This window comes from Rattus norvegicus, chromosome 2, assembly GCF_021556685.1.
Source record: "Rattus norvegicus strain SHRSP/BbbUtx chromosome 2, alternate assembly SHRSP_T2T, whole genome shotgun sequence".
NCBI lineage: Eukaryota > Metazoa > Chordata > Mammalia > Rodentia > Muridae > Rattus > Rattus norvegicus.
Genome location: NC_141535.1, coordinates 237,123,155 through 237,188,486, shown reverse-complemented (window position 1 = coordinate 237,188,486; position 65,332 = coordinate 237,123,155). Strand labels below are relative to the sequence as shown.

The 65,332-nt window shown below is 44.7% G+C and overlaps 2 protein-coding genes, 3 long non-coding RNA genes and 1 other non-coding gene across 10 annotated transcripts; 2 read left to right on the top strand and 4 right to left on the bottom strand.

Annotated features, from left to right (window-relative positions):
* Positions 1-4,593: 4,593 nt before the first annotated feature.
* On the bottom strand, positions 4,594-7,192 carry LOC147996604 (uncharacterized). Of its 3 annotated transcripts, none has more exons than XR_015677115.1 (3): positions 6,949-7,162; positions 6,282-6,393; positions 4,594-5,945 (listed from the first exon to the last, which is right to left on the bottom strand). It is a non-coding gene; the product is annotated as an uncharacterized LOC147996604 (long non-coding RNA). The 3 variants fall into 3 exon arrangements; XR_015677112.1 differs by lacking the exon at positions 6,282-6,393 and adding an exon at positions 6,100-6,236 and having other exon boundaries at positions 4,596-5,945; positions 6,949-7,192; XR_015677114.1 differs by having other exon boundaries at positions 4,596-5,945; positions 6,955-7,161.
* LOC134485992 (uncharacterized) lies at positions 5,169-24,444 on the top strand. 2 transcript variants are annotated; one of them, XR_015677106.1, is made up of 9 exons: positions 5,489-5,867; positions 6,043-6,416; positions 6,973-7,271; positions 9,078-11,770; positions 12,753-12,850; positions 17,580-17,755; positions 19,912-20,054; positions 20,310-20,408; positions 23,403-24,444. It is a non-coding gene; the product is annotated as an uncharacterized LOC134485992 (long non-coding RNA). The 2 variants fall into 2 exon arrangements; XR_015677108.1 differs by lacking the exons at positions 12,753-12,850; positions 17,580-17,755; positions 19,912-20,054; positions 20,310-20,408; positions 23,403-24,444 and having other exon boundaries at positions 5,169-5,867; positions 6,811-7,271; positions 9,078-10,558.
* LOC147996603 (uncharacterized) lies at positions 11,577-15,361 on the bottom strand. Its single transcript, XR_015677116.1, has 2 exons — positions 12,110-15,361; positions 11,577-11,989 (listed from the first exon to the last, which is right to left on the bottom strand). It is a non-coding gene; the product is annotated as an uncharacterized LOC147996603 (long non-coding RNA).
* Positions 21,446-21,561, top strand: Rnu5e5 (RNA, U5E small nuclear 5). The gene has a single exon (XR_015678998.1). It is a non-coding gene; the product is annotated as a U5 spliceosomal RNA (small nuclear RNA).
* A 1,345-nt stretch (positions 24,445-25,789) lies between the features above and the next one.
* C2h1orf52 (similar to human chromosome 1 open reading frame 52) lies at positions 25,790-32,416 on the bottom strand. 2 transcript variants are annotated; one of them, XR_015668139.1, is made up of 4 exons: positions 32,100-32,397; positions 31,783-31,909; positions 31,361-31,559; positions 25,795-26,824 (listed from the first exon to the last, which is right to left on the bottom strand). XR_015668139.1 is itself a non-coding variant. In NM_001395135.1 (3 exons), exons 1-3 carry the CDS (start codon positions 32,370-32,372, stop codon positions 26,751-26,753), a joined length of 546 nt encoding a protein of 181 aa, NP_001382064.1. In that variant the 5' UTR covers positions 32,373-32,416; the 3' UTR covers positions 25,790-26,750. The 2 variants fall into 2 exon arrangements, 1 of the variants encoding a protein (NP_001382064.1); NM_001395135.1 differs by lacking the exon at positions 31,783-31,909 and having other exon boundaries at positions 25,790-26,824; positions 32,100-32,416.
* A 2,889-nt stretch (positions 32,417-35,305) lies between these two features.
* Bcl10 (BCL10, immune signaling adaptor) lies at positions 35,306-44,953 on the bottom strand. Its single transcript, NM_031328.2, is given in 3 exon segments — positions 35,306-36,501; positions 38,641-38,929; positions 44,772-44,953. Coding segments are annotated over 3 exon segments (702 nt in total). The 5' UTR covers positions 44,829-44,953; the 3' UTR covers positions 35,306-36,145.
* Positions 44,954-65,332: the final 20,379 nt, after the last annotated feature.

Sequence of the window (65,332 nt, the reverse complement as noted above, 5' to 3'; positions counted from 1 at the left end):
CTTTCTTGTCCTGTTTTTCCACCATGACAATCTTGGTCTCAGCATGAAGCCATATAGGCACAGGATGCTGTGAATAGTGAGGTGTCTTAACTTTACCTCTGAGCCTCACCCAAAAGCTAAGGAGGAAAATTAGTGCAATACAAGAGACCATCACCCCATTCGTGTGAGGAAGCTGAGAGCCACAGAGCTTACGGGCGGTGGTTGCTCAGGCCTGAGGAAGAGCCTGCCTCAGTTTCCCAACCTGGGCATGGAGGTGCACACCAGTTATCACACATGAGAGACTGAGGCAGGAGGCTCCTGGACTACAAAGAGACCTTATCTCAAGAGTGAACCAACTGCATAGATTTCCTTCCACACCCTACCTCCACCCCTCACTTCTAAAATTCCATCGAGTTTACAAGCAGTTGTCTGATGGTAACAATGAGGTCTTGAGGCACAGATGTAACTTAGACAGGTAGGAAAGCAAAACCAAGCAAACAGCAAAACACTTCATGCAACCACCCAGACACACACACACACACACACACACACACACACACACACACAAGCGTAATTACTGAAGTGCATTCTTCCCATGAGCAGTTGCTGCTGGGAAAACATGTTCTTAAATGCTTCAGCAATATCATTAGTAGTATTAAAATAATAGTCTGGTAATGAAGAATAATTACCTCAGAACATAGCGCTTTATTGTTACTATATTTTATCTAATATGTATCTTTAAAAAAAATTATAACTTAGTGACCCAACAGGAATGCCATTTCTATCAGGAATTCTGGGGATGGGGGAAGGGAAATGTTTTACTTTAAATGGAGTAGACACTCACTAATCTGAAACCTTTAAAAAAAAAAAGCTATGCACAACAGTCGGCAACCTCATAATTACATGCCCAAAGATTGTTCAAATAAAGAGGGAACACGGCTCCTAACAAAGTTCAGTGCTGAAGTCAAGACTGCCTAGAGGCATGAGAAGTTTTATGTCTCTGTTTACCGCAGGAGTAAGTTAAATGGATGCATGTTTAATACATGAATCACAGTTATATTTAGTCTACATGCTACAGACAGGGAGAAAACAGGAGAAATCTTTACGATAAAATGTAGCAATGAAAACTGAAGGTACACCCACAGGTCTGGATACGTGCCCCAGAATGTAGTCATGACAAGTTCAGTATGAAATAATAAACTGGGCTTCGGAGTGTTCTGGATATCTCTCAGTTATGAAGCCTCTCTGGTATGTGCGCAACCCCTAAAGAAAGAACAACAGCTGGATTGCGGAAGTCTGGAGCCTTTCAGTAGCTCTTGACCTGACTAGAACGCAGCCTCAAACCTGTAACTGGACACTGGCGCCCTCAAGGGGGAAGCTTCTCCATTAGTTACTTTGCCTGTTACTGTGACAAGATACCCCACAGAATTAGCTTGAGGAAGGGAGGGTTTATTTGGGTTCATTGTTTAGGTTACATCCATCATGACTGAGAAAACATGGCAGCCGGAGGAAGAGGAGGTGACTGGTCACATGACATCTGCTGCCAGGAGAGAGAAAGGAATGCTGGTCTGGGGCCTCGCTGTCCCTTATCTGTGGAACAGCACCTCCCACAATTTACTCTAGTAACACAATTTAACTCTTCCACAGATCTGTTCTGGGAAACTGGGTTTTTCCTCTCCTCTGTACTTCTAGTCATTGCCAACTAGAACGATACTAACCATCATGGCTCCCAAGGAAGCCCCTTGAGGACTCTCTTACGGAGCTGGGTGTGAGCCTCTGTCGGAGGCTCAAAGTGCCGAGATCCCCAGGGCTTCTCTCAGTTATCTTGTGCTCTACCTTCCAAAACAGTCTAGCGATGATGGTGACAGAGACCACCATAGGAGCCAACAGGAAGAAATACTGAGACTGTTTATTTCTCCCTAGTCTTTTTGCTGCTTGGTTCCGAATGCAAGAAGTTGCCGACAAGTATAGCACAGCTCCATAATTAACAGCTTCTCTTAAGAGCAAGGGAATGTAGGGACCTTAAAAGTACTGGAGAGGTCGGGGTTCACCACTGAGCTATGCACAACTAGATCTGAGTCTAATCAGCAAATATTCTACCACACTTATCTCACACTGACCACCAGGTCCTATACACAGGACCTATGGGATACTGCCGCAAAGCCTCATGCTGCTGAACAGCCGTTAGAAACGCAGCCCGCAGTTGATGGGTTGAAACTTTTGAACATAGCAAAACTAGGTCAGGTGCTAAGGGTGAGGAGATGGGTCAGCAATTAACAGCACTTGTTCTTACAAAGGACCTGAATTAGTACCCAGCACCCACATGGTGGCTTAGAATCTTCTATAACTCCAGAGGTTCCAGAGAATTTGATGGCCTCTTCTGACCTCCACAGGACTCACATGACAATTACAGAATCTTGGAGGCATACAAGGAGGAATTGGGGGGGGGGGGGGCATGGCATAGACCTTTAATCCCAGCACTTGGGAGGCAGAAGCAGTCAGATCTTTGTGAGTTAGAGGTCAAGCCTGGTCTAAAGAGCTAGTTCCAGACAGTAAGGCTACACAGAAAGAAAGGAAGAAAGAGAGAAAGAAAGAAAGAAAGGAAGAAAGAAAGAGAGAGAGAAAGAGAGAGAGAAAGAAAGAAGAAAGAAAAGAAAAGTAAGAAAAGAAAAGTAAGAAAAGAAAGGAAAGAAGAAACTCTTTTCGTTAATAGATCTCCAGACCCAGGAGGTTCACTCTCAGGTTGTGTCTACTACCTAGCAGAAGGTGAAGTCGTTGCCTACAGCATGCCTGGTGAGGCCCATGTTATTTCTGGCCACACGCCAGTGGACTAAGGAAACCATAAGATCTTGGCTAAGCAAACACACTCAACTTTTTCTAGTTCTTTGTTTTGGATTCACACCCAGTTCCTTTGGGCCATGCTGTGACTAGGAGGAGTTCCTCAGATCCTGTTCTTCACCTTTGATAGCCCCAGTATCCCAGGCCCTTAGATAGTGGCTGGCCAAGTTCCCTCCATGGTCCACAGCTCAGAAGTGTCCTTACCCTCTCCTACCTGATGGGTACTTGTTTCCAACTGAGCACATGGACCTTGCCAGAGTTTGTCTCTACCAGTAGGCAATGTAGACCAGTCATTTGGTTCTCTTCCAACACCGTGAAGAAATACTAACATCTTTGGAAAATCAGTTCTGCATCAAGCACTAAATCCTTTATCCTCTTCCTTACCCTCATAGTTCAGAGAAACAGGGCATGCCCTCCCCTCTCAAAATTGGTAAGTGACTTTAGAATTCATAGCAAAAACTACAACTGGTTTCTTTTTTTTCTTTTCTTTCCTTTCCTCTTCTTTCCTTCCTTAGTTTTTCTGTTTGTTTGTTGTTTTTCTTTTTTGAGACAGGTTTTCTCTGTGTAGCTTTGGCTGTCCTGGAACTCAGTCTATAGACCAGGGTGAACTTGAACTCAGACGTCCAATTCCCTCTGACTTGCAAGCACAGGGATCAAAGGTGTGCGCCACTGTACGTGCACCACTATACCAAACCTCAGCTGGTTTCTAGGCTGAGATTTCCCTTTCTCTCTATCGTGTTCCTTCTCCAAACAGCTGACTTCCTTTTCTTCCCATGATAGCCACAGGCTTTCTCCTTTGCTGGATCTTGGCTTCTGTCTGATGTCTTTAGGAAATCTGAACAGGTTAGTTCAGAGTCTTAGGTGAAAGGACCATTGAGAAGTCAGATTATGATGAAAGGGTTTCCATTGAATTGGGATAGGAAGCAGCAGCAAAATGTTGACTGGGGAGGTTGGGGGGAGAGTGAGGGAGGGGGAAGGGAGACAGAGGAATCCACCCTTAGCAGAATAGCATGTACAAAAGCAGAGAGGAATAGTTCTGGAACAGCAAGCTGTCTGCTTCAACTACAACATGAAGTCAACCGCCAGGTGAAATGGCTACAGAGAGGAGGAAGATCTGAGACAGGCTGTGAGTGACAGGCAGAGTGAGTGCTTTCCCCATAATGGAAATCACAATGAAGTAAGTAGCAATTACTGCCAAGACCTGTCAAGGCTGAAGAGAAGCAAGGACTGCATTCCCTCATATTATGTTAACAAAAGAATGAGCCAAACTATAAACTAATTCTCCACGCAAACATTCCAACGCTGCTCTTGGGGAAACAGAGGAGTCAGGAACATGTGTGAATAAGGTCAACTATAGGCCAAGACAGACAGACAAGAGGAATTAGGAAGGTGACTTAGCCAGAAAGACGTCTCAAGCAGCCCCGTCAGAACCTCCCCCTGGGAAACGTGGAACAGATACTGACCCATATACCAGTGGGGTGATTAACTCGGGATCGAATGAAGTTCAGCTCGCTTAAAGAGAGAAGGACTCGGGAAATACACAATGAAAGAGTTCTCTCGAATTTCTTCTAAATCCTAGACATAACAAAATTGTTCGTCTAAGTCTAATAGGAAGGACTCTTGCACCTGATGACTGCTCCCACTGTGAGTAATTACCCTGTAGAGGGGCAGGCATTTCTGATTCCTTATCAATAAAATCAATGGGCATGTGGCTTTTGATTTTCCAATTCCACCGTTGGGGTTCAGGAGTCACCTCACAAACCACAGGAACATGAGCTCAGTCAGACAGGGATACTTTATTGAGGATTCACCCCAGGACTGATCCATCAGGGCCCGAGATCAAACTCAGGAGCAGGATGCAACCCTGAGTCAAGATTCTCTAGGGCTTTCAAGCCTCGAATGAAATCCATAAACTCCTGTGCCAAGCTAGGCCACCAATCAGGATTAAGGGAACACGTCTTTGTAGACTTATCCTGCTTCCATTGGTTGGGGTATTCAGCTGTGGCAGGGGACTTGCCTTGTCTAATAGTCATGTCTCAACCTGCCAACCAGGATGTCAGTTACATCTCTATGTCTATATGCCAAGGAGGACGTCAATTCCGAGGGAGGTATTAGGAAATTAAATGTAAGTCTTATTCTAAATAGGTGCAGGTGTCCCTCCCACGTTGAGGTCCATCCCAGGGGCAGCTTATAAAAGCAAAAAACTCATAAAAGCACATACACAAGTACAGGAAGTGCTGCCTGGTGGTTGGTTTGGGTCCGAGTTTATTGTTACTAACTATACGAAGCAAGTAGGTAGTTGAAGTCCGTAATCGACTCCTACTGTGGTTAATTTTTAAGAGCACAGAAGCACAAAACAGAATATACCATCAACTCGATCATGAGAAATTTTCCTTGGAGCAGTCCATGAGAAAGTTTCCTTCTACATTAGTAAGAGCGCAGAATGGCTGGCTGGACAGGCAACAGTTACCTAGGCCTTAACATCCAGAGAAAAGAAAGGGGACGGCATCCTTTGTGGTCCTCAAAGCTGCTTACCCGGCTCGTTGGCTTGTAGTCAGTTCATTCCGCTTGGTCTCATCGTCACCCTACAGAGTCCCAAAGCTTTGAACACTGGGGCCGTCATTTAATTTTTGACTAGTAACATTCCTTCCGTTCAAAAGGCTGCTTGACTTAGTTATGAGGTTCAACACAAGCTTCTAAAGGTGAGGCTCATCACAGCTGCTGTCTTTGTATTTTTTGGGGGGAGGGAGTTTGAGATAGATTTCTCTGTGTGCCCCTGGCCATCCTGAACTCTCACTGTAGACTAGGTTGGCTTTGAACTCAGAGATTTGCCTGCCTCTGCCTCCTGGGTGCTGGGATTAAAGGTGTGCAGGCAGATGTCCTTGTTAAGAATCGGCAACACAGGGGCTGGGGATTTAGCTCAGTGGTAGAGCGCTTACCTAGGAAGCGCAAGGCCCTGGGTTCGGTCCCCAGCTCCGGAAAAAAAAAAAAAAAAAGAATCGGCAACACAAGAAGATGCACCGAGTCCTACTGCAACTTGTTAAGCCAAGGTGGGTTGATATCCATAGCAGGCCTTCCCTTTTCTGAGGAGAAAGGGAGGATGGGGGAGGGGAGATGGGAGGGAGGGGCTGGGAGGGAAGGAGAGAAGAGGAGGGAGAGAAAGATATGATCTGGATGTAAATTTTAAAGTAAATTTAATTTTTTAATTTTTTTTTAAAATTAAAGCAGGGTAAAAAGAAGTAGCATTTCTCTATGGTGAACGTCTCCCCCCTCCACGCTCACCTGACCCTCCTCATCTCAGGCCTTTTAGAGTCTTGGTGTTTACAGAGCACATTCTGCATTCCTGAGCTCTGCCTATGGGCCCACAGGATGTGACTGCCACCATCTATCCTCGTCATTACTGCTTCAATCTGTTCTGGCTGCCAAAAACAAAAACCAAACAAACAGAAAATAAAAACCCGTACCTGGTGCCTGACAAGCAACAGTTCCCGAGGCTAGGAGGTCAAAGACCAAGGTGGCAGTAGGGCTGCGGTCAGGAGAGGGACTGCTTTCCGGTTCACGCTCGGTACTTCCTTCCTGGGTCCACACGTGGAAGATGGGTCAGTAGCCACTCGTGGGCTTTGTTTATTTTGAATTATTTCCTAATTACATTTTTATTTTGTGTGTATGTGCACAGACCACTGGGTATGTGTGGAGGACAGAGGAAAGGGCCACTTGGGGAGTCAATTCTTTCCTTCTACCGTGTAGATTCCGGGGATTTGAACTCAGGCTGTCAGACTTAGCAGCAAGCGCCTTTACTCACTAAGCTGTGTAGCTAGCCTTTGGGTCTCTTTTCATGAATGGGACTCGGATCCCATTCAAAAGTCCCACTTCCTGACACCAACACACTGAGGGCTAGGATTTCCACAGAGGAACCGGAGGGGGTGGGGGAGGGGCAGCACTGGGACACTCAGATCGTTCTTCTCCCTGAGGCATCCTTTCCTTCTCTTAAAGGTTAGCTTGGCCGTACCTGAGGGTGAGGAACCTTGAGTTCCTCAGTTGAGGTGAGAGACCAGCCCACCCTGAGCAGCACCATTTCCTGGCTGGTATTCTGAACCCCTTGAGTGGAAAAGGAGCTGAGCAAGGGCTTACACTCACTGTCTTCTGCTTCCTCAGACACCGAGCGAGCCTCTGCTCCAGTCTCCTGCTGCCTTGACTGCCTGGCCAACAATGGCTGCACCCTAGAACTGTGAGCACTGTGAATGCTCTATCCGGAAGTTTCTTTTGCCAGAAACCCGGAAACAGGGAGAGAAGTCAAGACACCCTCCAGCCATGCTGGTTACCTTTCTACCTCTTGAACCTGCCAGAGGGTTTCCTGCTCGTCGCCTCGGAAGAGACTTCCGGGCTGGCTCTTGTTCCTGCTTCAGGATGTGTCTCTAATGTCATTGTAGTGACTCAAAGACTGGTCACAGCAGGTATGGTACACTATACTGTTCTTTTATTTTGTTATTGATAAATTGACTGTCTGTCTGTCCCACTAATATGTGAACACTGGGAACATAGGGAACAAACATAGGTAGATCCTTGCTTGTTCTCAAGACTTGGTTCAAGTACTGTTGGGTTTGATTTTTTTGTTTTTTTGTCTTTTTGGGTTTTTTTCTGTTCTCAGGGTCTGACAAATAGCCAATAACTGTTGAAAGAATGAATAAATGAATACAAAAAGAGATAAAAGGCAATGGTTTGGAAAACAAATGTATAAAGACTAAGAGGAAAAAAATTGCGAAACCACAAAAACCAAGCTGGCAATAAAAGGGAGCGTTTCTGAACTTCAGGGTTATTACTCTAGAACGAGCAGAGCATCGGTTGCTTCAGGTTGCTATAAATCAACGTGTTTCAAATTTGTTCATCTGTTATTAAAATTCTAACAGTGTTTTTCCCTCCGTCTGACAACTAGACAATGCTTGTTAACGTGCTCCATCTCAGGAGTTAATAATAAGAAAATTATAGTTGGGCAATGATGGCCCATGTGGGAGGCAGAGGTAGGAGAATCTCTCTGTTTGAGGCTAGCCTGCTCTGCAGGCAGAGTACCAGGACAGCCAGAGCTGTACAGAGAAACCTTGATTCAAAAAACCAAACAACAACAACAACAACAACAAAAGCCATCGCCCCCTAAAAGAATACATAATGTTATAAAGTTCTTTTAACCTGATTCTGGGCCACTAAAAATATCCTTTAAAAGCTAATTATGGGGGCTGGAGAGATGGCTCAGAGGTTAAGAGCACTGACTGCTCTTCCAGAGGTCCTGAGTTCAAAATCCCAGCAACCACATGGTGGCTCACAACCATCTGTAGTGGGATGTAATGCCCTCTTCTGGTGTGTCTGAAGAAAGTTATGTTATACCCATATGCATAAAATAAATAAATCTTTTAAAAAGCAAGCTAATCACTTTCTATAGTTCAAGGACAAGGAAGGTGGAGGCAGGAAATCAGGATATCCTCTGCTACATATCAGAGTTATATGAGCTCCTGCCCCAGAAAAAGCCAAAGCAAACAATTTTGTTTTGTTTTGTTTTGTTTTGTTTTGTTTTGTTTTAACTTGGCATATGTAACTAGATGCATCACACTTGGAAAGCTGAGACAGGAGGATCACTATGATTTACAGTCTAAGACATAGAGTAACACTTTGTCTTAAAAAAGCAATAATCAAAATCAAACACCCCCAAACCAGCTATTTAATTATCGGGTACATGATAGATCTAGTTCTATGGAAGCACATATATGTTGCCAAGTACTATAAATGCTAAATATGTTTGGAGTAAGAGTCATCGTTAAGGCCTGCTTGACTTTATGTGGTGCTAACATTAGTACGTGAACTGAGCTGCCGCTAATGAGTCGGGTATGTTGAGTCCTTATCATTTGGGATAACGAACTGAATGTTGCTAGGGTTGGATAGAACCAGCTGTCACTTGCTCCCTTCTGGAGGGGACGAATGCTCTTCCCAAGAGGACTTTGTCGCCAGAAAGTACCAAGTATAGGTGACATTTAAAATAGCTATGTGATTTGATATAAAAGTTCCACTATTTCTTCTAATACCCTTTACCCCAGGCATCCTGCTAAATGCCCTCCATAGTAAGAATTTATACTTAAATATAACTTCCAACTTTCTAGCCAGTTTTCCTTGATCTTAGCTATACAAAGTGGGTAACAGTTGCTTAGGAATTCATTCTATCATGGTCGATGTCAAAGATGATGCTGAGTTTATGGCTTTTTTTTTTTTTTCAGTTTCACAGAATGAAAACAGTTCTCTAGGGCTGGAGAGATGGCTTAGTGGTCAAGAACTCTGACTGCTCTTCGGGAGATTGGAGTTCAATTCCCAGCAACCACATGGTGGCTCACAACCATCTGTAATGAGATCTGATGCCCTCTTCTGGTGTGTCTGAAGACAGCTGCAGTATACTCGCATACCTAAGATAAATAAATAAATCTTTTTTTAAGAAGACAGAAAAAGAAAACAGTTCTCTACACTATCAAGAACAAACTGAAATCTGAAATCTGTTTTTTGACACCAGAATTAAAAACATCGGTCACCATGAGCAGAGAAGGGAGGGGACCTCTCAAAGGAATAAAACCCAACCCTCCCAGCTCCGAGTGCCTGAATCCAGACGGAAGGTCACTGGCTTCTGTCAAGGGCTCTTGTTAGTTTGTTATTTTAGGGCTGCTCTAGGGAGCTGGCGATATAGGAAAGACCTTGTTCCTACTGGTTGCTATAAATAAGTTGAATCATTAGATCATGTCTTGAAGGAGTTTTATAGAAATACCAGGCATAGCTTCCAGTACAGCCATTTATACAAGCAACTCTTAATGTGTGGTGTCTTGGGAGCAATGCTAAGCCACGTAATAATAAAGGGCGTTACTACTGCTGCTCAGGCATATTTGTGTGACAGATTAGACAGTTTGGGCACCTACTTACAGGTCAAAGCCTGCAGGCCTTGAAAGGAGAAAGCGGGAGGGAGCTCACCCCACCTGGCCTGCAGCACTCAGGCAGCCATGTAATCCCACTGAACCTGTCTGGTAGCTTGGCAGTAAAGGCTGTTGCTGGCAGATAAGACCCTCTTGGGAAGCCTGATAGCTCCTGTCAATAAGGAAACTGCAGAGGGCCAAATTTCCAAGCCACGAAAAGAAAAAAAAAAAATCTCTGGTTTGAAAATGTGCAGATAAACAATCATGACCTTGAGCTGTGGAAAATAGCGTTTATTAAGGAAAGATAGACCACAATTCTTTGCTTTCTAGTAGTCAGTCAGACATATGCAAATCTCTCTTCTCATCCTGACTAGAGCAGCTATTGTTTTCTCCAAGCGGTTGCATCACCAGAGACTGAAGGTCTCTGCGGCCCTTCAGCAGCAGTTTGGACTGTGTGGCAAAGCAAGGCCGATGTTTCACTATTCGGGAGTTACTGCAGACTCCATTTTTGAAGCTCCATGAATGTTCCTCTCTCTTGATGTGGACTAAATCAGAGAGCAAATGACTGTGCCCAGGAGAAAATGAGTTGGGAAGCTAGAGCTGTGGTTCTCAGCCTATGAACTCGCTGGGGTGGAAGAACCCTCTCACAGGGGTCGCGTATCAGATGTCCTGCATATCAGATATTTCCCTTACACTTAATAACAGTAGTAAGTTTACAGTTATGAAGTAGCATCGAAATGGTTTTATGGTTGGGAATCGCTACAACGTGAGGAACTGTAGTAAAGGCCGCATAAGACTGAAAACCACTGGTCTAGAAGAACGGGAGCTGTCTGGGGCTCTGGAAGCCCAGATGTTCACCCAAAGGTCCGTACCACACTCTTCCCCAGGGACGAGAGAGGCGACCCCCAAAAGGGCTGCTGAGTCCAGACTTTACAAAACTCCTGGTCACTGGGAAAGGGATACATTGATGCACACCAAATACCTAAGAAGGGTGACTTGGAGCCTTCTACAGATAAAAGAGTGCAAAGATGTTGCAGAAGGAAGGGAAGGACTGCTGTAATTGGGGCGGGGTGGGGGCTGGAGTGAGGAAGCCCAGGGATGTAGAACGACCCCGCCCCTAACCCCACCCCTCGCCCCTGAGGTCAGTGACTGTCCTCTGCAGATAGCACTGCTCCAGTGTTAAGGCAGTTACTTAGCTTGTCTCTAATGGTCACGGTTTCAACTTGGATAACAGAAGTTTACATAGGAATGAACTCAAGAGAAAAATCCACCAGTGCCGAGGACACACTCAGCTGATGCGGTTCAGTAGGGCTGGAGCGTTTAGAAAGCTTGGGTTTCGTCCCCAGCAGTACAGAAAGCCAGTCCCGGAGGTGCTTGCCAGTAATAATGACACTTGGAGGTGAAGAGGAAGATAGAAAAATTAAAGTTCGTCCCTGGCTGCACAGTGAGTCGGAGGAAAGCCTGGGATAGAGGAGACAATGTCTCAACAAACAATGCTCTGATGGCTCAGGCCTGAAGTCCTTCACTTTGGAAGCTGAGGCAGGAGGATTGCTGAATATTGGAAGCAAAGCAGTTTCCAAGCCAGTGAAACTTTGTCTTAACAAGGCAAAACCGGTTGGGGATTTAGCTCAGTGGTAAAGCGCTTGCCTAGCAAGCGCAAGGCCCTGGGTTCGGTCCTCAGCTTCGGGAAAAAAAAAAAAAAAAAAAAAAAAAAAAAAAGGCAAAACCTTTTCCCAATCTATCATTTATCTATTGAATTAGCTGCTGTATTTTTCTCACACTGTGTGATGGTTTGTATATGCTCGGCCCAAGGAGTTATTAGAAGGTGTGGCCTTGTTGGAGTAGGTGTCACTGTGGGTGTGGACTTTAAGAGCCTCATCCTAGCTGCCTGGAAGCCAGTATTCTGCTAGCAGCCTTCAGGTGAAGATGTAGAACTCTCAGCTCCTCCTGCACCATGCCTGCCTGGATGCTGCCATGTTCCTGCCTTGATGATAATGGACTGGACCTCTGAACCTGTAAGCCAGCCCCAGTGAAATATTGTTTTTATGAGTTGCCTTGGCCATGGTGTCTGTTCACAGCAGTTAAAACCCTAAGACACACTATAATACTTTTCATATCTGAGTAGTTCTCTACCTTTCCTTTTATTGTTTCAGGGTTTGTTTTCTGCTTAAAAGTCCTTTTATCCATGCTTACACTTCTTTACTGCTTACTAATGGGCAAATCATACATATTTACTTTTTTTTTTTTTTTTTTTTTTGGTTCTTTTTTTCGGAGCTGGGGACCGAACCCAGGGCCTTGTGCTTCCTAGGTAAGCGCTCTACCACTGAGCTAAATCCTCAGCCCCACATATTTACTTTTTAAAAAAATATTTTTTTAATTTTATGTGCTTTCGAGGTTGCCTGCATGTGTGCCCCACACATGAGCTCCTGTGCGAGTGCTGAAAAACCAACTCAGGTCCTCTGTGAGAACAGCAAGTGTGCTTAGTGCTGAGCCATCACCCCCGCTCCATATACTTATACAGCACGATGTTTTCAAACACTAGCACACTCGCATAGAGCAGAATGGCTCAGTCGAGCCTACTAACTAACATGTGCATTTCCCCATGCACGTTTGTGGAACGAACACCTAAGACATAGTCTCAGCCATCTCTTGCCTTCTTTGCAATAGATCTCAACTCGTTCTTCCTACCGACCTGAAATTTTACGAGCTAAATTTGTACTGTTGCTTTTTGATTAATTATTTTTTTGCATTTATCTCACATTCATCTGAAAGTGGTTTCTAAGGTGTGCTAGTCACTTTGCTTGTGGCTATAGCCTGGTACCTGAAAAGAAGGAACTGAAGAGAGGAGAGATTTGTTTTGGCTCTGAGTTTGAGAATACACAGTCCTTGGGGGTGGGGGGGTTCAGGGCAGCAGGGGTGGCCTTGGGACTCACGTAGAATGGACCAGACAGAAGACAAAGAGCAATGGTGGAGTTCTTTGGGCTTTCTCTGTTCCAGGTCCCAGTCTGGACACCTTAACCCTTGGGATCAGTCTTCACTGCTCAGTGAAGCCTTTCTGGAAATGCCATCAAAGGCCATGCAGAGGCGTCTCTGAAGTGAGTCTTAATCCAGTCAAGTTTACGATGAAGATTGGCGTTCGTGCATAGTGGAAGGGAACTTCTTTTTTAAGATTTATTTATTTTAATTTATGTGAATACACTGTAGCTGTCTTCAGACACACCAGAAGAGGGCATCAGATCCCATTACAGATGGTTGTGAGCCACCATGTGGTTCCTGGGAATTGACCGCTGAGCCATCTCTCCATCTCCTTTTACCACATGTACAGTGAGTTATTTGGTGGAGAATAGGCCCTTCTTAAGAGACAGATTAAAGTGTAGCCTTTTATATATACTAACTTACTGTGTGTCCTAGTATCTGGGGCATTTGCAAACTATGCAGTTAAAACACCACAGGCTGAACCCAGGCAGGGGAGATGCTGTCTGCCAACCACTGATACAGGGCTATTGTGCAGGCTGTGGGGATGGCAGTCCTGCCTCGAAGCTATTTCTGCCTTTTCTATTCCGTTTCAATGACTTATTTGTCTATTCCCCTGCCAAGACCATATTGTTCTAATTCACAGGCCTTTGGAGTATTTTGGTATCTGAGACTATTTGGGTGTTTTCCTTTTCTTTTTCTTGGCTATTCTCATATATTTATTCTCACGCTTGAACTTTAAGTCCTGCTTATGTAGCTCTAAAGCGGTGCTTTCATATAGACAATAGAGTTATAGGAGTTTTGAATGATGTTGCAAAAAAGATTTCTCTTTTACGATATAGCTTTCCATTCTCCCCTAGCAATAAAAAGTTTCAGCCGGGCATATAGCTCCTCAAATAAATTCTAAAAATGTCATTGCAGCTTCTGAGTCCTGCCTGAGGTAAACAAACCCACAGGATTCTCACTGACCAGCTGCCCCTGCAGAACTGCAGCTACCCTGCCCTCAGCTCTTAGCTCTCGGTAGGGACCTACTCTGAAGACCTTTCTTCTGGGAGCCAATCAAGGCCAATGCCTGCCTGGCCCGTTTTTTTGTATTGTTGTTGTTTCTGGGTTTGTTTTTGTCTTGATGTGGAGTTGGGGGTGTTTGCATGTATCTTTGTACATTCTTGTGGAAGTTGGAGGTTGATGTCACATATCTTCCTCAATCTGCTAACTGTGTGTTTTGAAGACAGGGTCTCTAGACCTGTCATTCACTTTGTTTGGCCAATATGTCCCATGGATCCTCCGGTCTCTACCTTCCCACCACTGGGATTATGGGTGTGGTGGCACTGTTATTTGATCTCACAGTGACCCCTGAGATTGTGTTACTTACTGGAAAAAAAAAAACTGTTTCTAGTCGGAGAGCTGCCTTTTCCTTTTGGGCTGTGGGCTGAGGAGGAAGGTCAGCTGGGTTCTTTCTCTGTCTCTGAGCTAGCAGGCTTTTACCCCGGCATCTGGCCTCCGAGTCTTCGTTGGTAAAATTCAACAACTGAGTTAAAAAACAAAACAAAAAACAAAACAAAAAACAAACAAACAAAAAAAAAAAAACCAAGAGTTGTTGGGACTTTAAATGGGTCCTGGGGATTGAGCCCATATCCTTGTGCTTGCCTGTCAGCAGTGTACCCACTGAGGCTCTGCTCCAGCCCCTGTCTGTTATTTTAAAGTGAACTCCATAGGTTCAGGGCAGTTAAAGAGCCTCTTAGAATGAGTACTAGCTAAGGTCATTGTTGTGACTGCATCCATTTTGAGTGATAGCTCTTTTCTGGATACTGATCCTAAGATCACTCACAGGAAGCCTACTGCTGTCAGTCTCTATGTTACCAGTTCCTAGGTAACTAACCACCCTCAGACCTTCAAGTTCTTGAAGGAGAGCACTTGGATGCAGACATGGTCAAGTATTAAGAGACAAAGAAACAGTCTGAGTTGGATGTGGTTGAACACCTTACCAGTTCGAAATGACCCAAGCTTACAAAGGGAAAAGTGAATTTCTAGGTTAGGGGGGTACGGGGGGGTCAATAATGGTCCCCAAAGGTTCATATATTTAAACATTTATTCCCAGTTAGTGGAACTATTTGGGAAGGATTAGGAGGTGTGGGTTTGTTGGGATAGGTGTGTTACTGGGGTGGGCTTCGAGGTTTCAAAAGTCCACTCCAGTCTTACTCTCTCTTTGCCTGCTGTCTTCTTATTTTTTTTTTCCGGAGCTGGGGACCAAACTCAGGGCCTTGCGCTTGCTAGGCAAGCGCTCTACCACTGAGCTAAATCCCCAACCCTGCCTGCTGTCTTCAAATGAGGCTTTAAGCTCTCAGCTACTGCTTCAGCTGCGCCTTGCCTGCTGCCTACCGATGGCCATAGATAAACCCTCTGAAGCTGTAAACAAGCCCCCCAGTTAAATGCTTCCTTTTATAAGTTGCTTTGAAATAGTGTCTCCTCAAACAGTGACTAAGAAGACAGTTGCTTAAATCACTGGTTGTATTAATAGGCCTTAAGACAGGGAGGGTTATTAACTCTTGTAATATTCAATTCTCCTACCTAAAACACGTTACATTCTTCTCTTTAGGACAATCTTATCATTAAAAAAAAACATAACTTCTAAACATGTTTTATGTATTCACACTTTTAAAGCTATTTATTTACTCTGTGTGTGTGTGTGTGTGTGTGTGTGTGTGTGTGTGTGTGTGTGTGTGTCTACATGTGCGGACACATGCTATAGCATGCACATAGAGATCAGAGCTGGTTCTTCCCTATCATGTAAGCTGTGATGACTGAAGTAATCAGGCTGAGCAGTGAATGCCTTTACCTGCTGAGCCATCTCGATGGTCCTCATTTTCTTCATACATGTCTTGAATCTTTCATGTTATGTCTTTTATAAGAATTAACTTATAATTATTTTGCTAATGAGAATGAATGTTTTTCCCCTCTTCTATCAGTGGCCATTTTCAAAGTAGAAAAAAAGAGACATCGTACGTTTCTACAGGGTGTGCTGAAATGAATTCTAAGTGCATGTTCCTTGTGTAGGAGCTGAGAGCACTTTAACTCTGAGGCTTGAGTGTGGTAGCCTAAGGACACATCCTGACTCCACTACTTTCTGTGAGGAAGCTCCTTGGTGTCTCTGGCTCTCAGCTTCCTCACTCATGGGGTTATAAAAGGTATAAAACACATACTTAGATTGGGCACATTCCACTCTTAAAGACTATTCAGGCATTCAGTGATGCTCCAATCAGACGCCATCAGCCACAAGTCGTGAGCGAGCGCTCTGCAGGGCAATATGGGGGACACACGTTTGAAGTTTCTTAAGGCGTTCAAGGAAGTAAGACCGAGAAAGTGCACTTGGTCAGTTGAAGTGGGAAGTCATACGTAGCTGTCTGTTGGAGTTGTCAGTTACATTGGAGTTGTCGGTTACATTTATTTTTGCTATTTCTGTCGGGCTTTGCTTTGATGATGAGGCAACAGAGGTCTGGGAGTCATCTCCACCTGCTGACCTTCCAAGGAAAAGATTTTAAACAGTGGACTAGATGCATGTATACATAGGAAGCTGTTAAAAAACATTCGGTATGTTCTAAAATCTCAAAAGAACGGTAGCATTAGTGGCCTGATTTCAGTCATCGTGCTCAATATGGTGGTAGGTGATGATGATGGCAGCATTTGGTAGGCCGAGGCAGGGGGATTTCCAGTTTGAAATAATAACACCCTATGTAAAAAAAAATAACAAAAACAAAAAACAAAAAATCCCCCAAAACTAAAAGAACAAACAAAAGTTAGAGCATTATGAAAAATTCTATAAAAAGCCCACTCTGATAGACAGCCCACTCTGATAGACAGCCCACCTTCTGTGACAGACAGCCCACTCTGATAGACAGTCCACCCACTGTGATAGACAGCCCACTGTGAGGTACAGCCCACTGTGATAGACAGCCCACTGTGATAGACAGCCTGCTCTGATAGACAGCCCACTGTGATAGACAGTACACTCTGATAGACAGCCCACCCTGATAGACAGCTCACTGTGATAGACAGCCCACCCACTGTGATAGACCGCCCACTTTGATAGACAGCCCACCCACTCTGACAGACAGCTCACCTACTGTGATAGACAGCCCACTCTGATAGACAGCCCACTCTGATAGACAGCCTGCTGTGATAGACAGCTAGCTACTGGGTCTTTAAGTGAAACTTGAAGACTTACACACTATAATTAATGCTGTAATAATAACAAAGGTTTATTTCTTACTGGCTAGTGTGTTCCACAGAACCTCTCCAGGACCCAGCTCAACAGGTCTTACACTAGCTTTAGGGGAAGGGACCAGGGAGGCTTCCCATCCAGCTGTCAGATGGTTTTTGACTGAGTGCCCTTGAGAGCAGTCATGAGGCTGGGGCTTGCCTACCTTCCAGGCAGAGAAGAGTACCAGACAAGGCACAGGATACCAGCATCAACCACATTACCCGCCATAGTGGTCCTAGTGTGCGCTGATGCACACTAGCCATTGACTTTTAGATTTGTGTTTGGTTTGTTTTTGGACCAGGGACTGGCCTTGAGCTGGATGAACTAGTTTAAGAAAGACAACCTTGAAGTCCCCATCTGCTCACCCCATATCAGAAGCACTGGGATTCGAGGCGTGCAACAACACACCTGGCTGTTGTTCATCAGTTCATTGGTGGTTTAGGGAACATAATAAAAATTTCCATCCAAGCCATCCATTTAAACAGCCTTACAGTTGAGGTTTATACGCACGACAAAGGTCATACATCGCAGCACCAACACTGATAAGGGAACGGTTGGGACTCTGTCAGTTACGAACTTCTAAACCCACACAGGAGGAAGACAAAGAAAGAGGAGGGAACAAAAGGACTTTTGCCTGAACTACCTCCAGTTGTAAAATCGTTCCCAGGGTTGTCTAACATCCAGAGATAAGAAAACGAGGCCCAGGAGAGTTTAAGCCATTTGCCGGAAGTCACAGTTCGCCAGGGATGGGTTGGAACACCAAAGCCAGGTATGGAGTAGCTGTGACATGCTAAGTGTCAGGGTCAAAGGAAAATCCACTGCCCCTAATTCTGGGGTCCCATTCTGTTCCCCTCTACCAAAGGAGTCATTTTCCTATCGCTGTCAGCAGTAACAAATGACTCTCTGTGGTGTCGAGGCATAGGCTGGCCTCCAGTAGAGCAAGGAGCTGTATCTTTTCTCAGCTCTTCTTATCCTGCCCCAAACTTCCCAGCTCGTGGGCTTTCCTCCCCAGCCGCTCATTCCCAAATAACCCTGGCATTTTGGCCTTGTGCTCTCTTGGTTTTCTCTCTTGTCTCTCTTACCCCTCTCTCCCTGCCCTCCCCCTCCTCCTCTCATGGTCCATCCAGTCTGCTGGCCTTATTGACTGTGCTGCTTTCTCTCCCAGCTCTGGACTCTTCCAGAAGCCTCAGACTGTCCTCTCCCTCCTATCTACAATAAAACCCTTCCCCTTAGCCAGACCTTGGAGAGGTCATGTCCTCACTTTACGCAATAAACAAGGTAGGATCCAAAGTCCCTACGGCCCTTTCTAGTAGAAATATGATACCTCCATTCACAGCCGTACTGGGGACCTCTGAGGGTTTACCTAAAAACCACTTTTTTTTTTTTTGGTTCTTTTTTTCGGAGCTGGGGACCGAACCCAGGGCCTTGCGCTTCCTAGGTAAGCGCTCTACCACTGAGCTAAATCCCCAGCCCCTAAAAACCACTTTCTTGAAAGGAGCTGCATGTGTTAAGGTATAGTGAAGTCATATAGTAATTGAGAAGTTTTTCCCCCTTCCACATCCTCATCTTGATGTGAAGGAACAGCCCATGTTTTCTGGGCTGACTTGCTTTTCATAGTCACCCAGGAGCCTAACTTTCTCTCAGGGTCTCTGAATCACTTTCCAGGGCTTGTCACCAAAATGAGGTTAGCACATCCACATTCTAGTCAGCAAGAAAGGGAAAGACGTCGTGATGGTGTGTCTAGGCTCTGGCTTTGAGATGTTACGGAGGAAGAAGGGCAAGAGAAAGAGGAAGTACATTGTTTTATGGTAGGAGAGATGAGTTGAGAGTAGGGAATTTAATCAGTTGAAAGCGTGAAGATTACTTCATCACTGTGACAGAAGACTTGAGGCAACTGACTTATAGAAGAAAAGTGTATTTTAGCTCATGGACCAGAGTTTTCAGCTGGTGGTCACTTGGCCCTGCCCTCTGGGCCTGTGGTGAAGTAGAACATCCGTGATGCATGGTGGAGCAAAGTTGTTAACTCACGGTGGCTGGGATGCAAAAGAGAGAGGAGCTGGACTCCAGCATTCCTTCAAGACACAGGCCAGTGACATTTCCTGCCTCTTAAAGGCACCACCACCTCCTCGTAATGCCACAGGCTGGTGACTAAGCCTTTCCACACATAAGCCTTTGGGGACATTTAACATAGAGTCAGAGGACAGACTGCTGTCTCTTCTCTCTCTGCACCTTCTTTTATCTTAAGTGCAGTAGGAGAAGAACAACCCAGAGGGCTTGTCAGTGAAAGAGCGCCTCATGATTGTGTGGACAAAGAGTGCTGAAAGGTCAGGCTTGAGTTAAACAAGATGAAGGGGCTGAGGGGGAGTCAGGGCTGAAGGGAGAGGCTGAGGCTGAGGGGCTTGGGTAGTTGGATTTTCTATTTAGCCAGTCAGGAAAATATTTTTCTAAGCCACATGCCATGGCATTCACCTGTAATCCCAGCACTGAGACAAGATTCGTACTGAGCATTGAGAGGCTGAGGCAGGAGAATTGCTAGTTTGAGGTCAACCTGTGTTACAGAGGAAGTTTGAGGTCGTGGTGAGCTACATATTGTCTTAATAAAACAGCATCCAAACCCATCTCACCTATTTCTGTAATAAATGTGATTTTTAAGTCGGGAGGAGTCAGAAGGAAGGCTCAAGGGGATTTCATCTCTGACTGGGTGGTGGCTTTTTGCTGTTTCCTGCCTTCAAGAGTGTTGAAGGGTTTCTGTTCGTTTTCTTTTTTTTTTCTTTTTTCTTTTTTTTTTTTTTTTTTTTGGTTCTTTTTTTTCGGAGTTGGGGACCGAACCCAGGGCCTTGCGCTTCCGAACCCAGGGCCTTGCGCTTCCTAGGCAAGCGCTCTACCACTGAGCTAAATCCCCAACCCCTTCTGTTCGTTTTCTAGGGACAGAGTCTCACTCTGTGGTTCATGCTGGCCTGGAACGTGCCATCTAGCTCAAGCTGGCCTTAAACTCACGACTCTCCAGCCTCCCTTTTGAAATGCAAGGCTCTCCTGCGCTCTGCAGATGCCCTAAGCCAATTAGGCAGGTAGGACAGCCGCGGCCAGCTTGGAGGCGACTGAAATGTGATTCCCTGACTGGGTGAGAGACTGGGTCCAGTTCCTTCTCCTGGGAGATCCTCTCTTGGGCACTGTTTTTTTTTTTTTTTTTAACCCTCAGACGTACTTTATCGGGAGCTGGGGCTGAGAGGCCTCCTCAGTCCTACAGGCTGTGATGAGCAGGCGACTTCCTTCTGTAGGAGGGAGGAGAGGTGTCTCATTACTTCCCTTTCTTCTCCGGATAGCTCGGGCTGCCTCCTGCAGAGAGGAAAACCCAGATCTAAGGGACGTTTTCGGACTCCAGGCAGTTACCAGTCCTTCAGCAGCCTCTAGCTCCCCCTAAGGTTTGTCTCTGCTAATTGCCGCAGTCTTAGTGATGTAAAAGTCGCGGGAGAGGAGGGGGTGCAGTGCGAGGGGGGTGCGGCTAGTCTACTTGCTTTTTCCTGGAGTTCTCTTTTTACCCCAAGTTTGTCTTTCGCCTATATTACTCATCGATTTCTACGCCGAAAGCAAACTACCAGGTTCTCAATGGAGGCACAGACAAGTACCATTTTTGAAGCGGTCTAAAAACAGGAGTATGGCTTTTGAGAAGAGCTAAAAGAGGACCTAGAAGAAATGCCACGTTCTTGGTACAAAGAGGTAGTTTGTGGTAAGAAGCTTAACATTTGGAATTTCAAGGTGTACAGAAACATCGAAAGCAGGTTATTCAAATGCAGCTCCAAGAAGTTAGCGGAACCTGGGCATAGTGGTACATGTTTATGACCCCAACATAGAAGAGGTGGAGGCAGGGGGATCCGGAGTTTAAGGTCATTCTCCACCACAGAGCAAGTTGGAAGACTACCTGGGCTCCACGAGACTAGGTTCTAGGTGCTCCCAACCCCCAACAGGAGAAGAAGGCAGGAGCATAAATTCAAGCAAATCAAAGAACTCTTAACGTAGAAAAGGCAGTTCCATGATCGACTCTGTTACCAAAGACTTAACATGTCCACCACAGTGTTATTTATTGTGGCAAATTTTTTTGGAAGTAGTTTTATTGTCTGATAACTAAATGATAAATAAATTATGATACAATGAAGTTGAGTAACTGTAAAACAGTTTTAGAAACATTGTGCGCACGCATGCGTGTGCGTGTGTGTGTGTGCCCTAATCTATGTGTGCACCATGATCATGAAGATACCCTCAATGGCCAGAAGAAGGTGCTGGAGGCCCTGGAACAGACGCTTGTGAGCCATTCAACATTGGTGGTGGGACCTGAACCCAGGACTTCTGCAGGGGCAGCAAGTGCTCCTAACTGCTGAGTCATTTCTCTAGCACCCCAAAAATAGATTTTGAAAAATTCTTGCAGGACTGAAAAGGTTAAATGTTAAGTAAAAGAATATTTATACTCTGTTTTCTCTTCAGATCGTATAAATCTTTCGCCTTTTACTAAAGATTTCTGTGGAGAGGAACAATTCTGAGTCTTAAACCAATTTTTTGAGGCCTTGCTTTTATAAGACTATTTAAAAAAAGAATATTTATCTTGTCTAGCACATGTGCATGGTACATGTAGAAAAATAAGAGAATATTGTTTAGTAGATTTCTGCCTATTGTGTCCTCCTGTTTCTGTTTTTAGAATGTCTACAGTGATCAAGTATCATTTTTCAGAATCAGAAAAACTTTCGTGAATATTAATACCACAGGGGATTTATATCTAACATTGATATATTGAGAATTAATGGAAGCAACTGGACTTAAGAATAATAAGGTACATTTTTGGTGTAAAAGCTCTGGTTTTTGAAAAGACTAAATAAATATATCTATAGCAAAACAGTAGCAGCAAAAACCAGACACAAGTGCACTTCTGTGGCACACAGGTCATTTCCCTAGCTTGAGACATTTCTGTGAGGCCACTGATAAGGCATATTCTCTCACGATTTACCAAATGCCCACAGTTCCTATTGGAAAAATGAGTTGAAATCATGAAAATAACAAGGAAATCTTAATGCTCCATCAACTACTCTCTCGAGTGTCAGCTTCTGTGCTCTGAAGTAAACTCCCAGGGCAAGCAAGGAAGCCTGGGCTCAGCTAGGGTGACACGGGGTTGCCTTTCTGGGGTTACAGTGAAAAGTGGAAAAAGGACAGGAAAGCCAGGTAGTTCATAACCAGCCAGACCCACTGGGCACACTCAGCACCCACTAAGACAGTTAAAAATACATAAAAGCACAGTGTACCTAGAAAAAGCCATTTACCATGGAATGATTTAAGTTATCACTTCCAGTTGGCTCCAGAGGACCTGGACATCTATATCCTAATGCACCCAAATCATTTCCCATCCCGAAGCAGTGAGGCTCGGAGCACCTTGGTGTGCAGTAGTGAATTCCAAGTTTTAGTTCAGAGATCAGCCACTTATCTTTGGGTTTCAGACAGTCTGGAAACCCCACGGTAAGCCCCTTTGCTGGGTGGCAGCCAGGCCCAGGAAGGGAGCTCAAAAACACAGAAGCACAAATACAAGAGCTTATTATTTTCTTTCCCAACTGTGGGGCAGTCGGGGAAAAAATTAACCCTCTCATTTGTCTACCTCAATAGCAGGCTTTAACCGGTCTGTAGCCACAGACAGCAGAGGTAACTGCACTAATTAGTTTGGTATGGAGGGACATCAGGACGGGGAGCTTTGGGGAACTCGAGTAATTTAGCTGAGGATGAGGAGGGAGAGAGAAATATGAAGAGAGGGGGAGCTGGGCGAGAAGGGGAGGAGGGATGAAAGGAAGCGGCAAGGAGGAGGGAGGAGACGATAGGGTGTTCTGTCTTAGAAAGTTGATGTACAGGCTCCAGATGATCGGAAGAAATTCTGCCGCAAGGCTCCTGAACCTCAAGGCTGAACTTGGTAAGGAGCTGGAGTTTCCTGTTGGTAGTAAGAAAACCACAGGGCACAGGTGTGTGTGTGTGTGTGTGTGTGTGTGTGTGTGTGTGTGTGTGTGTGTGTGTGTGTGTGTTGTGGTGGTGGTTGGTGGTGTTTGTGTGGTGTGGTATGTGTGGGGTGTGTGTGTGTGGGTCCGGGAAGAAAGCAACAGGGGTTAAAATTTCCCTAGTTCTGACCTCCCTGGAGTTGCTTCCACATCGGCTCTCTTGTCCTTTGCTGTCAGAGTCACTTTCTCAGTTGGAGGTGATTGGTCAGTTACCCCACTTTCCTGTGGGGTTTCTAAATTTAAACTGTGAATCCTCAAACTGCCAGGCGTGCCAGAGAGGGTTGCTAGAATGTGAGTCTCCTTTAGAAGTAGAGGCAGGTAATTAGGCCAGGAAAGTAGCTCTCCTTCTCAGTGGTGTGCAAGCATCAAATGCTGCTTCTTTTTCTTTTTCAGTAAACAGGCTAAGAGGGAGTTCCAGACCGATGTGGAGCAGAATACTACAGGCCTGCAGGAAGTGACATTTCAAGACTGGCTTCTAAGCCTGTCATTTCATGAGCCCAAAAAAGCAAGGCAATGCTCACACCAAAGACAATACCAGTTGTGGGAAGATTGCTCTCATAAGTCCTTTGGGTGCTGGTGTCTAGGTGCTATGATTTTAAACACAAGCCATAATTAGAAATGAAAGAGGAAAACCAAAGAACTTTCAGGGAAAGGTTGTGGCTATCTGGAGACTTTTTTGAGACAAAATAAGGGCTGGGTGGTATAGCACATGTGTCAGCCCTGGGTTTGATACCCAGCACTGCCTCAAACAAGTGAAATGCTGGATATACATACATACACAAACATACAAACATACATACATACATACATACATACATATTCATACATACATACATACATACATACATACATACATACATACACTACATGCCTACATTATGTGGTAAGGGTTAAACCCAGGGCCCTGTAGACCTTGTATACAGCAAACAAACTCCACCGAACTGCACCCCTAGCCCTCGAAAACTTTTTGGATAGAGGATATAGTCTTATACTTGCTGCTTACTTAAAGCCTTGAAAGATCTTTCATTTTCTTTCCACCCCCTCCCTGAGCTGAGGATTAAACCCGGGGCCTTGCGCTTGCTAAGCGCACTGAGCTAAATCCCTGACCCCTTTCATTTTATTTATTTATTTTTCCAAGATTTATTCTTCTGTGTAGCCCTGGCTGTCTTGGAACTTGCTTTGTAGACCAGGCTGGCCTCAAACTTAAGAGATCAGCCTGCCTCTAGGATTAAAGGTGCCAGTATCACCTGGATGGCTTTAAAGATCTTTGTAAGTCTAAGGCTGGAGGGATGGCTCAGAGGTTAAGTGCACTGACTGCTCTTCCAGAGGTCCTGAGTTCAATTCCCAGCCACCACATGGTGGCTCACAACCATTCAAAATGGAATCTAATGCTCTCTTCTGGTGTATCTGAAGACAGCAATGGTGTATTCACATTAAAAAAAAAAAATCTTAAAAGAAGATAAGTCTAAGACCTTGATATATGTATTGATTTTCCTAAAATATTTGTCTGGTCCATCTTAATGTTTCTGGCATTAAGTTTTGGGTATTAATTCTCTAGATATATGCATTTGAATACCCCAAGGGTGAGACATTCTTTGAACCAAATACACATGAATAACTTACAGATGACTTCTGGCACTCATTCCTCAGTGGTTTTACTGGCCCGGGAGTGACAATGCCTGTCTCCGTTGAGTAAATTTATTTTTAAATCTTTAAAAATTTAAAACGTTGCCAGGTGTGGTAGAACATACCTTTTTATCCTAGAACTTGTCTAAGAGAGTCCAGGACAGCCAGGGCTTTGTTATACAGAGAAACCCTGTCTTGAAAAACAAAGCCAAAATTTTAAATGTTGATAGATTTCCACTCTCCCTATTTTTTAAACATAAAAAAATCCTGTGTGTGTGTGTGTGTGTGTGTGTGTGTGTGTGTGTGTGTGTGCGCGTGCAGATTGAAGGACAGCTTGTAGAAGTTGGTTCTGTGTACTTGAGGATTGGATTCAAGTTGTCCAGTTTGCCAGCTTACTAACCACCCTGGACTACCTCCTCCACCCTCCAGTAAATCCCTCTTTGTACCTCATTTCCTTGGAAAGGGTTGATGAAGCCTCTTATCAAATAAACGTTTGCCCATCTTGTACGAAGCACAAACAAAGCCTAGTCTCCAGTCAGTACGTGTAACCATTTGGCTAGTCACTTAGTATTGAGACCGACATGTCGTGGCGGATAGAGAGAAATCAGTCTTGAATGTGAAGGAGGGAACACCTGAGTTGGCCCTTGGAGAGCTGACTAGGTCACTGGAGAAGAGCCAGGCCAAGCAAAGGGTTTACAAGGCAGAATGATGCACCTTAACAGCACACCTGGGAAAGGCAAACCATCTCTTACAGCTGTGAGAACTGGGTAGACGAGGGAGATGGTGTGGCTTTGACAAACTGTGTGGGGCCTTTGAGACAAGGAGAGATGGAGAGCAGGATATACAAGTCTGAGGCAAGCCTTAAAGTGTGGGACCAGGAAGGCATCCCCATACTGGCAGCTTGTGTGAATCTGCCAGACTCGTGGGAATAAGAGCATAGGGTGGGCTAGCCTTAGGAAAGTTGGAGGCCAGAAAGAAGAGGTCCCAGAGTAAAAAGAGGATTGTTTTACTTTGCTTGCTATATTCAAAGCATTAACAAAGGAACTGGATGAAGAAAAGCCCAGGTACTAGAGGACAGGAGTCTAGCGTAGGAGTACAGCATGGACAAAGTTTTAGGCTTCAGTCCCAGACCCCCAAATAAACAAGATGCTCAGTTAAATTGGAATTGAAATGGTTTTTAATGTGTCTCTTATATCACATATACTCACACAGACTCAAACCTAACTGGATGCCTTATGCTCTTTGCTGATTCTGGTCATCTTTCATAGAAGAGCCTGGTCTGCCTCCCGTATATTTAAGGAAGAAGTGACTAAGCACATTGTAAGGCAGATACAACAAGTGCAGCCGCATAATCAGGGTATGAGGAGACCTCCCCTACAGAAGTGCACACGGGAGAGACGACGTTCCTGGAAAATGATTGAAGTCTGATGAGTGGACAGGTGTTTGGTCCGATTCTGGGGTCCGGCCAGAGGGACTGCTAGTCTTCACTCACTGCTGCGTATCCCTCTGCCCAGCTCCTCAAGCTCTCATCACAAGACTGAGGACTCGAATGTCTACTTTCTTTACAGGATGGTTGGAGAGAAGAATGCACAAGGCACCTGAACATGGGAGGCTCTCCCTACAGCCAATCACCACTGTGAATTAAAATGTCACAGGGCAAGCAGGTCGCTTGTCACAAATACTGGTTAGTGGCATTCAGTTAATAGCAATGCTGAGTTAAGTAATTTTATTTCCATGATCATCTATTTACACTGTACAGACACTAATGAAAAGCACCCACAAGTTCACAGTACAATACAATATATTTACTTTAAAAATATAATCCTTTATAAAAGGTTCATAGAACATTGGCATGTCCATGTGACAAACTCTCAAAGCCTGTCACCAATTTTGTGATAGCCAGAATGCTTCCAAGTACTGTCAGTTCACAATCACAGGTCACCATTAGAGTTGTAAATACATACAGGTTTTAAATAAAAAAGTGAATTCTACAGTGGAAAGTCTTGAGACGATACTCGTTAGTTCATCAACATAAAACGTTCATGGAGATGTCTGTCATAGTAACGCACAAGAGCAAACACTCCGCCCAACGGCACATCCCAGGAGCCACCGTCTCTACTTCTTCTTCTTGGCTGCCTCTCCCGGCTCCACTCTGCGGGTCTTGGATGCACGCTCGTCTCTGTCATCGTCTTGAAGTGGGAAAGAAGAGAGCTTCGTTAGTTAGTGAGTCCTTAAAAATCAACACCAAAAACACAGTCAGCTTTATGCCAGAACAGGTACTCACTGGATGTTTAAATGCATGCCAATAAAATTAAATACTAATTTTTAGAACCTTGATATCAAATTACATATAAAACTTTTTAAATTGCATCAATATAATATTTGCAAATTGACTGTTTAAGGACAAGCTAATAATGTGATAGAAGATATTTCTGTGAAAACCAGCTTTTTCTGGAACAGCCACTCCCTAAACTCTCTAGTATACACACTGCAGGCATCAGATACACTCCACACTTCCTAGGATAGAGCAGTTTCCGCTATAAGACATACATCTAGTCATGCTAAGCGACCACCAGCGAGATTTGTCCGCTCAGAGTCCATTTCCCAGTCTCATTATCAATCCACCACAGCACAAGTGAAGGTTCAGACAACCTCAGAGGTGTCTGCTAATTCCAGACTCCTCCTCCGAGGAGGTCAGAACTGCTTAATGGCAACAGAATAAGCAGGCTCCATGTTGGTGTTAGGGAAAGGTTGGATGGAGGAAGGCACAATATAGTAATAGTACCCACTCCCCCACACAGTTATTGTAACCACAGAAAATTTCCATTAACAAAATGTCAATCCTGAAAAGGCAGACCTCTTCATTCTATTAAAAGAACAAGCACTTAAGTGGTTCAACAAGCACAGGCTAGCAGATTAGTTGTTAATTCCCGTCTTGAAATGAATGTGTGATATAAAAAGGTGGTGGTGTCCCTCAAGTCCTAGCACTTGGGAGGATGAGATAGGATTGCTGAGTTTGAGGCCAGCCTGGGCTACACTGAGTATCGGCAGTCAGCTATACAGCAACGCGGTCACACTATCTCGCCCTCCCACCTCAGAAGAACTCCATGTACATAAACACAGCTTCTGACTTCCCTACGTCCGTGGAGCAGGGCCTAAACCCCATAGCCTACGCCTTTCAGACAAGCGCTCTATACTAAACACCTTTGCTCTGACTTTATTCCCCATCCCCTTTCTTCCTGTCACCCCGACTTGCCTGATTTCATAATCTTCCTGCCTCAAGCCTTCTGGGGACTAAGATTACAGAGAGGAGCAATCCTCCATGCCTAGCTTACCTATATATATTTTTTTGATCAATAACTGATGATACCTGAAGCCCAACAGGTATAATATAAACGAATTTGATATTAAGGCGCCTTCATATTTAAAAACGCTAAGGCTAACCTAACTGCTGAGATTAAAGCACACATGTGAGGAGAATCTGTAACCTAGGCCGGATATGAATGCCAGACCCTCTGCCTCCGTGTCCTAAGTTTAGGGATACTGGTGTAAAGTCACTATATCCATTAAATCAAAACAACTTTAGCTGGAGCTTAATTATCAAGTTAACCTTGGAATTATTCTCAGAACAAGTAATCTAAAGAGCTGAAAGCATTTTTGAAGACTTCTATGAAACACATTAACACATTAATAAGGGACATTTCTGCTTTTATTTTGACACTACAGGTAAGTCTACTGAGAAAACACAAACTACAATTGTGAAAATGAGTTCCCAGGAGTGGAGCAGGGCTCATGCCCTCTAGCGTCACAGCGAGGAGCTGCCTTAAACACCAGGGCAGAAAGGCAGCCGTTTGTACTAAAGCTATGACCATCTGAGTTTACTTATGAGCATTTCACAATTGCTACAAAAGCAGCACCGTTAGCGGTCGGGGGCAAGACTCGAATTAACCTTCTCAGTTCCTCTAAATCCCGAACGTAAGAAAGGAAGAAGAATATGGGAAGGCAAAATAAAAGCAAGGTGGCTTAGTAATTAATTACAAACTATAGATTAAAAAATGTCAGGGGCTGGGGAGATGGTTCTGGAAGAGAATTTGAATTCCCGTAGTCTTTGCAAAAAGCCTGATCACTTAACACATGTCTGTAATTTCAGAGCTCACATGGCAAGGTGGGAGGCAGAGAGAATTCCCAGCTCTAAGGCCAGATAGACATGGCATACATACATGAATAGCAGAGAAAACGTCTCAAACAAGGTAACAACAAGACTGACACCCAGGGTGGTCCTCTGGTCACCACACTCACATATGTACAAAGAGAAAATGTTAGGCAAATTAATATATACTTAATATACTTCATATAGCACGGGAGTCTGCAATGGCAAAAACCATTTCTCAACTGGAAACCACTGGCTGAGGATGTGGCTGAGATGGCAGTGTTCACTTAGCAGAAAACCCCACGTTCAAAATGGGTAGGGTGGTACAGACTCAGCAGAGGCAAGAGGATCAGACGTTCTCGGTCATCTGGCTACATAGTGAGTTTTCAACTCAATTTCAAAAAAAGGTGTGGGCTACTTATTAATAGAGTACCCAACATGCAAGTCCAAATTAACCATTTGATGTCTATTTTTAATGTGTGCCCCCAACCCCTTCCTAAGACAAGGTTTCTCTTCTGCCTGGAGCTTACCTACTGTTAGCCAGGCTGGCCTTCAAGCCCCAGAGATTCTCCTGTCCCTTCTGCCTCCCCAGGATCTGGACTGTAAGCATCGACACTTTTATCTGTGAGGAAAGCACTTTGACTGTGCTACATCCTCAGCCTCAGGATGACCTTTGAGTCCTACGATGTGGCTTTACACTAGAAAAACCTTCCTTTCCTTTTTTCCTATTGCTGACACTCACTTTCTAATCAAAAGGATAGAATTAGCTATAGCAATGTGGGCACTATTTGCCATTTATTTGAATTTCTGGTAATTGAACCCAAAAGTTAAAAACAGAGGATTCTTGCTTACTTGCATATAATTCCTGGTCTTTATTCTAAAGGGACAGGGACATTAAGAGCACTAGACTATGGCACCCTGGGTATCAATTCTGGTCCCTGAGAAGAATGATTATCTCCTAAACGGTGAAAACAAGGCAGCAAACTTCAGCTAACAAGACACAAATCCTATTTCAAGGTTGACCTTGGAGTCCTACTTTGTCAGTTCCCAACGGTGTGAACTTGGCTGAATTCATTCATGCCAGACTGTGTTCTCATCTGCGAGACAGTGAGAGACAACTACGAGTCACTACTGTGTCAGCTTGCTAATGATATTAATAAAAAGTACTTACTACAACCTTGGAGAAGTCTTTAGCTCTCATTTCTACATTTACTCATTCTAATTTTGTAGGACTCTGTAAGGATTATTTTACTCAAAAATATCTCTTAATCAAAGTACCATTTAATAATTACTAAAAATTTTAAGATAAACACAAACAAACAAACAAACAAAAAAACCAACCACCACCACCACCAACTGAAAACCTGGACACCTATACACCTATAGCCCCAGTGCTGGGGCGTGGGAGGAGGGGGGTAAAGGCAGGGGCAGCAGGGGTTCCAGGTCTTCAGCTATGTAAGATGATGCCTTGCTAAACAGATCAAAACACCCCTTCTCTTAAACATCTCTCTGTAAGGATGGACCCCGTATTGGAAGATCAGAAATCTGTTAACAAAAATACCACCAAGCTCACTCTAACAGTCACCCTCTGAGCGCTCACAATGTACTAGTAACTTAGGGCACACACAGGGCTGGATCACAGCTTGCTGCCTGATTGTGAAAAAGTAACCACACACAACTGAGCAGCACCACCAGCACATCCAGGTAGAGGAAAGTAAATGCTGGACATCTTCTCACTTTGCTTTCTGTGAGATGAATGGCTCTACCAGCCAAGAGTTTAAAGCATTCAGTCCAGACTAAGGTGCACACTAAAACCAAGTGTGTGTGTGTGGTCCACTCGAGCCCTTTAAAATGATGGTGCTGAGGGGGACTGAGCGGGTCACACAATTCTCCAGCTCTTAGTCTGTGCAGGTTCGGGCCAGTCAGTTCTCCTATCAGATATGAGCTGCAGCAGCTCACCGCTGCAGGTGGGGACTGAAGGGTTTGCAGGCAGGGATTACTGTGACCGTCTAGGCGAGAGATAACCGACATTACCAACAAGGCAAGGAAACCAAGCCACTACTCCAGGACCGTTCCTCCCAACAGCTGACTGCACTCTGCAACCCTGATTTTAGCTCTGAAGCACAAGTGCATGAACAGACACGAACAAAGCCTTCACTCAGCGTGTCACAAATGCAGGTACAAGAACCCGTGAGCTAACACCTCTGCTCTAATAAGGCATCATAAGCCCATATAACCTGAGACTACTTTCGGGCAGAATACTTATAAATGGAGCAGAAAATGGGGGTGCTGGCACATGCCTTCAGTCCTAGCACTGAGGTACTGAGGCACAGACAGGCTGGCCTCACTCAAGAGACTGGTCTACCATATGAGTTCCAGAACATCCAGGTTACATAGACCTTGTCTCGCACAAAATAAAACAAAAAACTCAAATGATCCAAGTAATTTCTTGTTAGTATCCAAAAACCACTCTGGACAAATCTTCCAATTCACTAGGCTCTAAACTTTTTCAAGGAGTATTTTCTTCTTTCTGAGAAGCACCAAGGGCTAAAATCTTAAAACGCACTCTTCTTACCTGATTCCACCGTCTCCTCCCCTTCCGGCAGAAGCCTGGCTTTCTTAGCATTCTGTGGGGCATCATCACCATTGTCTTCATAGATGTTCGACCATTTTATCGCCATGTCCAGCTCTGGCGGCGGCGGCTTCTTCTCAGCAGTGTAGGTCTCTGGGGGCGGCACGCAGTTGGACTTCCAGATTTTGAATTCCTTTGGAGGCTGTTAAGTAAGCACATTAAGAAGCCCTGTGACGAACCGAGGGTCCCGCGGTGGATACGAGCGCATGCACCTCCCTGCCGTCTGCTCATCTTTCTGGCTGACTTTTTTTTTTTTTAATTCTTTAGGCTTAAAAGACACTTTTTTTTCTCATCAACATCACAACACTGTTAGGTGAAAAGTCAAAGGGTTCCCTGAACAAATAAAGCTAATAACTTTTAGTTACCAAAGAAGAATCCAGTCTCAGATACTACGGCCAGGCTGACCCCTTCAGGAGGCTGCAGCAGAGACACTGTCTTGGAGGCAGCAGCGCAGGCACTTCGGCGTCAAAGGGAAGGGGTCTCGGGGAGAAGCTGCAGCGGGGGGCGGGGAGTCACCACCGTTAGTCGTCGCCCGGCTGGGGGCCCCGAGCGCGGAGGGGCGGGCCCGGGCTGACACCCCCCGGGCTCCCGGGGCCGTGGGGACGCGCGGCATGCCGCGGGCTGAGTGCGTGTGGGGGGCGGACGTCGGGCCCCGGGGCGGCCGCGGAGCCGGGGACCTCACCTCCTCCGGCGCCTTCACCACATGCCGCTCCCAGTCGATCTGCTTGTTGAGCGGGTTGTAGAGGAAGGCCGGGCGGGTCACGCTGCGGAATAGCTCGTCGGGGCCGGGCAGCCGCTTCTCCGCCTGCTTCCCGCGGCCGCCCGTCGTCGGAGCCGGGGCCGCCTCCTTGCGACCCGCGTCTTCCGGCTCGCTGTTCTCCTCGTCCGACGAGTCGGAGCTGCTGCTCCCGTAAGCCGCGAAATAGCTCAACGGGTCCTTCTCTTCAGCTGCCATGACGGCTGCGGGTTCCCACCCTCTCGGCCGGAAGCCGGAAGCCGGAAGCCACGACTGGTTCCGCCCCCTAGGCTGGGAAGTGATCGGTTTGCGCCCCCTAGCGACAGAGCCGCGCGGCTACTCTTGGGGAGAGTGGAAAGAGCCAGGAGGCAGGGATTCCACAAACCTCCAGCAAGGTATCTGCTTTTTCCTAGGGATCCCTGGGAAAAAGCGTGGGAGCCTTAGGATACCTGGAGGGAAACCAGTGACTCTGGGCTTGTAATTTAAAGCACAGAAAAGCCAAACACGGTGATGCATACCTATAATCCTAGGTTGAGGAGGGTGGGCTATTGACAATGTGAGGGCCAGCAAGGCGCATGTAAGGCCCTCCTTAACGGCTAGTACTATGCAGGAGACACTGTATAAAACAGTAAGAACAAACAAGCAGGGGCTGGGGGTGCACACTTCTAACCCCAGCACTTAGGAGGATGAGGCTGGAGGATTGTATAAACCAGAGGCCAATGCGGTAATGATGCCCCGCCCCCCAAGTTGGTATCACTGTAAATATTTAGATCCCAGTTAAGAATGCCTGGTCAGAACACAGTCATTAATACCTTGCCATTTGGTCTAATTCTTATCTCCTAAACTCTACAGAACAGTACTGTAAGTTTGGTAATGGAAGGGGCTAGATTGCCTTGTTCATGTTTATATTCCTAGTATTTATTCTGGTGGCCACCCGCAGGCTACATCAATGAGTATCACTGGATTATAATTTCTGAGATAATAGGGCTGTGTGTTTCTAGAAAAAGTTCCTTCTATCCAAGTACCTAGACTTGACAGAGATAAAATTGTTCCCAAAGTACAAAGTCCTAGGGTTACCTAAGTCATCCTCAGTTCTGATACCATCAGCAAATTCAGGTTTCCCTCACCCATCCTCGTCGGGCCTGATGACGTGACTGAATTATAGAATCCCCTGACAGCTGAATAACCATATCTACAGTTACAGTTTACTACAGCAATGAAAACAGCATCAGACCAATGAAGGGAAGAGGGACAAGGAGTGGTCTAGATGATTCCACATCCAGAGCTTCTGGCTACATCCCTAGCACCCATATAAACCGGGTATGGTGGTGGTATCTGTAATCTCAGCCCTGGGGAAATGGGGGTGAATGCACAAGGATTGGACATCCACGGCCATGCTTGTTTATATAGTGAGTTTGAGGACACCCCAACTTACTGTGAGGCTCTCTCAAAAACAAACCATAATGAAGCAACAAGGACAAGTAAAAACGACGCGATTTCCAGAAAATTTGAGAGGAGTTGGGGTGGCAGAAGTCTCTTAGATGAGATAAAAACCTCGAGCTTTTAAAATTTAAACTCGAAAAGTTGATTGCCAAGGGTTGCGAGGTGGCTCTGTCAGTAAGGTGCCTGCTGCACACATAGGACCACCGAGTTTGGGTACCCAACACCCATATAAAAGCTGGGTGTAGTGGTCCATCTGTAACCCTAGGGCTTGGGGGAGCAGAGCCAGGGGGATCCCAGGAACTGCCAGTCTAGTCAAATGGTGAACTGAAGGCTGAGAAAGTCAGTCTCAAACAGTAAGACAGAGAGCAACCGACAGACATCGGCCTCAGGACTCCAAACATAATACACCACTAACATGAACTCACACATATACTACACCCACCCGCCACATGCGGGTGCATAGTTATTCATTAAAACAAGTGAAAGTAAAACCAAACTTCCTAACGGCCACTACCCTGGCCCGTTTCACTTTGCAGTCCTACGCTAAGGATGAGCCTCTTCAGAGAGGAACTCTCAGACACAGCCTGAGGGGGCCTCGGTCTTCACGCCCCAACAAGACATTCTAGATAAGGTCTAGAAGAGAGCTGCTAGGGTTGGGTGGGAAGGGAGGCTGAACAGACACACCAGGAAAGACTATTTTTAGGCAGTGAAAATAAACCATTTTTGGGGGTTAATATGTAACATTATACACTTCTAAAACCTTTCAAGTTATATAATGGAGGACCCCAATATAGACTCTGGTTAACAACAATTAATATTGGTTCATAATCTATACAAGTTATCACATTAATATAAGAAGCATGGGACACAGTAATGATGGGTCTTTACTCATGCTTACTTTTTCTGTTAAGCCTACAACTGTACAAAAAGAATGTTTTATTTTTAAAGGCAATAAAAAAGTGAGTGTGGAATATAATTTTTATACCGTGTTAATCTGGTATTTCTGAAAAATAACTTTTTAACTACTGAGTCCACTAACTTGGTAACAAATTATATGCTACCAAGTCAAGCTAGTCCCTTGCCTTACACTCCCCTTTCTCCCTTTTCCTCCATCCCACCTTTAGAGACAGACATGATGACTATGAACTCTGGCTGTGCAGGTTTGTGGATGCTTGGCCCAGGGACTGGCACTACTAGGATGTGTGGCCCTGTTGGGGTAGGTGTGTCACTGTGGGTGTGGGCTTAAGACCCTCACCCTAGCTGCCTGGAACCCAGTCTTCTCCTAGCAGCCTTCAGATGAAGATGTAGACCTCTCAGTTCCTCTTGCACCAGGCCTGCCATGCTAGTCTTGATAATGGACTGAGCCTCTGAATCTGTAAGTGAGCTCCAATTAAATGCTGTCCTTTAAGAGCTGCCTTAGTCATGGTGTCTGTTCAAAGCAGTAAAACCCTAAGACACTGGCCAACCTGGAACTCACTCCATAACCAAGGCCGGCCTCAAACTCAGGACATTCTGTCTTCTAGGTCCTAAGTGTGTGATACTCTTGTCTTCTAGTTCCTACGTGTAGAATCACAAGCATGTGCCACCACATTTGATTCTGAAATACTGTCTTCTATTTAAAAACTAGTATGTATATATGTATATATATAAAGGGTTTGACATTTAAAAATCAAGACATTTTGAATTTCTGACTCTGACACATCATTACATTAAAAAAACTTTTATTGTTAATAGAAACTTTTCATTTCTTAATTTTTAAATAATAGAAATATATAGGAGTTAGATGTCAGAAATAGGTATAATTTAAAAGAAAATAATCAGCACTTTTTAAATGTGTAAAGTTAGCCAACTTTGTAATACAGTAACTCCACATGGCAGTGCTCATCGGCAGAGAAGGAAAGGCTCAGAGCAAGGACTTTAGCTAATTACAAGTGTTACCAATTAATTACAAGGAGCGCCCTGCCGGGATAACATTCTTCAGGCCAAGACTGAGGACACAAGGTCTGTAAAAGGCAAAGACAATCATACTGGCAAGGTATACAACAAATTCTGGCCAACTGAGATCACAAGGCTCAACGCCATCAGGTGTTTCCTCAGAACCTGACGGCTTCTCAGAAGCACGGAGTGGGACATTCTCCTGAGGGTGTGTCAGCAGCTCTCCCCATGTCTGGCTTTCCTGAAAGTCAGAACAGCTTACTGCTAAAATGTACTGTCAGATCACCAGGAAACACAACCAGGCGGAAAACTTGTAGGGTTTTCGGTCCACAAGTTGTTTTCTCAAATTGAGAAATATTTTGATAAAATTAGTCTTATAAAAAAGTTCAAAATACCAAAACACTTAAAATAATAAAAAAGGACAATGCTGAAAAGTACACGACCACCATGATTTACACCAAGCTGCCCCTAGAGTGTGCTCCATTACACTTCCAATCCTATTTACAGAGAATGTTATGTGCACCTGTGATTTAAGACGCGCATCCCGTGATTTATAAAAAGATGATATCCACCACACCATTTGCACCACTATTAGAACAACTCGCAGTGACCTGTCACTGCCGTGAAAGAGCCCGTGACCGTAAGGGGAGAAACATCTCACTTGAGTTTCCACAACTCCCCCCCTCTTCTAACCGCAGGTCTGGGGGCAAAGGGGGGGCCCCAGGGTCCCCAGGCCGAGGAAGCGAGGCTGAAGAGAAGCTGCTGTTTTCCAGCCTGCCAACTTCCAGGACCGGCAGATTCAGGGATGACTCGGTAGAGAAGAAGGGAGCAGTGCTCGACTCTCCCTCTGGATGGTAGATGACCGTGGATGGTCTCTGTTTCTCGGAGAAGTTGCTCTCATCAGAATTGGACCTAGAAAGGTTGTTGGTGGCTCCAGCTGCGAAGGGCTCACAGCTACTGCACTTCAGGCCTACAACAGAACACGCAGACGCAAATGAGGACGGGATCAGACATGGACGCCTCTCCTGCCTATAACTTCTCGGATTCAGGGTTAGTTACAAGACAACTACAACTTGTTTGAGGAAGGGTCTCATGCAGCCCAGACTGGCCTTGAACCAAGCATGCAGTCAAGGCTGGCTCCTGTCACCCCCATAGCAGTTTATAAATACTGTCTTCAAAGCCCACTTCCAATCTCACTTGCTTTTCTTAGTAAGAACGCTACTGTCTACACTGCCAGCTAAGGACACTTGTCCCAAGAAAGTCAACTGAATACCACAGTATTCACACTCAACGTACACTTGCAATGTACACTTGTAATGACTGAATGACCATGGAGGGGAAAATTCAGGAGGCCAAAAGGTGGCTCAGAGGTTAAGGGCACTAGCTGGTCTTTCAGAGTGACCCTGGTTCAGTTCCCAGCATCCACACAGTGGCTCACAAACATATGTAACTCCAGTTCCAGGGATCCATTGCTCTCCTCTGGCCTTTGCAGACACCAGGCACAAAAGTGCAGACAAAACAGACACACAAAAATAAATCTTACAGGGGGAAATGCAGGCCCTGTAATTTTTCGTAAAGTAAGTGACCTTTACAGATCATTTTTTACATTGAGAGAGGAGTCTCACCTAGGGGTCTAGCCTAGGTTAACTCTGCACTTGTTAAGCAACCCAGGATGCCTTGAACTCTGATTCTTTCTTCCGGCCTCCCGAGTGCTAGGGTTACAACTACCATTCCTATCTAAGAAGTTCGTTAGCATTCTGGGAAAAAAATTAAAAAGAAATATACATGCTTGGCAAAAGCAGAATGGAACCAGGCACATCCTCAAATCTCACAAACCCACCAACGGCAATTACTGACTCGTCAGTAGCAGGGCTAGAACTTCAGGGAGTTAGCAGTCATCTGAGACACTGTCACCATGAGGGATGACAAACAGGCACTGAGCAGGTGAGCCTGGCTAGCATTCCAGGACTGTGTGCAGAGCGGGAAGGACTAAAGCCAACAGAGATTCTCTGGTTCTCCACCGAACACATAACAACAGTGCTTATTCCTACCATACAATTCTATCACATCCCAAGGGTCTAATGGACAACGATGAACACCAACACTATCTCTTCTGCTTAGGGAACAGTCAGCATAGCTATGTACAGGCCCAGGAACCCCTGGGTTAAGATTATAAGTAAAACCAATTACGTCTAAAAGTAAACTTGCATGTCATCTTGTCTGTTAATTTTTTAAATATTAGATGCATCCCTTCCCCCAATCTTTCCCTCACTTGAGACAAGGTCTTACAGTATAGCACAAATTTGCCTCAAAAATCACAATCCTCCTGCTTAAGTCTCCAGGTTCTGGGTTATAGTAGACATTCTACATAAAGCTCACGGAGAGGAAATATGCAGATATGTTTCTTACGGGCAGACCCTTAAACTGTTCACCTATCTCAGATGGCAAGAGCGGCCGGCACGGTTCCACCCTGAGGACAAGTAACTCAGTACCCTGGAGAGTGGGGAAGGGGCAGGCTGGGGGAGGCAGGTCTCCCAGCAACTGACTGCTTCCAGGTTTAGACTCACGTGCTTTCTACAGGATTCTTACACACGTGTCAGTCACTGCTTATGGCCAACTGGTGGGAGAAAACACATAAAGAGCACAGCTGAACGTAACATCCACCTCCTATGGATTGTTCTTCAGTTGTTGGTACAGATAGGGTCTCACTCCCCAGACCTGGGACTCACAATGTAACCCACGTTGGCCTTGAACTTGTGGCAGTCCTCCTGCTTCCCATGTCTAGGAATACAGGCATAGGTCACATGGGTCCTCTTCTTAAAACGTAATGTAATGTAATGGTATTTTCTGGGCTTATTTTGAGTGGATTAAGTTAATGGCATATTTTAGAAATAAACTTTCATAAACACTAGTGTTAAAAGAATACAAATAGAGTCAAATGAGTTTATATCACTTTTGTGTCACGATAATATATCTGGTAAGAATGTAAACTGACTATAATTCTAAGCCTTAAATTTGGAAACCAAATGGTGGTAGTTGTGAAGAGCGCTGTGCTCTCCTGGCTCTCCGCTCTCCCCTCCCTGCACTCTCCTCCCCGCCCTCTGCTTACCTTTGAGGTGCTCCAGTTTTATATTCCGAAGCTTTAGCACCTCATCCGTTATCTTCTGAATCAGGAAGTTCTGTGTTTTCTCCCTGCGAATGGATTCCACAAGGGTGTCCAGTCCCTTGGGGTTTTCCTGTAAGTAGTCTAACAACTTCCCAGCCCTTTTTCTACTTGAAGTTCGGCAAGAAATTTCTTCTGTGTCTTCTCTACTTAGAATTTTTTTTGCTCGTAGATGATCAAAATGTCTCTCAGCTATGATTTTCTCACACAGGTAAACTCGCAAATTCTCTAAAGCCTAAGAGACAAAAGAAGATACGCTTCAATGTTACTTTGTAACATGCAGGGAAATCACAGGTGAGTGGTTAGTAGTTACTAATCTTTTTTTTTTTTTTTTTTTTTTGGTTCTTTTTTTCGGAGCTGGGGACTGAACCCAGGGCCTTGCGCTTCCTAGGCAAGCGCTCTACCACTGAGCTAAATCCCCAACCCCAGTAGTTACTAATCTTAACTGGTAGGAGGCAACGTTCTAAAGTTGGGAGGTCCTTTAAAATGCATGCTAAAGATGTCCAGCAGCACAGGCGGGTCCCACAGTCCTCAGATTGCTCTGTTCTGCCTCCCCTTCACATCTGAAAACTAACACCTAGCTGTTGTGAGGAGGGACCTGTAGGAACAAGAAGTCTGCAGAGGGTTACCTAGTTCAGGAGTAAAGATTACAAACAAATTTCTGTTCACTGTAGTAACTATCAAGTAAAGAATTTCACAATTAGGACCAAGACAACTTAGTGGGGAGTCTCACAATTTGCAGCTGTTTCATATTTATTATTAATTAGTACATCACCTCGGTGTGAAACCATCTGAAACACACAAACCCAAGTCCTTCCAAGGGCTATGTCTCTGCTTTAAGGTCAGTTAGGAAAACGATACAACTCACGGAGAGTCCTTGAGGAAGGAGAAGGAAGGAAGGGAACTCCTCACTGAGTCAGTCCTCTGGGAGGGAAGGGAGAAGTAAGGGAAGTACAAAGGAACATAGAGAACAGGAGAGTTCTTAAAACAACAATAAAGAAAAGGGGAAGCAGAGGAGAGCCTACAGTAGGGAAAGCCAGCTCAGCCTAGTCTCTATGTATTTAACTTCACTCTTCATTAGCCTTAATTGAAACTTTTTTTTAAAAAAAGGTATGCATATTAGTGAAGTAGCATGTAATTAATTCTCAGGCATGTACTGTGTAATGTTTAAATCAGGTCCATGTTTGTCTTAATAAATGGTGATTAATCTGATGCCAGTCATTTCATAGCTGTGCCTCTATTTACTGGACATGGGACTTGGGTAAATTAACCCCTGCGTCTGTTTGCTCATGTGACAGCTCAGAGGAATAAATTAATATATGCAGTGTGAAGAAATTGTAGGGTACACAGTGAACGATCCTGTTGGGGCAATGATGACAGCAAGTAACTTGACTCACATTATAATGAAGAGTTAAAGGCAGTGGAAGATTTCAGTAGAGCCTACTTAGTAAATGATGGCTGCAAAGTTGCTGCAGTGAAGGTGTCTGACAGGTTTTGTTTACTGAATTTCCACACACAGTTACTTATCTACACAGTAAACTTCACATGTCTATTTTAACACTGCAAACATGGGGCTCTTGCTAGGCAATAGCACACATAAGCCAGTCATAGTAAGACCATGTAAGTTATAGTAAGCCAATCACCACGACCCCACCACCACTCTTGCCACTGTCCTAGCTCAGGTCCTTAAATCCTGGACTGATAACAGAAAAATAACATTTTGTAATTCCTTCATACATGTACTAGAATTTATAATTTTCAAGAGAAAATAGAAATCTGAACCATTTCATAAATTATACCAACATGTGTTCTTCCCATGACTTATTGGAGAGTCCTGAACACAATAGTTGAGAGCACTGGGCTAGAGAGAGACAGCTCAGTGGTAATGAGCACTTGTTCTTGCAGACAATATGAGTTTGCTTCCAAGTACCCACATGGTGCGTCACAATATTTCACAACTCCAGTTCCAGAGGATCTGACACCATCTTCTGACCTCTGCGGATACCAGGGATACACATGGTATATACATATTCATGCAGTCAAAATATACATATTAAGAAAAATCTAAGCCATGACTAAGAGCATGGCTCTGCAATGAGATGAACTGCTGATCCCGAATCTCTAACATACTGTGAGAATTGGTACAAATTACCTAACCACCTTCAGGATCTTCCTTGACAAAATAAGGATAAAGAATTAAGCCCATCCAGGAAGACTAATTGGGATAGCGTGTACACAGTAGAGGTTCAGTGACCAGTGACCACTGGACTGTGGCAGGCAAGACTCTTGGCATGGCTCTGGCTACCTGTGCAGCTCAGTTCAGCAGTGCCTACCCTAGGACTTCTGCTCCATGTACAATTGAGGACTAGCCCTTCATGTTCCTATGTGTCTGACTTTCCTCTTCTCATTCCCCGAGCTCCTCTCCATCTTCTAAGTTTGAGGTTCCTGGTCATCTCTGGAAAGCCTTATTTAACATCCAGGATAAGGTAGACACGCCCGTGCTGTGGCACCAGATTCCTGCGTCGGTCATCTCATTTCCCAACTCATCATTCCACTGTGTCCCAATGCTTTCCCCCAAGTCACAAATGACTCCCTCTATTGAAGGGTCCTTCCTACCTTCATCGTTTTGGCTTCTCAGAGAAGGTACACAGCTCATCACTCCTTCCTCCAGAAACACTTTCCTTGTGAACAGATATGACACTGTCCTGATTTTTATCCTAAGAAACTTCTTTCTGCACCTCTCATCCCCTCTGGGGTCTTGCTATATAACCCAGCTGGCTCCAAAGTTGGGGTCCTTCTGTCTCCTCCCAAGTGACGGGGACTGCAGCTGGAGAGAACCTGAAAACTTCCCAAACACCTTATCTTCAATAGAACACTTGTATCTCTAGTTCAGAGCTCTCTTCTGATCTTCGATCTTTTTTTGTTTTTTGTTGTTTTTTTTTAAAATATTTATTTTATGCATACAAGTACACTGTAGCTGTCCTCAGACCAGAAGAGGGCATTGGATCCCTTTACAGATGGTTGTGAGCCACCATGTGGTTGCTGGGGATTGAACTCAGGACCTCTGGAAGAGCAGGCAGTGCTCTAACCGCTGAGCCACCTCTCCAGCCTTCTGATCTTCATTCTTACTCTTCCTCCAAGTCCCATCCTTTCTGTGTTCTTAACATGTACCCTGAACTTGTGTTTCATCCACGTGTATGGCCTTCACCTTGATCCTACCATCACCCCCTCTCAGTATATTCAAATCCTTTCATGGCCTTTTCAACTTTCCCTCATTTCCCTGGTCTACAGAAAAAAACAGAAGGATCTTTAAAAGTCGAACAAACAAAACTCCACTAATTCATTAGCATGACTCTACTAAGAGAAGAAAGTTAAGTTCTTCAAGTGTTTACTGAGCCCACCCTCCTAATTTCACCTTGTTACCATCTGCAATATTCTGACCGTACAGAGGTCCTCACTTAGGTCCTTGTCAAATTCTCTGTATCAAATGCTCTTCTCCCAGGTTCTCTATTAGAACCTTTAAGAATCAATCAAGCACACCTGAGGATCGAATTGCATGTACAATGACTGCCCTGGTGCTTGTCTTCGTAGCTCCGAGTGAACTTACAAATGTGCTTGTGTAAATGACAGACATCCTTTTCAGCTTTCACCACCTGTATGTTTGAAGCAGGTAAACAGCACGGACGTTCTGTTTACTGCTGTATACTCTGCATTTCAAAGTACAGTGCTTTAGATGAATGAAAATTTTAATATACTATTTTAAAGTTATTATTTTATGGCTATTTTCCTTCATTCAAGAAATTGAGCTTTTTTTTTTTTTAGAGATTTATTTATTTATGTGAGCACACTGTGGCTGTCTTCAGACACACCAGAAGAGGGCATTGGATCCCATTACAGATGGTTGTGAGCATCGAACTCAGAACCTCTGGAAGAGCAGTCAGTGCTCTTAACTGCTAAGCCATCTCTCTAGTCCCTTAGTTCTTAGTTTAACTGTTACATTATCAACTCAGAATATAAAGTTATCTCTATTTGTTAAAATGGAACAAATTCAACCAAAATAGGGGCATGTTAAATAAACATGAAGAAGGGGAGGAGCACTGAAGACTCGCTCCCAGCTAGCATGGGAGGACATGGACCAAGATTCTCAATGGATGTGCAAAACTTCACAGTACCAACCCCATCCCAAGCTCTCCTCCATCAAAACCAATGTAATAACCCACACAGCTAGCTATGAAGAGACTAACAGGCAGGTGACACACAGTACTGGGGAAAAGGTGCAACTCATGCCCCTGGCCAGGATTTTATCATGGTGCTCAATCTGTAACACTATAAATGTAGCAAATTCCCATTAAGTATTTTTGGACTATGGCTGACCCACAGGCAACAGAAGCCAAAGAAAGCAAACCCTGAGTCAGACAGAGCCCCATGGAAACAACTTCCCACCATTTATCCAAGCAGATAACACAGAAGGAACACCAAGCAGTTTTGGGGGAAGGATAACGAAAAGTTCCAGTTCTGAAAATAAAAGAACATGGCAAGCAGTGGTGGCTATGCCTTTAATCCCAACACTTGGGAGGCAGAGGAAGGAAGATCTCCAAGTTGAGGCCAGCTTCGTCTACAGAATGAGTTCCAGGACAGCCAGAGTTACACAGAAAAACAACAACCAAATGTATGATGTTATAGCTTGGTTCTGGTAGAAATAAAGGCCTGGAGTTGAGAAAAAAGGAAGTTCAAGAACTGCGGATAAATTTTTAAGCTTGTTATAAGCAGTTTAAAAAATAACTGGGTAACTACCTAAGAAAACTGTTTTTATAGACATCCTAAGGTGTATCTAAAGTTTCTCTAAGGTTATGGACAGCTGATACAGGTCTGACCTGAAACTGTCAGAATGGATAGACGTCGATGGGCAGAAACAAAGGTCTGCAGCACTCTTCTATCTATACTCAGGTCTTGGCTTGTTTTGCCAGCTACAAAATGAAAAGCAATTCTCTCCCTTAATGATTGTGAGAAAATTCAAAACTGTGTCCGACAACGGAGACCGCAGCTACCATATTTTAAGGTTACGGTTTTACTGGCATCTTAAGGCCGGAGTGGTTATCAAAGACCTAGTCTCAAGTAGAAATGTAAAGTTTCCCATACAGTAAGTGCCCTACCAATTCCCCTGAACACGGAAACGATGGCAGTAATGCCAGTTGGACCTTTTCCTTCTGGTACTGAGCTAGTCCAGCTGTAATTATGGGTTGGGTACAGTGCAATAAACCTTTACAAGGGGTAAGGTATAGTAGAAAAAGAGATCAGAAGCACGCGGACATCTGCAACAACTTGCAGTCAAGTTCGAAAAGACGACTTTTCACCAGCACTGCGGTGCTAGGTACGAACAAATTACTGTTTTTAAAGTGAATCCATATATATCATGTAAATGGTACTCATTTGATTTTTTTTCCTGGCAAAATAAGTAATTAAAGGGAATGAAAAACGAAGCACGTTGTGTTTAAAGCCATATTCTCAAATATTAATGTGTATGCGAAGTTCTACGTGGTCTAAGCAGGAGAGTCCAATTTAGCTATGACTATTTTCAACGTTTACCTGAGAGAGTCAAGTCTCAGCGAGAAGTAAGCACACCCCCTTCATTTAAATATGTGGGCGTCTGATTACTAGGGGAATTCCAGGGCGTCCTTTCAAAGGGCGAGCTTTCCGCAGCCCCCCGTATAGAGTTTCACCTATCTGCTCTATGCCTGGGGCATACCTGGTCCAGAGCCCGCTGTGGACAGATTCGGACCGCTCCCTAGCCTAGCAGCTCCCTCGGGGATGGGATGGAGTCGGGGATCAACAGGATGGAAAGCCACCAGCGAGAAGCCGATAGCAAAGATAAACCCAAGCCGGCGTTGACAGGTTTAACCGTGGACTCCCAGGTCTCTGGTGGATCATTTGAAGCCAGCTCCGGGGAAGCAGGCGGGTCGTGCTGTGCCGGGACCTGGCGCTCTTCCGACCTGAGGTTCCCCGTCGCTCGGCTCTGGGTTTCCGCTTTCCTCCGCCCCCGCCCGCCCCGCTGCGTCCAGCCCGGCGGAGCTACTCACGTCCTTCTTCACTTCAGTTAAGTCCTCCTCCGTGAGAGACGGCGCGGGAGCCTCCATGGCCGAGGCCGGGATGGCGTCCTTTCGGCCCGCGCCACCCCGCCCTGGCTAAGGGCTCGGGCCTCCGGGAATCGGGCTGTGACTTGGGAGGACTAGGAACAGAAGCGGGGGAACCGCCGGTTCACGGAACGCGGAGGAGGAGACCTCAACGCCCCACTTCCGGCTCCGCCTCCGGGGCCTGCGGCGCCGCACTCAGAGTCCATCCTAACTTAGGCACCACCCTTCGGCGAGGCGGGTCTACCTGCAGGCCCCGCCCACTTCCGTGCCAGCCAATCATTACTAGCCCTAGGTTTCGTCCCTTCTTCCGAAGTGGCTCCGCCCACAGCAGCCTTGCCTCTAACTACGCCCGCTTGTTATTTACTAGGATTGCGGATTGGCCCCAAGAGAAGGATTCGTTTCCGTGGGCGGGGCGTTGGCCGCTCAGTGTAGCGGGATCTCCCCGCCCTCGCAGACTCCTCTTTTGGGTAGAGTGTGGGCTGAGTAGGCCAGGGCATTTTGGTTTGCTTCTCCCTCTGTTGCGGAACAATTTCCTGTTGTGCTGGGCCAGGTTTTACAATTGCTTGATCATACACAAATGTATAATATATAACATAATATAACCAGTATTGAAATGTTTGAAAGCCTGGTCCGGGGCCTACTGCCATTTGCCACCTAGAACTTGGGAGACAGAAACAAGAAGATATTGAGTGCAGAAAACAAAATAACAAAACACAATAAAAAAACGAAAAAGGTGTTTAAGATTTAATAATTAACTGCAATCCCATCAATTTAGCAGCAGAGGTAGTGTTCAGGTACTTTTAAGTCTCTATTCGTTAGGAACATTTCTCCGTATTAATCTATGCAATAAAGATACATTTAAAAAGCTTCTAGGGTCTCTAGGAGCATATTTAAGGCTCTGAAGCTACTCGGTGCACAGTTGCACTCTCGTTTACTGTTAGCCTTTATCACTGTAAGTGCTAGGTATGTCGTGATGGGGAAGTTATCTTTTTGGAGGCCAAATGGCTATTTTCAGAATGGTATTTTAACTCGTAGCTTGTGCGGCACATAGTGGATAAGGAGCTCCACATAGAGTCCTGGGCAGAAAACGATTATGTGACCAATGCGGTAAATCTACAAGCACAGATTGAAATGACAAGACGACCAAAGGTAACAGGAATCTATCTAAAATCAAAGAACCACAAGAGGCATAGAGCCACATCTCCATAGCTCTGCTCAGAGCCCTGGAATCCTGGTATTCACATTATACCAGGTGTTTTTTCACACTGATGTCTAGTTTACTAGAGTTTTTCTGTGCCCTTAGTCATCCTGCATCTTGCTATAACCCAATTTGCTTAATCATTTGCTCTTTCCTGTAGCAAGTGTCTGTTCAAGTACTGAACTACACCCAGATCTTCTTCTAGGTTTTGATGAATAAGACAAACCAAACACCGTTTTCCTCGAGCTAGGGTGTGGCGGCACAAACTAGCTAGATGTATTGTTCAACCAGCTGCCTGCATCTGGCCCAGCTATAAGCAGGACTACATTGTAAACTTACTTGAAACATTAGGAGGGTTTTTTTTTCTTTTTTGCAATTTTTTTTCACATCTTGGATTTATGGGTTTTGTGTTTGAACCCTGTAGAGAGCAATATCTGTCTCAAAATAAAAACATTGGACATAGTTGTAAGCCCCTAGGAGGCTGAGGTAGGATTGTCTAAATTCAAGGTTATTCTGGGCTATTTAGTAAGTTACTGAGCCAACCTGTGCTACATAGTAGGACCCTGTCTCCAACAAGCAGAAGAACAAAAATAACATGTTTCCTCATGAAATTTATATTACAGCATGTGTTTGTTTGGGGTGGAAAAGGTGGACATTTGCAAAGTTCTGTGTGTAAGGTACTTAATATGCTAGAATCTCGTAAATGCTAAGAGGAAAAGTAAAGCAGGGAAATCGGAAGGGTGGAGATGGAGACCCCGTTGAGACAAAGGATACATTTCCCACCTGCAGGAAGTGAGGGAGGAGCCCGAGGACATAGTGAGAAATAGCTCTGGGTTGAGAGCCCTGCAATAAAGAGGCTGGGTGACAACGGGGGAGGTGAACTCTGTGTGCTACGGGCAGAGTTTAATCTGACTTCGCTCTGAGTCATACAGGTTTACTCTGAGTCAGAAGGAAAGCCACCCGAGGTTTCAGAGGAGCAGAGGGACAGATGCAATCTATGCTTTGAGGCTGGCTTTCACTGTTCTGCAAGCTAGCCTGCTACCTCTTTAATCTAGACCCCAGGGGGTAGAGACCAGGCCGAGGGGGGAGCAGTGAGAGAGGGGAAAGCGTCTGAATGAGAGGGGCCGGGGCAGTGGACTTGGTTTTGTAGCCATCAAGAAGAGAGCAGGGCTGGAGAGATGGCTCAGCCATTAAAGGCTAGGCTCACATCCAAAAATATAAGAAGAGAGTAGAGTGCAGAAGCAAGGGTGGAAGTCAGAGAAACAGCTGGACGTTTTAGTCTCCAGCCACCCAGGCATAGGGCATCGTGGTAAGCACTCAGCATCATCACAAAAAGGGTCAAGCAATTTTCCTTCGGAATAAGGTCTGTATTGTTCAAGTGTTGAGCTGGATTCGAGCCATCCTCCTTCTTCAGTCTTGTGCATGACCATGGCCTGCGATTCTAAAACCCTGCCTTTCTAATGCAGTCCCATCCCTCCATTAGCAAACTCATTTCCCCTTTCCTGCTAAATCACAGGGTCAGACTCTGAAGGCTCGGCTTCAAGCAAACAAACCCGTCCATTCTTTGCAATAAGTGCCTCTTCCTAACCGCTAACATGGACCTGAATTTCCATCTTAACAAGTATACGGACAACCTACTCTGGAACATGAGATACCCGATGCAAGCGCACGGCAGTGGGATCATAGCCTCTGATGCTGGGATAGTGATGGCATCGCCTAGCAAGTTTCTCGGGATGTTTCCTCATTGATAAGGGACACAGCGCATGAATGTGTTTTCAAAGCAGATCACGTTCTGAGGTTCCAGTGGTTGTGAATTTTGGGGAGATGCTGTCCGACTTCTTTTGTTTTCTTTTTTAAAAGAATTATTTATTTCACGTATATGAGTATATGACTGTTCATGTATATGACTGTGGCTGTCTTCAGACACACCAGAAGAGGGCCTCCGATCCCATTACAGGTAGTTGTGAGCCACCATGTGGTTGCTGGGATTTGAACTCAGGACCTCTGGAAGAGCAGTCAGTGCTCTTAATCTGTGAGCCATCTCTCTAGTCCTGTTCTGAAGCCTTGCTTAGGAAGGAGGCTCAGGAGAATGCCAAATGGTGAAAATGGCTGAACTTCCATAATTTCATTCCGATAACTGTGCCCCTAGGTAGGCTTATTATCTTCACTTGATAGGTGAAAACAATCGAGGCATAGAAAACATGATTTGCCTAAGGCCATCCCTCCTAGCAGGTAGCAGAATCAGGTTCCTACTCATGTCTGATAACAAGGCTACTACTGTTCTTAATCACTAGCAGTAGCTGACTGTCGGGACACAATTATTAAGAGAGGATACTTGGGCAGACCCTGGAGCAAGGCAGACATGTTTAATGTATTCAGGTCTGTTGTCTAGGTAGAAACTAGGAAGAACATATCCAGAAAAGTTATCATGTGTTGTTGCAGTAAATATTAAAAAATGGAACTTTTATTCCACATTACTGCTGGCACTGTAGGACTGCAGGGCATCTGTAGGGTACCTTCATCTCAGCGGCAGCTGGTTCTAGGACTCTAGCGTGGCACCACTCCATGTTACCTCTAGCTGTCCTCTATCCCTGGCGGTCTCTCCACCCCCATTGCTAGCTGCCCTCTCCCTGTTGTCTCTCTGCCGGCCAGGAACTCTCTGGTCCCAGCTACCCGGTAAAATCAGGATACTCTGTTCACATTCCCTGCAAACCGGTAAAGTTATGACTCTAGAGATCCCAGCAGCGCCTGATCCATCACAGCTCCCTCTCTCGGACGCTGCCCACACTCCCAGCAACTGTCCCCTGGTAGTTATAGTACAAACTCCCAGCAACCCCTTACAATCAAGACTCGACATGCTGTAATTTAGCAATCAGATTTATATGTTAAATTCTCAATTTACAATACATCCACCCAATTGATAAAGATATAAACCACCCACCCAGATAAGATAAATTGACCTATAGAAAACCATACCTTATGAAATATTCATAACTACCTATGGCCATTTAAGACCACCCGGATCTGGGTCGTCCTTCTCTCCCTCCGTCTTGGTTCTTCTCTCTTTTTTCCTCTTCTCTCCTACCTTACAAAAACTTTGTCTCTGCCTTACTTTTATGCTGTCCAGTCATGGGCCTTGACCGGTGCCAGCCCTCACCTGCATATAGACATCAACCTACAATGTGGCCATCCAACTTAGACAAGAAAATGAACAACTCAGGACTGGCTGGGGAAGGAGCCCTGCGGTCCTGAATGGATTTTCAACGGTACTCTGACTGGGTCATCCTGCGCACTTTTGAGGTAGAAGGGGCCAGAAATGGCCTCAGGGCTTAGGAAGGTCATCGACGGACCTGGTCACACAAAGCATTCGAATCATGAAGAGGATGTCACAGCTTAGGTTGGGACAGGAATCAGTACTTCACTCATAAAGTTGTATGAGCATTTGCTCTATTTCTTTTGGGTATAGGCTTAAGAGTGGGATTTCTGGGTCATGGGCTAACCATATTTAACTTTCTAAGTGGCAGTGGCAGTTTCAAAACTTCTCAGTAGGTTCTATGTTGAACTGGGACAGTGACACCAACAGACTTCTGAAACTAGGGATCTATTCTTTTGGGAGACATTTGCAGAGTCCGGCATAAGCCTGGGGTATCTGTGGAGAAGAGGACAGCGGGTTTGAAGCTGATTTCTGGCTCGTTCTAAGACACAGGCATCCATTGTGTTCTCAGCTCTGCTTGAGTCGACATTTACACCAATGGCTTGGAGATGAATTCTAGAAACAAGAATGTTCAAACTCTTTTCTTTTTTATGTGTATGTGTGCTTCTCTGTGCATTCTTCTATGCCTATGGCTTCATGTTGCATGTATGTGCCCATGCATGTGGGGGAGTGGCAGAGGGCAACCTTAGGTATAATTTCTCCTTTGTTTCAGCATGTGTGTGTGGTGTGTACATGTGACACAGATCCTGTGTAGAAGTTGGAGGATACGCTGTGGAAATTGGTTCTGTTCATCAACCGTGTGGGGTCTGGAGATGAGACTCAGGTCAGGCTTGGTGGCAAGTGCCTTTACCCTCTGAGCCATCTTTCTGGTCCCACTTTCTCCTTTGAGACAAATTCTGTGTGATTAATACTGATTGCCACGCTGACAGGATCTAGAATCGTAAACCTCTGGGCATGACTGTGACAGATTACTTTGATTAGGTTAATTGAGATAGGGCAATCTGCCCTAAATGTTGGAAGCATCATTCCTTGGGATGAAGTTCTGGATTAAACAAAAAGGACAAAGGGAACTGAACACTGACAGTCACAGCCTCTGGTGTCTAATTGTGCATGCTTTAAGGTCCTGGGGCCATGATTTCCCCACCATGGTGGACAATATCCTGGAATGTGGGTTTGTCTACCTTCTCCCCGGGTCGGTTGGCCACGACCCATGAGGATGAAGGGAACAGAGTTGACAAACAGGGATTTGGACGATGTGTGAGTATGAACGGAAATGACGACACATTTCGGGATCAGCTTCAGGGGGACAGATCAACTTTACTTGGGATGAATCAAGTGTTATATAGTTTTGGGGAAGTGGGTGGGAATATCCATGGAGGGCAAAGATCATTGGCTGAAAGCACTGAGATGGCTCCCTAGCATGGGGAGACACTGCAGGAATCCCAGGTGCTCGGTGATTGGGAGAAAGAAAGCTGAACCTGTGATCTAACCAAGGCTGTGTGGCATTCTGCAGGTAGAGGTGTGTGGGTGTTTTGAGCTCCCTGGACAAGGTCAGAGAAGGAGAAGCCCTGTTGACAAAGGAAGTCCACCATTTTGCACCAAGTTCAGAAGGCTATCCAGACAATGGCAGACTTGTACCTTGATCAGCAGAACTCTGTAGGTTCTGGTACTGGGTCCGTAGAAGCTTTCTTTCCCGCCTTCCTACCTACCTTTGAGCTATAACACCTAGAGACTTACACACCATTGCTTGGAACTACTTATGCAAGAGGGTATCTAAGTGGAAATTTCTGGATTCTTTGGAGACTCATCGGTGTCATGTGATGGCTTCCTGGAAACTGTCTTATGAGAGGATGTTTTGTTGAGAACAGACATGTGGTGTCTCTCTGTAAGCTGCCTAGAAGAAGGACATGAGCAGTTTTGTCAGAGCTGATGCTTGACAGAGTACATGATGTTTGGAAAGGATATAAATATAACCCAACAAAGCCTGGGAGGCAGTGTGGCTTTGGTTCACCTTGCAACTCTTTGCTAGTCTTTGTTGGGCTTCGCTGACGCTGGTTTTTGACGACAGTGCTGGGGCATTGATACACTTGCCTTCTTTGCTGATCATTGTTGTTGCGACTTTGTGGAAAAAAAAAACACCAAAGAGCTCTCATGATATTCTGCGGATGGCTTCTTGCAGCTTCTGTGGACTCAGTCCTATTGGCAGAGCCTCCTGGTTCCTTCTGGATTGAACTGCCTTTGCTGATTCTCGAATGGTGTTTGCCAGTGGATTGAGCCACCACCGATGACTCATGTGAACTGAACCACCGATATCCTGACAGTGATTGGAATCAACCCCAAAGAACTATTTCTTTTTTTTTTTTTTTATTAACTTGAGTATTTCTTATATACATTTCGAGTGTTATTCCCTTTCCCGGTTTCCGGGCAAACATCCCCCTCCCCCCTCCCCTTCCTTATGGGTGTTCCCCTCCCAACCCTCCCCCCATTGCCGCCCTCCCCCCATAGACTAGTTCACTGGGGGTTCAGTCTTAGCAGGACCCAGGGCTTCCCCTTCCACTGGTGCTCTTACTAGGATATTCATTGCTACCTATGGGGTCAGAGTCCAGGGTCAGTCCATGTATAGTCTTTAGGTAGTGGCTTAGTCCCTGGAAGCTCTGGTTGCTTGGCATTGTTGTACTTTCGGGGTCTCTTCAAGCTCTTCCAGTTCTTTCTCTGATTCCTTCAATAGGGGACCTATTCTCAGTTCAGTGGTTTGCTGCTGGCATTCGCCTCTGTGTTTGCTGTATTCTGGCTGTGTCTCTCAGGAGAGATCTACATCCGGCTCCTGTCGGTCTGCACTTCTTTGCTTCATCCATCTTGTCTAATTGGGTGGCTGTATATGTATGGGCCACATGTGGGGCAGGCTCTGAATGGGTGTTCCTTCAGTCTCTGTTTTAATCTTTGCCTCTCCCTTCCCTGCCAAGGGTATTCTTTTTCCTCATTTAAATAAGGAGTGAAGCATTCACATTTTGATCATCCGTCTTGAGTTTCGTTTGTTCTAGGGATCTAGGGTAATTCAAGCATTTGGGCTAATAGCCACTTATCAATGAGTGCATACCATGTATGTCTTTCTGTGATTGGGTTAGCTCACTCAGGATGATATTTTCCAGTTCCAACCATTTGCCTACGAATTTCATAAACTCGTTGTTTTTGATAGCTGAGTAATATTCCATTGTGTAGATGTACCACATTTTCTGTATCCATTCCTCTGTTGAAGGGCATCTGGGTTCTTTCCATTTTCTGGCTATTATAAATAAGGCTGCGATGAACATAGTGGAGCACGTGTCTCTTTTATATGTTGAGGCATCTTTTGGGTATATGCCCAAGAGAGGTATAGCTGGATCCTCAGGCAGTTCAATGTCCAATTTTCTGAGGAACCTCCAGACTGATTTCCAGAATGGTTTTACCAGTCTGCAATCCCACCAACAATGGAGGAGTGTTCCTCTTTCTCCACATCCTCGCCAGCATCTGCTGTCACCTGAGTTTTTGATCTTAGCCAATCGCACTGGTGTGAGGTGAAATCTCAGGGTTGTTTTGATTTGCATTTCCCTTATGACTAAAGATGTTGAACATTTCTTTAGGTGTTTCTCAGCCATTCGGCTTTCCTCAGCTGTGAATTCTTTGTTTAGCTCTGAACCCCATTTTTTAATAGGGTTATTTGTTTCCCTGCGGTCTAACTTCTTGAGTTCTTTGTATATTTTGGATATAAGGCCTCTATCTGTTGTAGGATTGGTAAAGATCTTTTCCCAATCTGTTGGTTGCCGTTTTGTCCTAACCACAGTGTCCTTTGCCTTACAGAAGCTTTGCAGTTTTATGAGATCCCATTTGTCGATTCTTGATCTTAGAGCATAAGCCATTGGTGTTTTGTTCAGGAAATTTTTTCCAGTGCCTATGTGTTCCAGATGCTTCCCTAGTTTTTCTTCTATTAGTTTGAGTGTGTCTGGTTTGATGTGGAGGTCCTTGATCCACTTGGACTTAAGCTTTGTACAGGGTGATAAGCATGAATCGATCTGCATTCTTCTACATGTTGCCCTCCAGTTGAACCAGCACCATTTGCTGAAAATGCTATCTTTTTTCCATTGGATGGTTTTGGCTCCTTTGTCAAAAATCAAGTGACCATAGGTGTGTGGGTTCATTTCTGGGTCTTCAATTCTATTCCATTGGTCTATCTGTCTGTCTCTGTACCAATACCATGCAGTTTTTATCACTATTGCTCTGTAATACTGCTTGAGTTCAGGGATAGTGATTCCCCCTGAAGTCCTTTTATTGTTGAGGATAGCTTTAGCTATCCTGGGTTTTTTGTTATTCCAGATGAATTTGCAAATTGTTCTGTCTAACTCTTTGAAGAATTGGATTGGTATTTTGATGGGGATTGCATTGAATCTGTAGATTGCTTTTGGTAAAATGGCCATTTTTACTATATTAATCCTGCCAATCCATGAGCATGGGAGATCTTTCCATCTTCTGAGGTCTTCTTCAATTTCTTTCCTCAGTGTCTTGAAGTTCTTATTGTACAGATCTTTTACTTGCTTGGTTAAAGTCACACCGAGGTACTTTATATTATTTGGGTCTATTATGAAGGGTGTCGTTTCCCTAATTTCTTTCTCGGCTTGTTTCTCTTTTGTATAGAGGAAGGCAACTGATTTATTTGAGTTAATTTTATACCCAGCCACTTTGCTGAAGTTGTTTATCAGCTTTAGTAGTTCTCTGGTGGAACTTTTGGGATCACTTAAATATACTATCATGTCATCTGCAAATAGTGATATTTTGACCTCTTCTTTTCCGATCTGTATCCCCTTGATCTCCTTTTGTTGTCTGATTGCTCTGGCTAGAACTTCAAGAACTATATTGAATAAGTAGGGAGAGAGTGGGCAGCCTTGTCTAGTCCCTGATTTTAGTGGGATTGCTTCAAGTTTCTCTCCATTTAGTTTAATGTTAGCAACTGGTTTGCTGTATATGGCTTTTACTATGTTTAGGTATGGGCCTTGAATTCCTATTCTTTCCAGGACTTTTATCATGAAGGGGTGTTGAATTTTGTCAAATGCTTTCTCAGCATCTAATGAAATGATCATGTGGTTCTGTTCTTTCAGTTTGTTTATATAATGGATCACGTTGATGGTTTTCCGTATATTAAACCATCCCTGCATGCCTGGGATGAAGCCTACTTGATCATGGTGGATGATTGTTTTGATGTGCTCTTGAATTCGGTTTGCCAGAATTTTATTGAGTATTTTTGCGTCAATATTCATAAGGGAAATTGGTCTGAAGTTCTCTTTCTTTGTTGTGTCTTTGTGTGGTTTAGGTATAAGAGTAATTGTGGCTTCGTAGAAGGAATTCGGTAGGGCTCCATCTGTTTCAATTTTGTGGAATAGTTTGGATAATATTGGTATGAGGTCTTCTATGAAGGTTTGATAGAATTCTGCACTAAACCCGTCTGGACCTGGGCTATTTTTGGTTGGGAGACCTTTAATGACTGCTTCTATTTCCTTAGGAGTTATGGGGTTGTTTAACTGGTTTATCTGTTCCTGATTTAACTTCGATACCTGGTATCTGTCTAGGAAATTGTCCATTTCCTGAAGATTTTCAAATTTTGTTGAATATAGGTTTTTATAGTAAGATCTGATGATTTTTTGAATTTCCTCTGAATCTGTAGTTATGTCTCCCTTTTCATTTCTGATTTTGTTAATTTGGACGCACTCTCTGTGTCCTCTCGTTAGTCTGGCTAAGGGTTTATCTATCTTGTTGATTTTCTCAAAGAACCAACTTTTGGTTCTGTTGATTCTTTCTATGGTCCTTTTTGTTTCTACTTGGTTGATTTCAGCTCTGAATTTGATTATTTCCTGCCTTCTACTCCTCCTGGGTGTATTTGCTTCTTTTTGTTCTAGAGCTTTTAGGTGTGCTGTCAAGCTGCTGACATATGCTCTTTCCTGTTTCTTTCTGCAGGCACTCAGCGCTATGAGTTTTCCTCTTAGCACAGCTTTCATTGTGTCCCATAAGTTTGAGTATGTTGTATCTTCATTTTCATTAAATTCTAAAAAGTTTTTAATTTCTTTCTTTATTTCTTCCTTGACCAGGTTATCATTGAGTAGAGCATTGTTCAATTTCCACGTATATGTGGGCATTCTTCCCTTATTGTTATTGAAGACCAGTTTTAGGCCGTGGTGGTCCGATAGCACGCATGGGATTATTTCTATCTTTCTGTACCTGTTGAGGCCCGTTTTTTGACCAATTATATGGTCAATTTTGGAGAAAGTACCATGAGGAGCTGAGAAGAAGGTATATCCTTTTGCTTTAGGATAGAATGTTCTATAAATATCCGTTAAGTCCATTTGGCTCATGACTTCTCTTAGTCTGTCGACATCACTGTTTAATTTCTGTTTCCATGATCTGTCCATTGATGAGAGTGGGGTGTTGAAATCTCCCACTATTATTGTGTGAGGTGCAATGTGTGTTTTGAGCTTTAGTAAGGTTTCTTTTACGTATGTAGGTGCCCTTGTATTTGGGGCATAGATATTTAGGATTGAGAGTTCATCTTGGTGGATTTTTCCTTTGATGAATATGAAGTGTCCTTCCTTATCTTTTTTGATGACTTTTAGTTGGAAATTGATTTTATTTGGTATTAGAATGGCTACTCCAGCTTGCTTCTTCTGACCATTTGCTTGGAAAGTTGTTTTCCAGCCTTTCACTCTGAGGTAGTGTCTGTCTTTGTCTCTGAGGTGTGTTTCCTGTAGGCAGCAGAATGCAGGGTCCTCGTTGCGTATCCAGTTTGTTAATCTATGTCTTTTTATTGGGGAGTTGAGGCCATTGATATTGAGAGATATTAAGGAATAGTGATTATTGTTTCCCTTTATATTCATATTTGGATGTGAGGTTATGTTTGTGTGCTTTCATTCTCTTTGTTTTGTTGCCAAGACGATTAGTTTCTTGCTTCTTCTAGGGTATAGCTTGCCTCCTTATGTTGGGCTTTACCATTTATTATCCTTTGTAGTGCTGGATTTGTGGAAAGATATTGTGTAAATTTGGTTTTGTCATGGAATATCTTGGTTTCTCCATCAATGTTAATTGAGAGTTTTGCTGGATACAGTAACCTGGGCTGGCATTTGTGTTCTCTTAGGGTCTGTATGACATCAGTCCAGGATCTTCTGGCCTTCATAGTTTCTGGCGAGAAGTCTGGTGTGATTCTGATAGGTCTCCCTTTATATGTTACTTGACCTTTTTCCCTTACTGCTTTTAATATTCTTTCTTTATTTTGTGCGTTTGGTGTTTTGACAATTATGTGACGGGAGGTGTTTCTTTTCTGGTCCAATCTATTTGGAGTTCTGTAGGCTTCTTGTATGTCTATGGGTATCTCTTTTTTTAGGTTAGGGAAGTTTTCTTCTATGATTTTGTTGAAGATATTTACTGGTCCTTTGAGCTGGGAGTCTTCACTCTCTTCTATACCTATTATCCTTAGGTTTGATCTTCTCATTGAGTCCTGGATTTCCTGTATGTTTTGGACCAGTAGCTTTTTCCGCTTTACATTATCTTTGACAGTTGAGTCAATGATTTCTATGGAATCTTCTGCTCCTGAGATTCTCTCTTCCATCTCTTGTATTCTGTTGGTGAAGCTTGTATCTACAGCTCCTTGTCTCTTCTTTTGGTTTTCTATATCCAGGGTTGTTTCCATGTGTTCTTTCTTGATTGCTTCTATTTCCATTTTTAATTCCTTCAACTGTTTGATTGTGTTTTCCTGGAATTCTTTCAGGGGTTTTTGTGTCTCCTCTCTATGGGCTTCTACTTGTTTATTTATGTTTTCCTGGAATTCTTTCAGGGATTTTTGTGATTCTTTCAGGCATTTTTGCGATTCCTCTCTGTAGGCTTCTACTTGTTCTCTAAGGGAGTTCTTCATGTCTTTCTTGAAGTCCTCCAGCATCATGATCAAATATGATTTTGAAACTAGATCTTGCTTTTCTGGTGTGTTTGGATATTCCGTGTTTGCTTTGGTGGGAGAATTGGGCTCCGATGATGCCATGTAGTCTTGGTTTCTGTTGCTTGTGTTCCTGCGCTTGCCTCTCGCCATCAGATTATCTCTAGTGTTACTTTGTTCTGCTATTTCTGACAGTGGCTAGACTGTCCTATAAGCCTGTGTGTCAGGAGTGCTGTAGACCTGTTTTCCTCTCTTTCAGTCAGTTATGGGGACAGAGTGTTCTGCTTTCGGGCGTGTAGTTTTTCCTCTCTACAGGTCTTCAGCTGTTCCTGTGGGCCTGTGTCTTGAGTTCACCAGGCAGCTTTCTTGCAGCAGAAAATTTGGTCTTACCTGTGGTCCTGAGGCTCAAGTTCGCTCGTGGGGTGCTGCCCAGGGGCTCTCTGCAGCGGCAGCAACCAGGAAGACCTGTGCCGCCCCTTCCGGGAGCTTCAGTGCACCAGGGTTCCAGATGGTCTTTGGCTTTTTCCTCTGGTGTCCGAGATGTGTGTGCAGGGAGCAGTCTCTTCTGGTTTCCCAGGCTTGTCTGCCTCTCTGAAGGTTTAGCTCTCCCTCCCACGGGATTTGGGTGCAGAGAACTGTTTATCCGGTCTGTTTCTTTCAGGTTCCGGCGGTGTCTCAGGCAGGGGTCCTGCCGCTCCTGGGCCCTCCCCCACGGGAGCCCAGAGGCCTTATACAGTTTCCTCTTGGGCCAGGGATGTGGGCAGGGGTGAGCAGTGTTGGTGGTCTCTTCCGCTCTGCAGCCTCAGGAGTGCCCACCTGACCAGGTGGTTGGGTCTCTCTCTCACCGGGTCTCAAAGAACTATTTCTAAACAGAGCCACACCCCCTTTGCCCTATTAACCTTTCCTTTCCATTGTCACTGGTGGGAGGTGGGCTAGAAGGGAGGTCAAAGCCTTTAAGAACCTTTATTAAAGTAGGTTTTGAAAATTCTAAGCGTAGGGTTATTTTCTCTAACTTGTGGATAATGCAAAGCTGATAGTGTAAAGTAATTTAAATGGCAGACCCAGGGCTCAGATGAGTTGTGATAGCATCGGCAAAAGCAAATGAGATGCAGTTTAAGAACTGTGGTTCTCTGTAGCAGGGTAGTACGTTGAGAAGCAATGTTTTCTTTCTGTAAGGCATTCACACACAGCTCAGAAAACTTGCTCTCTCTCTCTCTCTCTCTCTCTCGTGTGTGTGTGTGTGTGTGTGTGTGTGTGTGTGTGTGTAAAATGGAGAGAGGTGGGACTGAAAGACAGTAAGCCAAAAGTCAGAGGGTGAGGTGCTCGGTTTGGTGGTTTTGATGGTGCTTCTACTCTAAGCCTCTCTGCTCTTCCTGTCAGAGCCACATGCACCCAGAGAGCCCGGTGCAGCAGCACAGGCTTCACCTCCCAGGTAGAAAGCTGCCATTTTCCTCTTTATCCCCTCTTGAACTCTCCTAGCCTGGTACCATTGTGAGAGAAGGGTGTAAGAGATAACCACCGATTGACTAACATCTAGTTTACTCTTCTGGTAGACAGAAGCCTCAGCAAGGCTAGCACCCCACCTAATTCCTCAACAGTGCTCCTGAAATATGCATAAGTAAATGCAGTCCAAGTAAGTAGAAGAACGTAAATCAATAGAATAAATGCAGAGTAAGTAAAAAGGAGTAGACTCTCTTTTAGAGTCTATAACTATTTCTTTTGGGTGGTCCTGGGAATGGAACTTAGGACTTTGTGCATGATAGGCAAGCACTACACCTCTGAGCCATACCTCCAGACCTTTTCATGTGCTTCTATTTTGGGACAATGTCTCTAGCAGTTACCTAGGCTGGTCTTGAACTCACTCTGCAACCCAAGCTGGCCTTGAACTGGAATTGATCCTCCCGTTTCAGCTTCTTGGGCAGCCGGGATACAGGGCTGTTTTAGAAGGCTCACCTTAGAAAGAAAGGCATGCTTGGTCCTTTTGTGGCAACGTGCTTTTCCTGTACTCACACGGCGCTTCTTGGCTGCCTTAATCACTTCTGTGAGACTCCAGGAAGAGCTGGAGAGAATTCAGTGTCCCGAAGCTCTTCTGGTCTTAGTTCTAACACACTTGTACCAACCCATCTCTCGCCTCCCTCTGTGGTTTCTGACTCAAACCTCATTTTCTGGTTTCCAGCTTGGCTGTCTTCTGTCTTGACTCATTCCTTTACCACTTACTGTATCAAGCTCCGTCGGGCAAGTTACATAACTGCTTTGTGTTCAGGTACCTCATCCACCCAGCAAACAACGCTCTAGAGGGAAGAATAAACATAGGACACTGGGAAACAGTAGCCTTTAAAAAGAAAGAAATATTGTAGCCTTGTCCTCAGGTGATAGAGGTAAAAGGCATTTGGAAGTTAGTTTCTTGCATGAATCAGGCAAGGAGATGTCAGCCATTGCTGCTGTCTCATTTTTGAGACTTACTATCGTTATTAACACAGCTTTCGGATCTTGTGTTTCTCCGCCCCATTTTGATGATGAACTTGGTTGCCCTCTCCCGCGGTTTTTACTCTCTACTGTGCTGCCTCCAACTGCCATTCCTCCGTCCTATCCTCTCTGTTTGTTCCAGTTCCTTCTGGTCAGCACTCACACCACTGGCTGGCCCACAGAGAGGAAGCAAAACCCACGGTTGCTAAGGCACTGGTGTCTATCCTTCCTTCACTTCTGATCAAGCAGTTGGGTACATTGTATGCTTTTGGCCACGTCAGACTGATGAATGTGAGGGTGTATTTGCAGAGAGCTTACTTTACATGACTTAAACTGCTGGGTACCAACTCTAAAAGTCCCAAGTCAACCTTGGTTTCTGTCAACATTAGTTTCAGTCTGTCAACCACTGCCAGCCTCAGAGAATCCGCTGTTTGCTTTAAGCACCTACAGGTCCTAGGGGAAGTTTTGTTCATTTATTTGTTTGTTTTTTGAGACAGGGTTTCTCTGTGTGGCCCTGGCTGTCCTAGAACTCACTCTATAGACCAGGCTAGCCCCAAACACAGAGATCTGCCTGCCTCTGCCTCCCAAGTGCTGGGACCAAAAGTGTGCACCACCATTACCCGACTTGACTTGCTTAGTATTACTGGCATTTTGATTTTGTTTTATAAGGAAAAGTGATTGTATGTGTTCTTTCTAAGTAAGCATCTCCCAACAGATGGACCAGTGTTTCTTAATGTTTGCATTATCAAGGAATCTCTAGAAAGCATATTGCTGGACACTGGAGAGATATCTCAGTGGTTAAGGGCAGTTGCTGCTTTATACAAAACCCTGGTTCAAATCCTAGTGCCCAGATCAGGTGGGTAGCCGACCACCTATAATTCCAGTTCCAGGGTTTGCTACCTTCATCTGGTCACTGAGAGCACTGGATGTGTGGGGTGCACACACACACACACACACACACACACACACACACACATAACTAATATTTAAAAATTTAACCTTTTTTTTATATTTCATGTGTTCTGCCTGCATGTGTGCTGTCTCCCACATGTATACCATGCCTGCATAAGCCAGAAGTGGGGCAGTAGTTCCCCTGGGACTTGGAGGTTATGAGCAGCCACGTAGGTGCTAGGGATCAAACTTGGGTCCTCTGGAAGAGCATCAAGTGCTCTTAACCACCGAACCATCTCTTCACCCCCAGTAAAAATGATTTTAAGAATTAAGAAAGTGGGGTTGGGGATTTAGCTCAGTGGTAGAGCGCTTGCCTAGGAAGCACAAGGCCCTGGGTTCGGTTTCCAGCTCCGAAAAAAAGGAAAAAAAAAAAAAGAATTAAGAAAGCACAGTGCTGATTTGGGGTTCTTATATTAGGTAGACATTTTAGCCTTTGAAATTTATTCTTTGAAAGTTTCATACATCTGTGTAATGAAATAGCCACGCCCTCACCTGCCTTGATCCTCCAACCTCCTACAAGGTGAAGCTCCATGCGGATAGGAGTCTGAAAGCTGAGGGGTCATTCAGTCATAGCAGCAGAATTCACCTCATGGGGACAGTTGAGAGAAGAAGGTGAGGACTGAGGGGAAAAATATTCCAGAATCTTCTGAGGGCATAATTTTAACTCTCTTACCTTAAAAATAAAAGGAAGATCCTTTCACACTTACCATTCTATTGTGCAGAATTTTCAAGATCGTGTGTGTGTGTGTGTGTGTGTGTGTGTGTGTGTCTGTGTGTCTGTGTGTAACTTAAATGGAATCTTATGTTGCCATCTTCTGGCTTTTCACTCATGTTCTCTTGTCTCCAGTGTTCAAGGCCTTTGTGTCAGCCCTGCAAAGGGCAATTTGGTCTCCATCTTATAGAACACGCCACCACTTACCTAAGTTTATGACTAACAATGTGTCCATTCTAGAGTGTAAGCACCATGAGGGGCAGAGGCCTTTATTTCATTTTGGAAGTATTTAAGATATTAGTAACAGGGCTTATAATTATCTTTTGCATAAGAACTTATTGAGGTGGAATGAACCAAGAATGTTGTTTGATATGTTAAAAACTCCAGTAGTAAGAGACCCGAACCTCTGTTTTCAAAACAGGGTCACTCTTAATCTTAGAGAAAGTGACTTCAGTTGCTTGCATGGAGGAGACCAACCTGAAATGTTACTGCTGGTATTTGAAACTCAGTGTTTGCACAGAACAATGGTTTGGGGAGTTAACCGTAGCCTTGTCTTAAGGTATTTTGTTCATTTGTCTGGCTCGTGGATTCCGAAATATATTAACCTTTACTTGGTGACTGGAACTATCTCAGAGGACTACTCCATTTTGTAGAAGAGAAGGGGAGAGAGAGAAAGAGTATAAAGAAGAAGAAAGGAGATTCCAATATTTCATTAGATGAATGCATTTTGTTCAGCTGTGCAGACACTTTCGGGTCAGGCTTTTTTCTGGGGGACATTTTAGTGCTCACTGGCGTGAGTGAAATCACCTCTGGGCTCTGCTGCACACGCCCACAGAGCTGGTTTGTGTGTTTGTCATCACTGGAAACCAGGCTTGTACTCTTTCTAGACCTTTAGAGCAGGGCTAGTGACCTCTGTATCTCAACTGGGCATTGTTTTTCCTGTTGTCAGAGCAACAGACGGAGAGTTCTCAGATTCTGTGTGATCAGGAGATGGAACCTTAAGTCCTATGTGAGTCAGGTGTCCTCCCCTTTCTCCCCACATGTAGATATGTATGTTTGCATTTAAATATAAAGTTGTGACATCTGGCCCATCTGTCTATCAACTTAAGTTTGGTGACAGGAAGCTGTCCGCAGATTGCCTAAGTGACTGCTGGGTCAGCCTGCGTGAGTGAGAGGAGTGTCAGCTGCTGACTTTCCCATTGGCTCTTTTCCACACTCCACTCTCTCAGTAGCACTGCTGCCCTTGTGACCACATCAGCTCCTCATGGCTTCAGGGCAGCAGCTCTTCTCTCCTTCACTCTAAAGGCTCACAAGCAGCCAGCCAGGTGCTTCCCTGGGTTGCTACAGTACAGAACTCCACTTGCAGTAATCTTCAGCAAGAATTCATCCCATGTGAGATAAAAGAAGAAAGAGTGAACCTGGGGATTATTCGGCAATGATTAGAGGAACTGACACTCTTAACAGGGCACGGGCTTGGTGTCTTCATGGGTTAGACTGAGATTCTAGAGACCGACCTGGGAGCGCGTGGCTTATTGGTCATGCAATCCCAGGAATGGTGGAAAGAAAAGTTTAGGTAAAGTACATCCATGGGAAGAATACCACCACAGCCAATTAGGACTCAGTCTCATGGACTGTGTGCGTGCGTGTGTGCGTGTGTGTGCGTGTGTGTGTGTGTGTGCACCTGTGTGTGTGCGTGTGTGTGCGTGTGTGCGTGTGTGCGTGCGTTTGTGTGTGTGTGCACATGTGTGTGTGCGTGTGCATGTGTGTGTATGTGTGTGTGCATGTGTGTGTATGCATGTGTGTGTGTGCGTGTGAGTATGTGTGTGTTTGTGTGTGTGTGCGTGTGTGTGTGCGTGCATGCGTTTGTGTGTGTGCACATGTGTGTGTGCGTGTGTGTATGTGTGTGTTTGCATGTGTGTGTTTGCGTGTGTGTGTGCATGTGTGTGTGTGTGTGTGTGTGTGTATAAGTGTGTCTATGTGGATGCCAGAGGAAAATCTTGGGTGCTGTTGTTACTCAGTAGCCATCCAGCTGTTCTGAGACTATGTTCTCTCACTAGCTTTGAGCTCATCCATTGGATTAGCCTGGCCGGCCAGTGAGCCCTAGAGATCCTCCTGCTCTTTCCCTCTTACAAGCTCACACCACCAAACCTGCCTTGTTACACATGTTCTGGGATGGAGTTCAGATTCTTATGCTAGCCTAACAAACGCTTTACCCAGAGACCATCCCCCTAGCCTGCATGGGGAAGTTCTGAGGAACAGAATCGAACTTCTTTGGCTACTGTGGTAACTAACCATTAACCACATCTGGCTAGCAAATATTTGGAATGTAGTTATTCAGAACCAAGTTGCATTCCAAATGTCAAATAGACAATGGAGGCCTAGTACAGTATCACAAAGAAACAGAACCAAAACACCTCACTGTTGACTTTTATAATGACTACACAACCTCATTGTATTTTAGATATGTTATGTGAAGTACATTGGTAAAATCAACTTCAGCTGGTTCATTTATTATTTTAAGTGTGGCCACTAAAGGAGAAATGGCATAAATGTCTCACACTGTACATCTGTTGAACAGTGGTGGTATGGAAGTTACCTCAGAGTTATCCATTGGAATTCATATCACAAGATCAGGGTCCCTTGGTCATCTCAGCAGTAGGAAAGTCATAGTTTGTGCCCAATTGCATGGGACTAAGCCAAATTCAACTACTGTTCTCATCTCCTTTTACATGTGAAAGCCCACATCTGTCCTCTAGGACTATGGTGGTTTGATGGAGAATGGCCCCAGAGGCTCATGTGTTTGAATACTTGGTCTACAGGTGGTAGAACTGTTTGGGAAGGATTAGAAGGTGTGGCCTTGTTGGAGGAGGTGTGTTACTGGGGGTTGGCTTTGAGGTTTCAAAAGCCCACATCATTCCCAGTTACTCTCTCTGCCTTGTGCTTGTCTCTCAAGATGTAAGCTCTCACTTTTGGGTGCAGTGCCATGTCTGTTGGTTTGCTCCCATGGTCCCTGCCCTGATGGCCATTGCTGGCTCTCTGAAACCATAAGCCCCAATAAACTCTTCCTTCTATAAGTTTCCTGGTATCTTATTGAAGCAATAAAAAAGGAGCTGAGATACCATGTGAACAGGAAGCAGTCATTTCACAGTTTCATTCCTTTCTGTGGGCCAGAATATTTGAAAGACCTAATTCTGTGTCTAATTGGTGGTCTCTGATGGTCTTCACCCCTAGGGTCTTCCTCCTGGTTCTTAAAACTAGAGACGACTCATCCACTGACTTAGGAGACTCTTAAAGAGTCTAAAAGAAGTAAGCCACAAACAAAAATACTCACAGGAGGAAATATGGAGACAAAGTGTGGAGCAGAGACTTTAGAAAAGGCCATCCAGAGACTGCCCCACCTGGGAATCCATCCCATATATAGACACCAAACCCAGACAATATTGCATATGTCTAGAAGTGCATGCTGACGGGAGTCTGATATAGCACTCTCCTGAGAGGCTCAGCCAGAGACTGACAAATACAGAGGCAGTTGCTCACAGCCAACCATTGAACTGAGAAGGGAGTCTCCAATGGAGGAGTTAGAGAAAGGATTGAAGGAGCTGAAGGAGTTTGCAACCCCATAAGAAGAATAACAATATCAACCAACCAGACCCTTCAGAGCTCCCAGGGAATTCCCCAGTATGGGAAGCCTCATTGGTCAATGCAGCAAAGACTGTGCCACCTAAGGGGGTGAACTGGAGTTCATTTAAATTGCTGAGCTAAATCCCCAACCCCTAACTGACCGTATTTTGACACAGAAGTTTGGAACACAAAGGGTCGTTCCAAACTTCTGTGTGTAGTTCATGTGCACTATCCACATGTGTATGTGAATGCCAATGCATGTATGTATGTTGGGGTATGTGCATGTGTATGTTGTTGTGCCTGGAGGTCAAACGAGGGCAGAAATAGGAAGCTTGATTAACTGCTGAGCCATCTCCCCAGCCCCCTCTGCCCCCCACAGCTTTTTATATGAGTGCCACGG

What these genes read in the sequence shown, in the direction of transcription:
- C2h1orf52 (NM_001395135.1), bottom strand. Translation starts at nt 32,372, where the DNA reads ATGGCAGCTGAAGAGAAGGACCCGTTGAGCTATTTCGCGGCTTACGGG. An exon ending in TGGTGAAGGCGCCGGAGGAG is followed by an intron (nt 31,560 to 32,099) that starts GTGAGGTCCCCG and finishes CTTACTTAACAG; the next exon opens with CCTCCAAAGGAATTCAAAAT. An exon ending in GGAGGAGACGGTGGAATCAG is followed by an intron (nt 26,825 to 31,360) that starts GTAAGAAGAGTG and finishes TCCCACTTCAAG; the next exon opens with ACGATGACAGAGACGAGCGT.